At 43.5% G+C, this 72,089-nt stretch overlaps 1 protein-coding gene across 1 annotated transcript; it reads right to left on the bottom strand.

The window, feature by feature from the left end:
• Nucleotides 1-23,124: 23,124 nt before the first annotated feature.
• On the bottom strand, nt 23,125-56,620 carry LOC121554015 (zinc finger protein 208). The gene is made up of 7 exons (XM_041867452.2): nt 56,200-56,620; nt 34,496-34,694; nt 32,444-33,378; nt 32,081-32,189; nt 30,949-31,961; nt 25,242-25,548; nt 23,125-24,674 (listed from the first exon to the last, which is right to left on the bottom strand). Exons 1-7 carry the CDS (start codon nt 56,206-56,208, stop codon nt 23,125-23,127), a joined length of 4,122 nt encoding a protein of 1,373 aa, XP_041723386.2. The 5' UTR covers nt 56,209-56,620.
• Nucleotides 56,621-72,089: the final 15,469 nt, after the last annotated feature.

The raw sequence follows: 72,089 nt of genomic DNA, 5'->3' as shown, positions 1-72,089 counted from the left end.
GTTGTGGGTTCGATTCCCACGGGGGGGCCAGTATGAAAACGTATGCACTCACTAACTGTAAGTCGCTCTGGATAAGAGTGTCTGCTAAATGACTAAAATGTAAAATGTGCCCAGGCAAGTCCCAGGCAGTGAGGTCAAAGATGGTGGATAAATGATGTCCCACTCAGGCTGTTTACCATTACAAAAAAATAGTCTGTTCTATTTACATTTTAGTCATTTAGCAGACGCTCTTATCCAGAGCGACTTACAGTTAGTGAGTGCATACATTTTTCATACCCGTTCTGCTGAACGGGGTGGCTCTCCCTTAGGCACCAATGCATTAGCAACTAGGTCTGGTCTGCTAAGATCATTAACCATGTATGAACCAGAAAAAAAACAGGTAGTGGGATGTCTCGCTTCCTCTTCTGTCTCTGCTGAGGCGACAATGCAGAACACTGCAGCCTATCTTGTAGTGCTGTTTGAGTCAAATCCGAGACGGTTAGGGAGCCGATCCGTCATCAGTATTGTGGAATAATTCTAAAATGTAAGTAGGCGGCAGCATGCACATAAAATGTTTGAATGCCAATATATCAAAGAAGACGTTTTCCTATCAGATGTAATGACTTATTCAACCGACTGTTTCCCCACCCCAAAGTCTAGTAAAGCAGGGTTTCAACTGGAGTTTGGGAAACCCTGTAGTAAAGGATGGCCTCCTCTCTTCTACCTCTTCCTACCATCCTCCCCTCCTAGACTTCCTCTGTACTTGGAATAGATGCTGCCCTGTTTCTCTATTCCACTGCTCCTGCCATCTCTGTACCACTACTGCCCATATCAGTCCCTATGGCCTCTGCCTTGCTTATTGAAATCTCCACATCCACCTCCCCCTCAGGCCGTGTTTAGCCAGTGTAGTGTCGAGAACTATGCTGAGATGCTGTGAGAACAAGAAATCCGCTGACACTGTCCTCGATTATAATTATTTATTACATTGAAGATCTCAGCGCCAATTTACAGACTTCTGCAGACATCTGGAGAACAACGGCCCAATCTCTTAATATATTGTTCTCCCCTCCTTTGTCCCAAACCATAGTATATATATCCTATGTAACATGATATGGGTGGTTTCCCCTACAGACCAATCCCAGGACTCCACATAACAGACTTCCTCTGTTTTAGGGTTCCCCCTATAGAAATGCTCTCCAGATGCTTCCTCAAGCTGAGTCAACATCCTCTAAGACACCATTTGCAGACGTCAGCAAAGTCATAAATTGTTCAGACACTACACCAGCACATCAACTGTCGTATCTGATGAGTGGTGGCCATTATTACTGTCAACAAAGAGTCCGTTCAAGCTGCATCGTGTTAGAGGCTTTTATTAAAATCACGAGGTTACAGCATAAGTACAGACCCTCGGTGTCCGGAGAAACGGCTCCCTCAGATTGCCATGACCGTTCTGCCTTCTCATCGTTTAACCCCTATTTATAAACAATGATGCTCCCTCTTCTGGCCAATCACCAGTCTCCCCTGGGCGTCACCCTCCAAACGCTACATTTGAACTAAGATCATAAAACAACATTCTTTGTTCCTCCAAAACATTTAACAAAGACATAATCTTCAGATACGTTATTCCCCCCTTCGAGACGAACAGTCTCAAAACAAACAGAATAGGATTATGACTAGTAACAATTTATCTTATTGAGTAGGTTTAACATTAAACCAAAAACATTCTCCTCTAGAGTGTAAATACCTTTCTATGAAATAACTGTTTATGAAGTGTGAATACATTACTATCTTTATGAAGTGTGAATACATTACTATGAAACATGAACAAATCTCTATGGAGTGTAAGAGCGAAAAACTTTCCGGCAACCTTCATCCATTTCAATCAAGACAGTAAAATTCTCTCACGGTCCCTCTGCCCCAGGCAACCACCTTCGGTACTCCAGATAACCTCATAAACCATGTAAATGCATTTGAAACTATGATGCAATTAAATACACATGTAAGCCCCTGCAAACAAAATCCTATCCAAAAACATCCACTGTAAGGCTGGTCAACCCATTGGACCGTACAGTGAAACTCTCCCCTTCCTAGCCTCTCTGTCCCTAAACATTCACGAAATAAACAAAAACATCTAAGATCCTCACATGTATTCAATAACATCAAACATCATTCTACAAAAATTAATCCCTAAGAATATGACACAATTATGTATTACACATGTCTATATTTCATTGCAGACACTGGAATGTAGTCCACTACACTTCATCTCCCCGTAGTCTCCTCTTCCAATGGACTTGTTGATGATGGAATCAGCCACACCCTCCTTGTTTCATCTCCTCCAGTCATATTGTCCCTTCATATTGTCTTTGTTTGAGTATTTCAATCTCCATATGTTACCCCAAATGCTTCTGGAAGAAAAGAAAAGAAACCAAACAGTATCTTTTCCAAAAAAAACACTTTCAAATTGAACATCAATATCAACTAAGAATATAGAAATGATATATAAATGATGTATGAATCACATAAACCTATTCCCCCCTTTGATTCATAAATCATACCAACATCACCCTAATATTGAAAAAAATAAAAAATTTGAAAAATGATCAAAACATAAAAAATGATATTTATCCATTCAGTTCCACTGGTCCATTTTCATCCAGATCAGGAACAGTCAACACCGGCATCTGAGTGTTGTCTCCAGCCATCACTCTCCAACCTATCTCAATATCATAGCTTTCTCAAAAGTCAGTAACAAATTACAAACATCACACAGTGTTATCAAAGCTGCCATTAAAATGTAACCCATCACTGCCCCTACTGGCCTAATTGATCTTGCACCCAAATCCTCTCAGATCTCCCAAACACATCCCTTATAATGCATATATAACCCTAGTGATAATATCTGAACTATCTGGACTCAAAGTATCTACTATTATCAATATGATCTTCCCAAATGTTACACCATACCATGGAAAAAATCCCCCCTTCTCCCTTAGATTCATCCTTCAATGATAGGCTTGAAGACTATGACATGTCGCCATGTCACCCTTTTAACCCTAGATTTAGCTGTGTCCGGTGCTATCCCTCTTATAATGGTAAAAACCTCATATGGAAGCTTCAACGTTGACATGTAACAAAATCCTATCCATCCATAATGTAAGAATATATATGCTTTATCACCACAACCCCTCCAAATATCTCTAAAATTCCCCATAGTCACATTGTCAGGCAAAAGCTAATCTTTTAACCATCAAAGTCCTGCTGTTCCTACTACCTGAAACATAAAAAGTAACATCATATTTGTCCTCTCTAACCTTTTGTCCGTGCTTATCCAAAGTCATCATATAACATCACAATCTGATATTCCCATAAACATACCCCTTACCATATGTTTTATTAGAACAAAAACAATTTTTAACCCTCAATGGTTACACCTCAAATGCTCCAGGATTCGCTGTTACCTGATTTTACTTCACATCTAACAAATTCACACAAGTTAATTCACTTAACCCAATACCACCTACCCCTAGGCTTAAACAAATGTTTTGGCCACGACATTATTCTATCTGTTACTGATTGTTGCTGATACCACAGTCATGACAACGCATAAGATTGACACATACTTGATAGAGGGTCGACCGACCGTCTCTAACATGTTTGGTTCTGGAATTCTCACCAGACACGGACCCTCAAGATTCCTCACTGATATTACAGCATGAGCTGCTGGAACCTTCCCCTCTATCTCTAATCTTCACAACAGAAGAATCAAACCACTCCCTTTAGTTTCTCTCTTCCCTAACGAGCGGTACTGCAGATACTCTCTCCTTGTCTGTCATTAAAATCAAAGACCTCATCCTGTCCTCCATGATGAATCTGTATTCTCTCTACTACTATCTGTTCTCCTATTTTAACCCTATTCGTACTATCATTGACAGCACTCTCCATCCGTAACATAAACCCCTGAGTCCTTCTTGCTACCCCTTTAATTTCAGAAAAGTTGTTGTCGGTGTCATACTTCCTACATTTGCTTATTGCCATCGTATCATTAATCCCTTCCAAAGTTACCATTAAAGTAGTTGATGTGTTAACCTTAATTACTTCTAGTGCGAAATTACCAATATCCTATGTGTATTATCTACTGTTAGAGTGGCTACTGTAATCTACTCCTCCTGAACTCCCTCAATGACTGTGGAGGCTACAGACCTTAACTCTTCCATTATAAGCGTTACTTTATGAATTACATAGCCCTTTAACCCATAATTCTCAACCGGAACAAATTCTAATGCTTGCACTAGATAAGTATACTTCTTCTCCATAATTATCTCTGTAACATTACGCAACATAAGTGAACAGTCACTCCTAACCCTCTTCTAAACTATACCTCCTTTAATTAGGTGCCACAGCTTCTACTCTTGGTCCTGATAACAATACTTCTTCTCCATAATTATCTCTCCATGTGGGAGAAACGTCCCCATCCTAACCTAATAAGTATTTTTCCCTAAAATTGGCGCTGGAGCTATTGGTTCCCTTATAATCAAATGCGATATATTTATGGCTTTAATAACTATCAATGTTGAAAGAGTTAACTTGCTTCTCACTGTTGTTATAATAGACTGAAGTGTTAATGTCCTTAGTTACTCCTAGTTTTTCCCCAAAGAAAAAAGTTGTCTTTGCTTGTACTTCCATCTATCACCACTAGTGTCACTTTTTCCCCACTCTCAGTCCTTTCTCTAATCCCTGATTTTCAAACTTTTGATTATAAAAAATACACCTACAATTACCTTGATCTCCCTACTCTAAAGTGTCATTCACCATTGTTCTCTCTCTTACTACTAACTTTGAAACTTAGCTTACTGTCTTAGAGTTCCTTCAACCTAGTCCTCCTAACTTATTTTAATCTAATCTTTTCTCCCATAACCTTTAAACCTTTTTCCACTGATTTATTCACAAAATCCCTTTACCACCAAATGTAGACTATGTGATTGGGAAAGTTCCCAACTGCCTTTGACTTTTTACACACACTTGGCAAACGACTAAACACCTTTTAGCCTAGCCTGAAATCCCTTAGTGTAAGAATGTAACCCAGAATAATAGTCACCCCTTTTAACTTTATTTTTCCAGACAGATTGTCTAATAGACAGAACAATAGATTATCATCCTTCCTATGATATTATCTTTTTTAAGCAAATGATTCCCAAAAACCCAGTCGTCTAGTGTACATCTTATTGTACAATTCAATTTAAACAATGCATCTCTAATGGTCGGTTGTTTTTACTTCAATTGTTAGCTATTTTCGCTTCTTCTCTAATCGATGCTCTCAGCTGACACCCCCCTTCGTATCTTCTAGGCACTAACAGGTGATCTTCACTTGCTCCTTTATCTTCCTCTGTTTTCTCCTGGCACATTTCCATCACAGGTAAAGTAACCAATCTGTCCACAATTATAACAGTCTTCTGAAAGTTGCTGGAAGTGTAGCTGAAATCTTCCTCCTTCTTCTATTTCTTCTCGTCCTCTTCCTCTCCAATTCTGTGTCTGTCCAGAAACTGGCTGTGGATATGGAACATCTGGTACCCCCTTGGCTGGTACAATTGCATTTGATATTGTTCAGTTGAAGCTGTAACAGTGATTGTTGATTTGGTTCATTCTGATTCTTCATAACCAAAGCTTCTCTTCTCCACCCGTTGTATGATTGAGTTCTCAGAGTTTCTTCGTCCTGTTCTTTCTTCTTGACATATCAGGATTCTTCAAAAGCTTATATTTTAAGTTCTGTCCTCGAAATATCATCTTCCATCATCTTCTTACTTTTCTTCAGCATCTTTGCCTCAATGTATTCTTCTTCTCCTCCAATTCTTGGGATTAAAAATGTTCTCCTGCAGGTTTTCTCCTTGTCTCTTCTGTATCTTCAGCGTCTCGAGCTGTTCCTCTAGCTCTCTTACCTCTCCCAAAGTCGTCGCTTCCTCCAGGCCTGATAAGCCTCGGTCTATATCTCCTATTTCTTCTTTGCCAGTCATTGTAGGATAAAATCCTCTTGAACATAAAGCACCTTTAATCTCCAAATCTTCATCGCTTTCTTCATCAGAACTCGAATCTCTTGTCTCCTTCTTCCTTCAACTTTCATCAGAGATCAAATCTCGTGTATCCTTCTTCGTTCCTCTCTTGCCAACTTCCTTCTGATCACAGAGTCATATCCACCCATGACCTCCCTCAATCACTCTCATCTTCATCATCCTCATCTTCTTTAAGTTCCCAGACATCTCAGTTTTTCTTCCTTCAGGAGTTTTGGATTCATCTTTATCGTCGTTTCTGCTTGTCCTCTATCTATTATTCGTTCATCTTCATCTCTGATGCAACAATCACCCTCCTGGATGATCACTGAAAGCTTCCTTCTCATAAGGTGGATGTCTTTTTGCTGAATCCGTATGTGAGAAAGGTGTACTAACATCTGCCATTAGTTTCTCCTAACACTACTTTAGTTAAAGAATTACTATTTTTTCCCCTATATCAACCCTTTTATATTCCTTTATTGTGAACTATCTTATTTTAGACTGTATAGCCTATGGCTTCCCCCCTTAAATTATTAATATAACCCTAACAACCCCCCAAACCCCCCAAAAAAAAAAAATAAATAAAATCAACTAAAATATGAATATTAAAAAATTAAATTAAATGCCTTATTCAAAAACCATTTAATTAAAAATAAAAAACCAATTAAAAACTCAATTAAAAATTATGAATAATTTAAAACCAATTTTTATTCCTATATCACCAATTTATCAATTAGTGTTGGCTATCTTACCACAACCCATCAAATGCAAGTAAATGTAAGTTAGTCAACTTCAAAGCAATCCCAAAACAAAGCCTCTAACCCTATCATTACTACAATTCCCATAAACCCCCTTGCTCTATAGGCACCTAATTATCTTAAATTTACAGAATAATGTCAGTCCTTGATTCCCAACACAACTGTAATTAACCCTAAGTCATGCACATAGCCTCCGAAATGCAATTTTTAATTTAATAGTATTTGCCAAGCCTATGTAAAATTGTCATAACATCCCATATCTTGTAACAGTCTCAAAACCTTTTTTTTTTTTTTTGACTTGATCCTCTGCCGCGTCACGTGATCACTTCCTGTATCTCCTCGCTCCCCCTCTCTCCTGTCTCTCATGACAAGGGACAAAGACACAGAAACAGCTTTTAGTAGTTAATGCAATCACTGAGTATTTCCAACCATTCAATATTCGTTCGTTCTACATTATTCACTCTAAGACTAAACTCAGAACTAAATAGATCGCTCAAAAACATTTTTATTTTATTTTAATCCGTCATTTAATTATTTAATTCAATTTATTATAATCAGTTATCATATATCTAATTTATAAATTCACTACATCTCAACAAATAGTTTAATGTTCAAACCCCAGCCGCTTTAAACTACAAGATTCGTGTTAAAATCTCTCCTCTTTGTTCCCACGTCTGTGTCTCCCTGTCTCCCCCCTGCAGTGTAACAGATGTGTTGTTTAGTAAAATCCCACGCATGCGCACATCCATTCAAAAATACTTATTCACCGTGGAAGTGACATTCTCTCCCCAAACAGACAGAATAACAGTCCAGCTGTACCTCCCGTTTCCCCCTCCTAGTCAAACAACATTTAACAGCGCTCACAAAACATATAACCTGACTTACAGACAGTGACAAGTTTAAGAGACTTTAATCCATCACAATGGCGTCTCTAAGGATACGTTAGCATGTAGCACGCAACACAATTAGCATTTAGCATTAGCCTTAGCCTTAGGTACACTGTGACACAAAACACATTTAGCATTCAGCATTAGCCTTCGCCACGAGGTACAATGTGACACAACACACATTTAGCATTTAGAATTAGCCTTAGCCACGAGGTAACTGCGGCCTATTACACAAAGACATATCCTGCACTGCCCTTATTCCCTTTAAACATACATTTCTCATTGCCTATCGTTACCAATGGAATATAAATGTCTCATTGCCAACCGTTACCAATGGAATATAAATTTCTCCTACCGTTTTTGTTGCCGTGATTTAATGACATTACACCGAGAAATTAAACCCAATCAGACATCCCGTCGGACGAAAGTCAAATCATAATCACAATCAGATAAATCCCACCAAATCGAGTTCTTCCTTTAAAAAAACCCACCGTCTGCCCATGCTATCGTTCAAACGGATTTGCCAGCCCATTATCTAAAATGGCCCCCCATGGAGGTCTTAAAGCGGTACAGTGCCCTAAAGATGAATGCGCATATCTGCCTTAAATTGTACACTTTCAATACTTAAATCCTACCGTTTAATGCTCTAAATTTCTCATTGCCACCCGTTACCAATGGAATATATTTTAACAGACTCTAGTCAACAGCAATAACGCCACCCGAGACAAGGTCGGAATGGTACATCTCTCCAGTGTACACAAGTCGTATCCAATCTAACAAACTCCGAAGCGGTAAGAAAAACTCACCCTTGTTTGGCCATGCTTCAAAGCGAAGTTAGCTTGGCGGTTGACTGAAACAAAGAAGAGGCGCAGACCAGTCCCATCTGGGGTGCCATTATGTCGTATCTGATGAGTGGTGGCCATTATTGCTGTCAACAAAGAGTCCGTTCAAGCTGCATCGTGTTAGAGGCTTTTATTAAAATCACGAGGTTACAGCATAAGTACAGACCCTCGGTGTCCGGAGAACGGCTCCTCAGATTGCCATGACCGTTCTGCCTTCTCATCGTTTAACCCCTATTTATAAACAATGATGCTCCCTCTTCTGGCCAATCACCAGTCTCCCCTGGGCGTCACCCTCCAAACGCTACATTTGAACTAAGATCATAAAACAACATTCTTTGTTCCTCCAAAACATTTAACAAAGACATAATCTTCAGATACGATACAACTACCTCATTTCCCTCCACCCCCACATGGGCTGGGACCCAAGCAAATCTCACCTGTATACCCATCGGTCTCTCTTCCTAGAGCTGGCCGCCCAGCCAGAGCCTGGATGTGAACCCGATCGAAAATGTCTGGAGAGACCTGAAAATAGGTGTGCAGCGACGCTCCCCATCCAACCTGACAAAGCTTGAGAAGATCTGCAGAGAAGAATGGGAGAAACTCGCCAAATGCAGGTGTGCCAAGCTTGTAGCGTCATACCCAAGAAGACTTGAGGCTGTAATCGAGTAAAGGGTCAGAATTTTTTATGTTAATGTGATATTTCAGTTTTTTATTTTTAATACATTTGCAAACATTTCTAAAAATCAGTTTTTGCTTTGTCATTATGGGGTATTGTGTGTAGATTGATGATACTTTCTTTTTTTAAATACATTTGAGAATAAGGCTGTAACTTAACAAAATGTGGAAAAAGTCAAGGGGTCTGAAAACTTTCAGAAAGCAGTGAATATCTTTTTTTAAAGGAACTCAGTCCGGCTTTAAATTTGCTCTTGAAGGTTGTAATAGTAGAATGCACAAGGTGCAATTTCGAAATTGAGTAGCGCACTTGTCATTTTAGTCATTGCATACCTTAAAGAGCTTTTTTTATGTCCAGATCAACTATCCCATGTCAGCTAACGTGTTTTTTTATTTTGTTTTTTTAGCCCATAGATATTGTTGTAATTTTTTAGTCACTCAAATATCACATGAATACATATTAGACATGGCAAAATGGTAGAATTGCAAGAAAATGTGCTTTAAAACAGCAACATTTTCTTTCACCCCATGACAAAATGTGTAGAATTGCAGGAAAAACAGAAAGGAAAACGCTGCACACTGCTGCTCATGCTCCCAGGTGATATTTATGTATAACAACGTTTCCACCCTTAGGTCTTCATCAGGCATCCATATCCCAGGTGGGGGTGGAAGGTCCTATATATAGGAGCAGTACTCAGTGACATCACTTCCTGAAACAGGAGGTAAAAAATGCATAACATAGGTTCACAATATTAACGTTCAATGTATCAAAATATATGATCATATACAAGGAATGCAATCAATATTTACTGTAATATACATACAATATTCATACAATGTTGAATTAGGATTTATTATTTTTTACACACAATTTGGACATAATGAAACTATAAAAAACGGTTTCAAGTCAAACTCCTCGTCAAGGCCAAGAGGAGACAGTGTGTTGAGCCTGTGGATTCAGAAAGATTCCCTTTGAAGAAGTTTCCTCTCAACAGTTAAATGTTGATCTACAAAAGCAAGATCACCGATAAGGACAAAAGAGAGAACATTTTGACCAATGTGGAAAACATTCGTGATAAACTTGCAGAGGAGACAAAGAGAAACAAGCGGAAGAGGTTGAGCGTGACACTACGGACTACAAGGAGCAGAAGGTATATTTCTGGAGGGATGGCCGGGGACAGCTAATTGGCACTCCCTCACGACTAAACTGGAAGGTTAAACGCCAGCCCAGCCGTAATCCTAGAGGTCCGCTAATGTGGCGATCAACCAACTCCCTCACATCTGACTCCAGTGACCAATCCAGAGCCGGATCGTCTTCTTTTTGGGGGGGAATCCCGATGGACGACGTCATCGAATATGCCGTCATCACGACCACCGCCCACCCTGCTTCCTGGCAAGAAATGCAGGAGAGAATTACGTAGGAAAACTGCAACACCCGAAGTCTCCCAACCACACCTGTCATATACGCTGTCCCCAAAATCCACAAGAGCATGACACCACCTATACCAGGCAGGCCCATTGTGAGTAGTTACGGATCTCTGACAGAGAATATCTCTACCTTTTGTAGACTATGTTGTGAAACCCTGGGTGATCTTCCTCCCCAAGTATACAAGAGACTCCATTGTTATATATATATATATATATATTTTTTTTTAAATCTGTGGACCATATACCTGAGAATTCTATTCTGTGTACTTTTGATGTTACCAGTCTATATACTAACACCCCCCATCAGGGTGTCCTAGAGGCCCTCAAGTTCTACCTCAATGAACGTCCCCCTAATGCTCTTCCCAGCACCAGTTGTATTGTGGACTTGGGCTGAACTGGTACTTACCTCCAACTATGTTCTCTTCAGAGGAGACTTTTTCCTCCAGACCAAAGGCACAGCGATGGAGAGCACTATGGCTCCTAATTATGCTAACCTATATCTAGGAATGTTTGAAAAACAGGTGGTGCTGAATCCAGACCTGAACCCTTTTCTCTCCAATATTCTCCTAATTCTGAGATATTTGGATGACATTTTCGTGATCTATACAGGGACCCCAGGAAGAACTTTTGGTATTCCATGCTTATCTAAACTCTATGAATGAACACCTTCATTTCACCGTTAACTATGACCCATCACAAATCAGTTTTCTTGATGTGATGGTTATTAAGGACAAAACCTCCCTCTCTACAGATCTCTATAGGAAACATACAGTCAGGAACACCCTCCTTAGAGGCGACAGCTTTCATCCACGTCCACTTATTAAAAGTCTCCCTATAAGTCAATTCAGTCGCATCAGAAGAATATGCAGCTCGGATGCTTCTTATCAGAAACAGACCACGGACCTCACACGGAGGTTTAAGGAAAGGGGGTACAAAGACAATTGGGTAAAACATGCCAATGATCGTTCTGAAGGACTAACACAGCTGGAAAGCCTTCAACCAGAAGTTAAAGAAAAAGCAGAACATGTCCCCTCATGCTTTACCCAATACTCACCATTGGGGAAAGCATTTAAGGACATTATCAGGAAGCACTGGTACATTATTGATACTGACTCACAATAGAAAGCCATTTTTAAATATCCCCCACGTATGGTCTTTAAAAGACCCCTCAAACGTGAGAGACGTGGTGGATGAATCTTGTTACCCACCAGAGAAAAGGGAAACGTCCTTGGACAAGGTTCCGGAGGGTAATTACAACTGTGGCCAATGTGCTCGATGCTGCTTCACGTACAAATGTAGCTGATTTACCCATCCAGGACAAAGACTTCAGATCAAAGGCCTGATTACCTGCATGTCCCCCAATGTTGTTTACATGTTGAAATGTCCTTGTGGTCTGTCTTACATAGGGAAAACCCGCAGAAGCCTTAAGACACGGATCTGTGAGCACCGCAGCAATATACGGACAAGTGAGATAAAAAATAAATCCGGTTGCTGTTCATTTTGTACAAGCTGGACATCCTATTAGTTATCTGAGATACATTAGAATAGAAATGGTCAAGATGTCACGCAGGGGAGGGGACATTGAGAGGAAACTTCTTCTAAGGGAATCTTTCTGGATCCACAGGCTCAACACACTGTCTCCTCTTGGCCTTGACGAGGAGTATGACTTGAAACCGGTTGTATCTTTTTATCATGTCCAAATTGTGTGTTTAAAAAAAAAATCCTAATTGAACATTGTATGAATATTGTATGTATGTTACTGTAAATATTGATTGCATTCCTTGTATATGATCATACATTTTGATACATTGAACGTTAATATTGTGAACCTATGTTATGCATTTTTTACCTCCTGTTTCAGGAAGTGATGTCACTGAGTACTGCTCCTATGTATAGGACCTTCCACCCCCACCTGGGATATGGATGCCTGATGAAGACCTAAGGTTGGAAACGTTGTTATACATAAATATCACCTGGGAGCATGAGCAGCAGTTTTTCATGAGTTCTCCTACAACTCCAGCACCCGCGGAAAGTACCTGGACGGGCCTATGTTCTTCAGCTTTTGTACAATTGCAGGAAATAAGATTTCAAGCTGCAAAATTCTCTCCACCAACAAGAGGGGTGTGAACGGTGTGTGTCATGAACAGTGCTCATAGAGATAGACGTGGCGGGGGTTTATGTGTAAACCATGTATCTGATGTTGTCTGGACAAAAAGTAGTGTGGCATGTCATACATACATATAGTAAGACAGAGGGGCGCTGTTTCGCTGGCTAGTTTCAGCAGAGAGGAATAGGCGAAGGGAGAGGGCTCACTCGCCAAAATCTGTCCTGAATAAGTCCAATGCGTTTCTATATGCATAATATGCAGACCTAAGCTTGTCGCTTGCATTCCCGCATTTGGGACAACGATTCACATTGTTAGGGTGGAGACATGAGCATCTCGTCATTATTTACAGATCTCTGGTTTCAGCCACTTGCTAATTAGAAAGGTAAATTGGCAGGTGCACAGTTTGAATGCTGGCTTCCCCTAAAGTAAATGTATATTTTGTCAAAATTATATAATTACTCCTGTCTAAATAAAATTATTCAAAATACTTTACCAGAGAGCTTGACTTAGCCACAGAGGCTCGTAGCTTCTTTTTAAAAAATTGCTGTGGATTGTTTCAAATCCCACGTGCATGGGCCGGAAGCCAGCAATATGGGCAACACGCGTGGCAATGGGCCTTGCCGAGTATTGAGTCGCGGCTGTCAGTGAAAAGCATCTCAAATGTGTGAAGATGATGCGTCTAGAGTATCATTTAACATGTTGAGTAAAAGAAAAAGGGGAGGGGGTGTGTGGGGAAAATATGGACGTCTCTCTACAGAATGTGCTCGGTGGTCTCCTGCCAATTCTTGCACATTAATTTTATTAATTGTGTCAATTGTTTGCCCTTTGATTCTGTTTCTATCTATTCCCCATTGCATCAAATCAAATGTAACCAGTAGGCCTAGTAAATGTACAACTAATCCCCGTCATTTGGTTACATACATTTCTGTTAATGGACGTATTACAGTCATTTACCGTTCTCATTCTAGGAGTGGAAACGTTGTTTTGCAGAGTTCACAACCTGCTACACTTGTGAGAAACAAGTTTTGGTTTAGTTCATAACCATCATTTAGGAGTTTAGTCCATTTTTTCATTGTCTTTTGTTTGGAGGGCTCCATGTGAGCAATGAGCATGTGTGCGAGTTTCTCTGCCCTGATAATGCAATGAGCATGTGTACGGTTTCTCTGCCCTGATAATGCAATGAGCATGTGTGCGGTTTCTCTGCCCTGATAATGCAATGAGCATGTGTGCGGTTTCTCTGCCCTGATAATGCAATGAGCATGTGTACGGTTTCTCTGCCCTGATAATGCAATGAGCGTGTGTGCGGTTTCTCTGCCCTGATAATGCAATGAGCATGTGTGCGGTTTCTCTGCCCTGATAATGCTGAGGGAGCATGCAAACCTGCTGAGTTGATACAATGTTGCACTTCACTAGCAATAGCTCAAGGCAAGACAGCAGTGGCGATTTTAGCATGTCAATCTTGGTGGGGCAAAATGTGTATTTATTTATTGGGGATGCATGCCAGCAAAGCCACTACACAACACAACACAATACTAAACAAGAAATGAATTACATTATAACGGTGACAAACGGTGCCCACAAACTGTTAGGGCCTACATAAAGCTGTCCCAACAGCAGAGGTTTCGTTTCAGCTCCATGGAGTGAATCCTTACCACTGCTACACCTGGCTATCAGCGGAGCCTTGTCTGGCAGCGAAACAGTTCATTCAGCCTCATTTACTGCCTTTAAAAAAAACATCGCTGATATGGCTGACTTGCTTAAACAAATGTGGTTTCTACTGACAATTGAGATGTACAAACTATGACATAAGGGGACGACGAGCGGATAAGAGGCAATCCGTAATTTCGATTAAGACATTGATGAGCGAGCTAGGACGGACATGGTCAATATAACTATTTATTCAGCACTTTTGAAATGTACAGCGACAGAATTCAGAACGTGGGCCGTTCTTACAGTGTTCTCCCTGTACACCAAGTCAGAACCGTAGGATAAATAAAGGGGGCATATAAGCAGACAATGAAAGCTCTTACAATATTCGATGATTATATTTCTCTAAAACAGGTTATAGGCTACATGGGCACCACTAAGTCAGAATAGTAGGCGAAATTAAGAGGGGAAAATAGACCAAATTATTAGGGTGAGGCACATGGGCTTGTAGTATCTAAACAGTTTATGATTTTGCTGACGTTTGCAAATGGTGTGTTAGAGGAAGTTGGCTCTGCTTGCGGAAACATCTGGAAAGCATTACTATAGGGGCCCCCTAAGACAGAGGAGAGTCTGTTATGTGTAAAGGCCAGGGATTGGTCAAATGAAAAACCACCCATATTATGTTACAGATTATAAATACCATGGTTGGAACAAAGGACGGGGAGAAATAACATATTTGAGATTGGGTTGGTTGATCTCCGGGATTTTCTGCAGAACTCTGTAAATTGACGCTGAAATATTTGATGTAATAAACCATTATAATCAAGGACAGTATCAGCGGATTTCTTGTCATCACAGCATAATCAGCATCGTTGTCTCGTACACTACAGGCTACTAACAGCTTACTACACAACATACACTTAGTATTACTTTCTTAGCTACAGTATACATATCTCCCTGACATATTACATAATTTATGCAGCAGCATACAATACATTTTGGACTCACCTCGTTGTGCTGTGCTCACTTGAACAGGAAGGTGGCGCGGCGGTCCTTCGTGGGCAAATTTTGTCATCAAACTTTGACATCAAAGTCTGGCATTCTCTAGATTTATGGTGCTTTCAAGACAACTGGGAACTCGGAAAAAAACAAGGTCGAATCATGATGACGTCAGTGATCTTCAGGTCGTAGCTCAAGAAAGAGGCCCGAGTTCCCGACAATACCGAGTTGGATGACCGCTCAAAACGTATTTTCCCAGTTGGAGCTCGTTTTTACCTGAGTTCCCAGTTGTCTTGAACTCACTGAAGTCAGATTTCCCAGTTCTGAGTTGTTTTGAGCGCGGCAGAAATCATGCTGGATTGACAGCATGGCCAATGTTGAATGTTTATAATTTTAAACTTGGAAAAGATAACCTTAAACCGAGAATTGGGACCACAAACCCACTCCAATGAATAGCAGGCTAGTGATTGCAGTTAGCCACTGGTTCCTTCCAAACCACTCATTGTTGAATTAGCAATTTCCAACTTGTTGTGTAATGTTTATGTCCAATGGCCGATGAGCACAGATATGTTTTTATCTATCATTTCTCTTCATTATTTTTCTTCATATGGTAAAGGATTTGCCAGTAGATTGAAGACTTGATTCATGATGACTGTTAGCTAAGATTTTGAAAGTATGATGTTGACCTGATCAGTCCAATCAAAGCTACTGTAGATATAACTTGATTTGATGCCATTTTATCTGTGGCCAATGACCTTGAGCCTTCTTGGATGGGCACTTCTAATGTAACTCTATGGCAGCACACAAGGTGCTTCAATTTTCGAGCTCTACCCTTAGATTAGGCAGTGACGTAGTGTCCCCATAAGTGACAGAACACTGAGCCATCACGGCACTACTAGAGAACATTACCAACCCCTACGCTCTGTATTTTCCACTGGCTGCCCCACCACCACAGAAAGCACTGAGCTAGGCTGAAACACCTGCATTTTGGAGCTGCCTTATTCAAGAAAGCAAAAAAGAGACCAACTTAATTTAACTCTATTATATTTTCTTTTACATTGTTTGCAAACTGATGTCACACGTATACATGCCAAAATAACATGCAAAACAGGCAACCCCCCCCCAAAAAGGAAATATATTTTACAAAAATGCTAAAAATGTGGGGCTTAAAACAGATGGGGCTCTGCCACACCTTCCCTGAATGTCGGGTCGCCACTGCAAGACAGAAAGAAAGGGAGGCTGGCAGGCAGAAAGAAAGGGAGGCTGACAGGCAGAAAGAAAGGGAGGCTGACAGGCAGAAAGAAAGGGAGGCTGACAGGCAGAAAGAAAGGGAGGCTGACAGGCAGAGTACAGTAGAGAGATTGTGACTGAAAGAACCTGAATTTATCAGGATATTTTTTTTTTTACTGTTGTTTGTCTGCTTTAAGGCCGATGTATTTTACTCAGTTGACGATGGAAGTTATAGGCCTACTGCTGCATTGGCCTATAGAGGCCATCTATGAGTTCCATGCACTCATTTCTTTAGCCGCCAATGGATCACGGTGTATCAATGTGTCCATATGGCAAAGGCTGGTGCTCTAGCATTAGTTTAATTTTAACTTTTAGATTTTTATAATTTGAATTCCGATTAACCACGTGACAATTATTTTGAGAAACGAAAAATATATTGAAATAGAACTGTCCCACGGAAAGGAGCATCTAAAATAACCATAAGTGGCAGGCAGACACACTGAACAAAAATATAAAACGCAACATGCAACAATTTCAAAGATTTCACTGAGTTAAAAGTTAATATAAGCAAATCACTTAATTGAAATAAATTCACGAGGCCCTAATCAATGGATTTCACATGACTGGGAATACAAATATGCATCTGTTGGTCACAAAAAAAGTAGGGGTGTGGATCAGAAAACCAGTCAGTATGTGGTGTGACCACCATTTGCCCTAATGCATTGTGACACATCTCCTTCGCATAGAGTGAGTTCAGGTGTGGTGAGTTGGCGGGAAAGGGGTAATGATCGGAGTGAGTTCAGGTGTGGTGAGTTGGCAGGAGAGGGGGTAATGATCAGAGTGTGTTAAGCAAGCAAACTGTTTATACCGGGGCAGAGCAAGTAGGTCAAGCACGTGCAGCCAGTCCGGATGAGCTACTTTGTTTTGCCCGCGATATTGATTACGGCTTCTACTTTTAACATTATGTGCTTTGGCACCCTCATTGCCCCAATATGTCTCTGTCAAAAAAGAGAAAAGTGGACGCAGAGTGCAGAGTGTTCCAAGAAAAATGGTCATCCTCCTATTTATTCACAGAATTGAATGGGAAAGCTGTATGTTTGGTGTGTTCACAGCATGTTGCAGTGCTGAAAGAATATAACCTTCGTCGCCACAATGTGAGTCTTCATGCCGACAAATATGACAACTTTCAAGGACAGCGGAGAAGAGAGAAGGTGAATGAACTGTTGGCGGGTCTGAAGAAACAGCAGTCTGTGTTTACTCACAACCGAGACATCAGTGACGCTGCAGTGAAAGCTAGCTACCTCATTGCTAATGAAATCGCAGTGGCTTCAAAACCATTTAGTGAGGGTGAATTTGTAAAAACATGCATGATGAAGGCAGCCGAGATTGTGTGCCCTGAAAAGCGTCAGGCTTTTGTAAATATCAGCATGACAAGAAACACAGTTGCAGACAGGATTTCCGATCTTTCAGTGGATTTGGACAGCCAGTTGAAGCAAAAAGTAAAGTCATTTATTGCGTTTTCGGTTGCAATTGATGAAAGCACGGACATTACAGATGTTGTACAACTGCCCATTTTCATCCGCGGAGTTGATGACACATTGACCGTCACCGAGGAGTTCGTGGAGTTGGTGCCGATGACAGATACAACGACAGCAGCTGATATTTTCACCGCACTCGTTGGCGCGCTGGACAGGGTCGGAGTGGACTGGTCCCGCGCTGTCAGCCTGGCTACAGATGGTGCGCCCTCAATGATCGGGAAAAAAGCAGGCGTTGTGACAAAGTTCAGAGAGAAAGTGCAATCTGTAAATGGAGGACGTGATTTTTTGACTTTTCACTGTATTTTGCACCAGGAGGCTTTGTGTTGCAAGTCATTCAAGATGGATAACGTCATGAAGGTGGTCATCCAAACTGTTAATTTCATCCGATCCAGAAGCCTGAATCACCGTCAGTTTGACAGCCTTCTCAGGGAGAAAGACCACATCTATGGCCTGCCATACCACACTGAGGTAAGATGGTTAAGCCGAGGTGCTGTGCTGAGGCGTTTCTTTGATTTACGAGAAGAAATTGAACAGTTCATGGAAGAAAAGGGCAAACCAGTGTTAGAATTTCATTCCGCAGAATGGATGCAGGACCTTGCATTTATGGTGGATGTTACAGAGCACCTGAATAACTTGAACAAACAGCTGCAAGGGCGCAACAAAGTTGTCACGCAGTATTATATGACAGCATACGTTCTTTCAAGTTGAAGCTGTCATTGTGGGAGATGCAACTCGCCGGTGGTGATGCAGCTCACTTCCCCTGTCTGAAAAATGTGTGCGCGACCCAACATGTGGCAGACATGAAGCGGTTCAAAGATAAAATAACGGGACTGTTACGGGAGTTTGAGCAACGCTTTCAGATTTTTGGTGAACTGGAGAAAGACTTAAACGTTTTTTGCTCGCCATTCACCGTGAATCCCTCTGATCTGCCAGTCAGCATCCAACTTGAAATAATAGACTTGCAGTGCGACTCGGATTTGATGGGCAAATTTGCCGCAGCTGGCTTGGACACATTTTATCAGAATCTCTTGCCAGGTTACCCCAACTTGACAGCCCTCGCTGCAAAACTGTTGTGCATGTTTGGAACCACATATCTTTGTGAGCAAGTTTTCACTGTAATGAGCATAAATAAAACAAAGCTGCGCTCAAGGCTCACAACAAGCACTTGAATCACATCCTGAAGTTGGCTGCCACTCAGGATGTGACGCCTGATATTGATGCGCTGGTGAAAGCTAAAGATGCCAGGTATCAGGAGTCAAATAAACTATGCAACCCCACTTAAAGTGCTGCATGAGACACCCTGATATAGTTCTGTGATCTGTGATATACTTCTGTGAATCACTGAGGCATTGTGTGTTCTTTGTCCTCAGAACATTCAAATAACTTGAGGTGTTTTATGATTAATAGTGATGTTGTGTTTTTGGACACACTGTCCTCAGGCTCCAGCTTTATGTTGATGTGCTATTGTTTTTAATTGTTTTTATTTTATTTGTATATTTAACCTATTCTTGACTCTGTGGTTCTTGCACTTGTTTGGGGAACAGGATTTCATTATTTTTATCTACATTTCTGCCTGAGAAATGACCCCCTGATATAGTTCTGTGATCTGTGAAACAGTTCTGTTAATCACTGAGCCATTGTGTGTTTGTGTGTTCTTTTTCTTTAGAATTTTCAAATAAACTTGGTGTTTTATGATTAATAGTGATGTTGTGCTAGTACTATTTTGGACACACTGTCCTCAGGCTCCAGCTTTCTGTTTTATGTTGATCGTATTAAAACATAGAAAACAATCTGAAGTTGTTGTTTTTAAGTTATATATACCATGATTTTACCGGTCCGGCCCACTTGGGAATAGATTTTCCTCCATGTGGCCCCTGAGCTAAAATGAGTTTGACACCCCTGGTCTAGAGGGTAATGATCCTTCAGAACAGCCATAGTTTATTACAGATCGAATCAGTGCTACATACATATTCCTCAGTGAGGAACAGCCAGCCCCTACATTGCTAGCCTAAAGTATTTAGTCAGCCACCAATTGTGCAAGTTCTCCCACTTAAAAAGATGAGGGAGGCCTGTAATTTTCATCATAGGTACACGTCAACTACGACAGACAAATTGAGGAAAAAATAATCCAGAAAATCACACTGTAGGATTTTTTATGATTTTATTTGCAAATTATGGTGGAAAATAAGTATTTGGTCACCTACAAACAAGCAAGATTTCTGGCTCTCACAGACCTGTAACTTCTTCTTTAAGGAGGCTCCTCTGTCCTCCACTTGTTATCAGTATAAAAGACACCTGTCCACAACATCGAACAGTCACACTCCAAACTCCACTATGGCCAAGACCAAAGAGCTGTCAAAGGACACCAGAAACAAAATTGTAGACCTGCACCAGGCTGGGAAGACTGAATCTGCAATAGGTAAGCAGCTTGGTTTGAAGAAATCAACTGTGGGAGCAATTATTAGGAAATGGAAGACATACAAGACCACTGATAATCTCCCTCGATCTGGGGCTCCACGCAAGATCTCACCCCGTGGGGTCAAAATGATCACAAGAACGGTGAGCAAAAATCCCAGAACCACACGGGGGGACCTAGTGAATGACCTGCAGAGAGCTGGAACCAAAGTAACAAAGCCTACCATCAGTAACACACTACGCCGCCAGGGACTCAAATCCTGCAGTGCCAGACGTGTCCCCCTGCTTAAGTCAGTACATGTCCAGGCCCGTCTGAAGTTTGCTAGAGTGCATTTGGATGATCCAGAAGTGGATTGGGAGAATATCATATGGTCAGATGAAACCAAAATATAACTTTTTGATAAAAACTCAACTCGTCGTGTTTGGAGGACAAAGAATGCCGAGTTGCATCCAAAGAACACCATACCTACTGTGAAGCATGGGGGTGGAAACATCATGCTTTGGGGCTGTTTTTCTGCAAAGGGACCAGGACGACTGATCCGTGTAAAGGAAAGAATGAATGGGGCCATGTATCGTGAGATTTTGAGTGAAAACCTCCTTCCATCAGCAAGGCATTGAAGATGAAACGTGGCTGGGTCTTTCAGCATGACAATGATCCCAAACACACCGCCCGGGCAACAAAGAGTGGCTTCGTAAGAAGCATTTCAAGGTCCTGGAGTGGCCTAGCCAGTCTCCAGATCTCAACCCCATAGAAAATCTTTGGAGGGAGTTGAAAGTCTGTGTTGCCCAGCGACAGCCCCAAAACATCACTGCTCTAGAGGAGATCTGCATGGAGGAATGGGCCAAAATAGTGAAGACTTACAGAAAACGTTTGACCTGTGTCACATTGCCAACAAAGGGTATATAACAAAGTATTGAGAAACTTTTGTTATTGACCAAATACCTATTTTCCACCATTTGCAAATAAATTCATTAAAATTCCTACAATGTGATTTTCTGGATTTTTTTCCTCATTTTGTCTGTCATAGTTGACGTGTACCTATGATGAAAATTACAGGCCTCTCTCATATTTTTAAGTGGGAGAACTTGCACAATTGGTGGCTGACTAAATACTTATTTTCCCCACTGTATATGGTATGAAAGTGACCCGTCGTTTTCCAGGAAGTAGCCTTATAGTCTATGAACTTTTGTAGGTGTTTTGAATGGTCTTCAGTGTAAAAACCTCATAAAAGGCATCTGGGAGAAGTAAATTCATCCACAAAACAAGAATGTAATCTATTTGAATGCTGATTAGCTGACAGCCTTGGAATATTAAAGCAATAAGGCCCGAGGGGGTGTGGTTTACGGTCAATATACCACCCAGGTTATAATCTTAAATGACCGTGTTTTCACAAATTTGATGATATAATTTGTCAAGCCCATTCAAAAGATTAGGGGACAGGACCCCGGAAGTATGACGTCACATGCACATGGTACTACCAGACTGATTACCGCTGTAACGAATCAGAACGCAAGCTCACGAGACTTCTGGATGAACAGAAACCACAATATGTCGAGAGGTGTTGTAATGGTGACATGCCATAGTGTAAATGTTATCAACAACACGTGCCGACTCTTGACAATGAAAGTACTAGTTCGTACACTATCTTCACTTTTATTTCTATTGTTCACTTAACAAGATTACATTCTATCCATATCAATATTCCACAAACACCTCATTCTGAAATGATTGTCCACACACACACACACTTCTTTCAGCAATATCTGAACTATCTTGACTTTCTAAAATAACTAACAGAATTTGCTAAGATAATGAACAATGATATTAAAGGCAAGTTACTATAAGTGTTAAAAACCAGGAAGAAGGGTTATTCTATTGACTACAAACCTAATATGGATTGGATTGTTGCATAATTAGCATTTTATCACATTAATAGAAATAACATTAAACTTTATTTAAATGTTTATAGATACCACTAGCTAGTTTGCTCATTTCATTTCTTACCTTGGATTGATTGTGTATGTTAGGTTGTTTGCCTGCTTTATACTGTTCAGTCTGCTGTCTTTTTGCACCTTTTAATTATTTTTTATATTGGGAGCGCTTCTAATAGTTTGAATGTATTTGATACAAACTGCAACAACCTTGAAACCATTAACCTTTCACAAAAACACAATTATTGGAAACATGCATCAGTGTGCAGATATAGTTTTTACATTATGAAGTCATCATTGTTCATTGTTCCCAGTCTAAACCGACACCTCGTTTTGGAGACCAACAGTCATCAGGTGGCACTCTTTTTCAATCATCACGATTATCCAACCTACTAGCTAGCATCCACTAACTGCAGAGACTCCTCTTCACCCTACTAGCTCCCTACTGCAGAGGCAGGCTCCTCTTCTTCATCATCAATACTCATGGAATCCTCTTCACTCTTCACATCTTTAGTCAGAGCCTCTTCAGTGTTTGTGCTCGGATGGATCTTCTTGTGTCGTCCCAGCTTCATAGAACTGGCGAAGCACTTACCACATTCAGCGCAGCTGTACGGTCTCTCTCCTGTATGAGATCTGATGTGTATCGTCAGTTCAGAAGCTCTTCTGAAGCTCTTCTCTTGCAGACTGAGCAGGGGAAAGGTCTCTCTCCCGAGTGCGTCCGGAGGTGTTCTTTCAGGCGCCCTGCTTGAGAGAAACCATTCCCACACACAAAGCAGCAGTGGGGTTTCTCTCCTGTGTGTAACTGCTGGTGTCTTTTCAAGGCTGAGGAGAAGCTGAACCGCTTGTCACATTCGGGACAGGGGTATGGTTTCTCTCCAGTGTGTACTTTCTGGTGGTCTTGCAGATGTCTTTTCTGAGTGAACTGCTTCTCGCACACAGAGCAACTGAAGGGCTTCTCTCCTGTGTGGATCCTCATGTGTAACTTGAATGCCGACAACTTCTGGCAAGGTCTCCCACATATGTTACAGGTATAAGGACTCTCCCCCAGGTGGACTTTGCTGTGGGTTTTGAGGTACGACGCAGTAGTGAAGCGCTTCCCACACACAGAGCAGGAGTGCGGTTTCTCTCCTGAGTGCGTCGGGAAGTGTTCCTTCAAACGTGACAGTTGAACAAAACCTTTCCCACACACAGTGCAAATGTGAGGTTTCTCTTCTCTGTGTAACTTCTTGTGTCTATTCAGGGCTATGTTGGAACCAAACATCTTGTCGCAGTCTGAGCAACCGTATGGTTTTTCAACTGAATGTACACTCTCGTGTCTTCGCAGATGGCCTTTGCGATTGAACTGCTTCCCACACACAGAGCAGCTGTACCTCAGAGTTGTAGTGTGGTTCACCTGGTGTTGTTGTTCAGGTTCTCTTGATGTTGACGGACTCTCTTCTTCCTCAGAACCCGGAGGATCGAAGTCCAATCCAACTTCTTCTCCGTCAGAATTGATCAGAACACCAAATACCTCATCTTCCTCCTCCTTCAGTGCTTCATTTGTAGCGTTCATCTCAGGTGTTTGGTTGTGGTTGTCAAACTCAACAGGTGGGAGTAGTCCAGGCGGTAGATGTGTCTTCTGATGTTTCCATAGGTTGTGGGAACTGGTGAAGCTCTGGCCACATTCAGCGCAGCTGTAAGGTTTCTCTCCTGTGTGCTCTCTGTGGTGTACTTTAAGGTCTGCAGGTCTTGCAAAACTCTTCCCGCATACAGAGCAAGGGTAAGGTTTCTCACCTGTGTGCGTCCGGAAATGTTGCTTCAAACGTGACGATTGGGTAAAACGCTTCCCACACACAGAGCAGGGGTAAGGTTTCTCTCCAGTGTGTGTCAGCAGGTGTATTTTCATGGCTCCCAAATGGGCGAACTTCATCCCACAGGTGGGGCAGGGGTAAGGCTTCTCTCCAGTGTGCGTTTTCAGATGTGCTTTCAGGTGTCCCTTCTCACGGAATTGCTTTCCACACAACGTACAGGGGTAAGGCTTCTCTCCTGTGTGAATTCTTATGTGTTTTTGTAGCGCCGATAACTTTTGGCAGTCTTTTCCACACACTGAACAGTAGTGAGAGCTCTTAGTAGCTGTGTGATTCTCCTGGTGTTGTTCAAGTTCTCCTGATGTAGAGGGACGCTCTTCACTGTCAGAACTCTGACTGGGATTATATCCTGTGTGAAAAATATGGAATGGGTTAAACAAAGCAGCAGACAAGTCAAGACAATGGTTGGTCTCCCGAGTGGCGCAGTGGTCTAAGGCACTGCATCGCAGTGCTAGCTGTGCCACTAGAGATCCTGGTTCGAATCCAGGCTCTGTCGTAGCCGGCCGCGACCGGGAGACCCATGGGGCGGCGCACAATTTGCCCAGCGTCGTCCAGGGTAGGGGAGGGAATGGCCGGCAGGGATGTAGCTCAGTTGGTAGAGCGTTTGCAACGCCAGGGTTGTGGGTTCGATTCCCATGGGGGGCCAGTATGAAAAATAAAAAAATAATGTATGCACTCACTAACTGTAAGTCGCTCTGGATAAGAGCGTCTGCTAAATGACTAAAATGTATAATGTAAATGAAAAATTCCAGAAGCTTTAACAAAATTCCCAGGTTTTCCAGAAATCCTGACTGGAGGGTTCCGGATGCTTATTCCCTCCTGATTCCAGGAATCTTCCAACCAGGCTTTCAGGAAAATCTGGGCATTATGGAAAGTTACATGAATTCACAAACTCATCTATTCCACCTAAACTTACCAAGAAGAGAAGGATCCCAGTCCATTTCTTCTCCATCAGAATTAATCAGCCCAACAACTTCCTCCTCTTCATCTTCTTCTTCTTCTTCATCATCATCTTCATCATCTTCTTCTTCTTCATCCTCTTCATCTTCTTCTTCTTCTTCATCATCCTCTTCTTCTTCTTCTTCTTCTAGTTCTTCAGTTTTAATCTTCAGTCCAAGTGTTCGATCCTCCTCCTCCTCCTTAACAGTCATCCCAGCAGTTTGAGTGGAGGCTTCACCATGGCTCTGATCAGAAGGCAGGGACTCTGTGGGTTTGGGCTCAGCCTGGTGAGAAAATAATATAAATGTTTTTTTTAGGATGGAGAACTTTATTTTCAAACAAATACTTTACTCGCTGCTTCTAAAAACAAATATTTTGCGCACAGCGCCCAGCAAGGCAGTGTTGCAGCACGAGGTGGGATAGGCTATAGGATTCGTAGTTCTTTGACTTGTTCCAGTTATGAAACAAAACGGCAGAAATACCTTGAAAACAGCTACTGCAGCATTTATTTTGCTATAAATGTGATCATACTTGACTATTTCTATTCACAAATGCGAGTGAAATGCTGGCACTGTGGAGCCCTTGCCACCCGCCAACGTGGCTTGTGAAATAGACATCTTACCCGCGAATTTCCAAATCTACCGGCGTTTGGCAGATGGCGGGTGTTAAGTTCAGGCCCTGGCCACCAGAATGATCAGACCAGTCACTTTCCCAGACACAGATTAAACTTCTGTGTTCTCAATGTCTAGAGGGTCGGGCAACGAGGCTCAAACTGTCTAGGGGGTCGGGGGTCGGGCAACGAGGCTCAAACTGTCTACGGGGTCGGGCATAGAGGCTCAAACTGTCTAGGGGGTCGGTCAACGAGGCTCAAACTGTCTAGGGGGTCGGGCATAGAGGCTCAAACTGTCTAGGGGATCGGGCATAGAGGCAATGAGGCTCAAACTGTCTAGGGGGTCGGGCATAGAGGCAATGAGGCTCAAACTGTCTAGGGGGTCGGGCATAGAGGCAATGAGACTCAAACTGTCTAGGGGGTCGGGCATAGAGGCAATGAGACTCAAACTGTCTAAGGGGTCGGGCATAGAGGCTCAAACTGTCTAGGGGGTCGGGCATAGAGGCTCAAACTGTCTAGGGGGTCGGGCATAGAGGCTCAAACTGTCTAGGGGGTCGGGCATAGAGGCAACGAGGCTCAAACTGTCTAGGGGGTCGGGCATAGAGGCAACGAGACTCAAACTGTCTAGGGGGTCGGGCATAGAGGCAACGAGGCTCAAACTGTCTAGGGGGTCGGGCATAGAGGCAACGAGGCTCAAACTGTCTAGGGGGTCGGGCATAGAGGCGAGGCTCAAACTGTCTAGGGGGTCGGGCATAGAGGCAACGAGGCTCAAACTGTCTAGGGGGTCGGGCATAGAGGCAACGAGGCTCAAACTGTCTAGGGGGTCGGGCATAGAGGCAACGAGACTCAAACTGTCTAGGGGGTCGGGCATAGAGGCAACGAGGCTCAAACTGTCTAGGGGGTCGGGCATAGAGGCAACGAGACTCAAACTGTCTAGGGGGTCGGGCATAGAGGCAACTCTCGAGACTCAAACTGTCTAGGGGGTCGGGCATAGAGGCAACGAGGCTCAAACTGTCTAGGGGTCGGGCATAGAGGCAACCGGACTCAAACTGTCTAGGGGGTCGGGCATAGAGGCAACGAGGCTCAAACTGTCTAGGGGGTCGGGCATAGAGCGCAGCGACTCAAACTGTCTAGGGGGTCAGGCATAGAGGCTCAAACTGTCTAGGGGTCGGGCATAGAGGCAACGAGACTCAAACTGTCTAGGGGGTCGGGCATAGAGGCAACGAGGCTCAAACTGTCTAGGGGGTCGGGCATAGAGGCAACGAGGCTCAAACTGTCTAGGGGGTCGGGCATAGAGGCATCAAACTGTCTAGGGGTCGGGCATAGAGGCAATGAGACTCAAACTGTCTAGGGGGTCGGGCATAGAGGCTCAAACTGTCTAGGGGGTCGGGCATAGAGGCTCAAACTGTCTAGGGGGTCGGGCATAGAGGCAACGAGGCTCAAACTGTCTAGGGGGTCGGGCATAGAGGCAACGAGGCTCAAACTGTCTAGGGGGTCGGGCATAGAGGCAACGAGGCTCAAACTGTCTAGGGGGTCGGGCATAGAGGCAACGAGGCTCAAACTGTCTAGGGGGTCGGGCAAAGAGGCTCAAACTGTCTAGGGGTCGGGCAATGAGGCTCAAACTGTCTAGGGGGTCGGGCATAGAGGCAAACTCAAACTGTCTAGGGGGTCGGGCATAGAGGCAACGAGACTCAAACTGTCTAGGGGGGTCGGGCATAGAGGCAACGAGGCTCAAACTGTCTAGGGGGTCGGGCATAGAGGCAACGAGGCTCAAACTGTCTAGGGGGTCGGGCATAGGCAAGAGGCTCAAACTGTCTAGGGGGTCGGGCATAGAGGCAATACTCAAACTGTCTAGGGGGTCGGGCATCGAGGCTCAAACTGTCTAGGGGGTCGGGCATAGAGGCTCAAACTGTCTAGGGGGTCGGGCATAGAGGCAACGAGACTCAAACTGTCTAGGGGGTCGGGCATAGAGGCAACGAGGCTCAAACTGTTTAGGGGGTCGGGCATAGAGGCAATGAGACTCAAACTGTCTAGGGGGTCGGGCAACGAGGCTCAAACTGTCTAGGGGGTCGGGCATAGAGGCTCAAACTGTCTAGGGGGTCGGGCATAGAGGCAACGAGACTCAAACTGTCTAGGGGGTCGGGCATAGAGGCAACGAGACTCAAACTGTCTAGGGGGTCGGGCATAGAGGCAATGAGACTCAAACTGTCTAGGGGGTCGGGCATAGAGGCAATGAAGCTCAAACTGTCTAGGGGGTCGGGCAACGAGGCTCAAACTGTCTAGGGGGTCGGGCAATGAGGCTCAAACTGTCTAGGGTGTCAGGCATAGAGGCTCAAACTGTTTAGGGGGTCGGGCATAGAGGCAACGAGACTCAAACTGTCTAGGGGGTCGGGCATAGAGGCAACGAGGCTCAAACTGTTTAGGGGGTCGGGCATAGAGGCAACGAGGCTCAAACTGTCTAGGGGGTCGGGCATAGAGGCAACGAGGCTCAAACTGTCTAGGGGGTCGGGAAACGAGGCTCAAACTGTCTAGGGTCGGGCAGCTCAAACTGTCTAGGGGGTCGGGCATAGAGGCAACGAGACTCAAACTGTCTAGGGGTCGGGCATAGAGGCAACGAGACTCAAACTGTCTAGGGGGTCGGGCATAGAGGCAACGAGACTCAAACTGTCTAGGGGGTCGGGCATAGAGGCAACGAGGCTCAAACTGTCTAGGGGGTCGGGCAATGAGGCTCAAACTGTCTAGGGTGTCAGGCATAGAGGCTCAAACTGTTTAGGGGGTCGGGCATAGAGGCAACGAGACTCAAACTGTCTAGGGGGTCGGGCATAGAGGCAACGAGGCTCAAACTGTTTAGGGGGTCGGGCATAGAGGCAACGAGGCTCAAACTGTCTAGGGGGTCGGGCATAGAGGCAACGAGGCTCAAACTGTTTAGGGGGTCGGGCATAGAGGCAATGAGACTCAAACTGTCTAGGGGGTCGGGCAACGAGGCTCAAACTGTCTAGGGGGTCGGGCATAGAGCCAACTGTCTAGGGGGTCGGGCATAGAGGCAACGAGACTCAAACTGTCTAGGGGGTCGGGCATAGAGGCAACGAGACTCAAACTGTCTAGGGGGTCGGGCATAGAGGCAATGAGACTCAAACTGTCTAGGGGGTCGGGCATAGAGGCAATGAAGCTCAAACTGTCTAGGGGTCGGGCAACGAGGCTCAAACTGTCTAGGGGGTCGGGCAATGAGGCTCAAACTGTCTAGGGTGTCAGGCATAGAGGCTCAAACTGTTTAGGGGGTCGGGCATAGAGGCAACGAGACTCAAACTGTCTAGGGGGTCGGGCATAGAGGCAACGAGACTCAAACTGTCTAGGGGGTCGGGCATAGAGGCAACGAGGCTCAAACTGTTTAGGGGGTCGGGCATAGAGGCAACGAGGCTCAAACTGTCTAGGGGGTCGGGCATAGAGGCAACGAGGCTCAAACTGTCTAGGGGGTCGGGAAACGAGGCTCAAACTGTCTAGGGGGTCGGGCATAGAGGCTCAAACTGTCTAGGGGGTCGGGCATAGAGGCAACGAGACTCAAACTGTCTAGGGGGTCGGGCATAGAGGCAACGAGACTCAAACTGTCTAGGGGGTCGGGCATAGAGGCAACGAGGCTCAAACTGTCTAGGGGGTCGGGCAAACTTAGAGGCAACGAGGCTCAAACTGTCTAGGGGGTCGGGAAACGAGGCTCAAACTGTCTAGGGGGTCGGGCATAGAGGCAACGAGACTCAAACTGTCTAGGGGGTCGGGCATAGAGGCAACGAGACAAACTGTCTAGGGGGTCGGGCATAGAGGCAACGAGACTCAAACTGTCTAGGGGTCGGGCATAGAGGCAACGAGACTCAAACTGTCTAGGGGGTCGGGCATAGAGGCAACGAGGCTCAAACTGTCTAGGGGGTCGGGCATAGAGGCAACGAGGCTCAAACTGTCTAGGGGGTCCGGAATAGAGACTAACTGTCTAGGGGGTCGGGCATAGAGGCTCAAACTGCCTAGGGGGTCGGGCATAGAGGCAACGAGACTCAAACTGTCTAGGGGGTCGGGCATAGAGGCAATGAAGCTCAAACTGTCTAGGGGGTCGGGCAACGAGTCTCAAACTGTCTAGGGGGTCGGGCAACGAGGCTCAAACTGTCTAGGGGGGTCGGGCAATGAGGCTCAAACTGTCTAAGGGGTCGGGCATAGAGGCTCAAACTGTCTAGGGGGTCGGGCATAGAGGCAACGAGGCTCAAACTGTCTAGGGGGTCGGGCAACGAGTCTCAAACTGTCTAGGGGGTCGGGCAACGAGGCTCAAACTGTCTAGGGGGTCGGGCATAGAGGCTCATACTGTCTAGGGGGTCGGGCATAGAGGCAACGAGCCTCAAAGGTGAAGGCGTGGAGCAAATAGAGGCTTTTATTAAGAAAAAGGATAATTAAATCCTGGCTCTTCCAGCGCTCTACAGGGTCACACTTTACATTTAGGAAAACAAAAGCAGCAAGTCGACAGGACGAGCCAAAAGGTCGTCCTCTGTAGCTCAGCTAGCTCAGCTGGTAGAGCACGGCGCTTGTAACGCCAAGGTAGTGGGTTCGATCCCCGGGACCACCCATACACAAAAAAAATAATGTATGCATGCATGACTGTAAGTCGCTTTGGATAAAAGCGTCTGCTAAATGGCATATCATATCATATCATATTATATCCGTCCCTAGCCACACCTCAAGTGATGTGTGCTCTCCAGCACGGATTTTTCCCCAGAGTGAGTGCTGCAGACATTGAAGTCTATAGGCATCCATTAGAGGGCTGCCACACCCCGTTAAGGGAACCGTGCTCAGCTGGAGCTTGTTCTCCTAACCAGCATTCCTCATGCTATCTAGGCTTGGCCCTGCTGCACCACAGTTCAGACTAAAATGCATGCCCAATGGAGATTTTATCAATCTCTTATCAATCTCTCAATGGAGAAAATGCTTAGTGCAGGACTAGTCTTAATCTGCGTCTAGGATATGGGCCTTTAGAATTAATTGAGAGGACCACTGCAACTTTGACAAATGTTTGGTTGACAGGATAATAATTTCCACCTACATTGAGGAGGATATTCTGGAAGGCAGCAGCATCTTGTAGTTGTAGCATCCCACTCCCAGTAGCCTGATGAAGGCTCACAACACTACAGATCCCTGAAGAGTTACGCTGGTGTCTCAGTAGGTTCTCAGAGAGCGAGAACCTCATTCCACACCCGGAGCACTGGTACGGTTTCTCTCCAGTGTGAACTCTCTGGTGTTTCAGCAGCTTTGACTCAATGGTGAAACTCTTCCCACACTCGGTGCATTGGTATAGGTTCTCCCCAGTGTGGATTCTCTGGTGTTCCTTCAGCTTGGTTGAAGTGGAGAAGCTCTGGTCACATTGGGAACAGGTGTAGAAGTTCACTCCAGTGTGTGATTGGGCGTGTATCTTCAAGGACACCAGTTGAGCAAATCCCTTACCGCATTCCCCACATTGGTACGGTGTTTCTCCGGTATGAAGTCGTTCATGCTTCACAAGTGTCCCAGATAGTGCGAAGCGCTTGGGGCAGTAGGAACAGCGGTAAGGTCTCTCTCCGGTGTGCACTCTCTCGTGGTTCTTCAGCTTGGCCGCGGTGGAGAAAGTCTTCTCACAGTGAGCGCAGAGGAAAGGTTTCACCCCTGTGTGTGTCTGCTGGTGAGATTTCAGGTGCGCCAACTGAGAGAAACTCTTACCGCACTCGGGGCAGCTATGAGGTTTCTCCCCTGAGTGCAACAACTGGTGTCTCTTCAGGTCTCCCATGTGAGTAAACCTGCTCCCGCAGTCAGAGCAGGGGTACGGTTTCTCTCCACTGTGCACTTTCTGGTGCGTCTTGAGGTTTGCGGCTTGGGAGAAGCCCTTCCCACACACCATACACTCGTAAGGCTTCTCTCCTGTGTGTGTTCTCTGGTGTAGCATTAGTTTATAGGAGCTGGAGAGTTCTTTTCCACACGTTGAACAGATGTGAGGGCCCAGAGCTTTGTTCTCCTGGTGTTGGTCAGGTTCTACTGATGTAGTGGGACTCTTCTCACTGTCAGAGCAATGTTGAGGTCTCTCTGCTGTGGTAAAGCGGTAGTATGGATTAACAGGCAAATAAGTAAACTCCTTAAATATGTGAAGATCTGAGACTGAGCCAATAATATAACCCATACCTTACCAAAGTAACCTTTGAACTCACCAAAAGCAGGATCTTCTTCCTCTTCTTTGACTTTGACATCCAGTACCAGACTGAGCCCAGACTCCTCTACAGCTGTGGGTTCAACCTGCTCGTTTTGGTCAACACAAGCCTAGGATGAATAAATCAGACAACTCATTCAATATAACACGTCAATAGCGGAATCTTAGTTATATTGATGTTCTTGAAAAATTCCCAGGTTTTCCAGAAATCCAGGTTGGAAGATTCCTGGACTCAGAAGGAAATAAGCAGGACATCTGGAATCTTCCAACACGGATTTCTGGAAAACCTTTAAAGAAAATAAATAAAGAATAATTGCCACCCTAAAACTGGATACTTGAAAGAAGCATGACCAGATACACCTACCCTATTGGTGGTACCATCCACAGAGGTAGCCTCTTGCTGCTGTGACCCACCCTGTATACCTTCATGGATACGACGACGGTGACTAGTTCTATTCGCTGACGAGGAGAAACTCTTCCCGCAGTCGGAGCACTGGAATGGTTTCTCTCCAGTGTGAACCCTCTGGTGTCTTTTAAGGAGTGATGAAGATGAGAACATCTTCTCGCACTGAGAGCAGTGGTACGGTCTCTCTCCGGTGTGCTGGCGCATGTGTATCTTTAAGGTCCAGGGCTGAGTGAATTCCTTCCCACATTCTGAGCAGCTGTACGGCTTGGCGGTGCTATTCTCTTCGCTAATATGGGATTGTTCATGTCTTGTTAGAGAGCTTGGGAAAACGAAGGTCTTTTTGCAGGTGGAGCACTGGTAAGGTCTCTCCCCAGTGTGCATCCTCTGGTGCATCTTGAGCTCTGCTGCCGAGTTGCAGCCCCTGTCACACTCAGAGCATGGGAAAGGTTTCTTCATGCTGAGTCTCTGCTTCTCTCCGGCGTGCGTCATCATGTGGACCTTCAAGTGCCACATACGTGAGAAACTCTTCCCACACACAGAGCAGTGGCAAGTTTTCACTCCGGTGTGTGTCTGATGGTGTAGTTTTAACTCTCCTTGGCTGACAAACCTCTTCCCACAGTCCTTTTCTGGGCAGGCATATGGTTTCTCCCCTGTGTGCAACCTCTCGTGTGTTTTGAGGGCCCCTGTATCACTGAATCTCTTCCCGCACACAGAGCAAGGATACGGTTTCTCTCCAGTGTGCGTTCTCAGATGTCTCCGTAGTTTTGAGGGGTGAGGAAACTCTTTCCCACACTCTGAGCAGCAGTAAGACGACTTCTTAGCTGTGTGATTCTCCTGGTGTTGTTCAGGTACTCCTGATGCCTCATCACTAGAGCTGGGGTTCGGACTCTCTCCTGTTACAATCGTAAGGATAAAACAAGTTATGGTACGTCCCAGATGCCACCCTATCTCCTATATAGGGCACTACCTTTGACCTGGACCCTGGTAGTGCACTATATAGGAAATAGGGTATCATAATCTACTGTAACTCTCTATGTCCATCTATTAAACTAATAAATCATCTCCTCGGGGGGCATTAAAGTATTGTCCATCTGTGGGTAGGGGGCGGTGACGGTAATTAAATAACCGTGTAACTGACCCGTTATGGATGAAGACCATCATGAAAATAAAATAACCGTCAAAACCATTTAAATAGGCCTAGAATTCATTTTAGGAATTTTTAATTTGTTATTATTAACTATATTTTCATGTTTACTTAATAGCAGGGGTGTTTACCAAAGATTCTAAGTGATTGATTTGCTAACTTAGTCAGCCTATTAAACTTTCTAAATCCCCTCCTCTTTCCAACTGACCTTTGATGCTCCAGCAGCTAATCTTCTAGATGCGCTACGGCACTTCAGGAAACTAATGTTTTCATGTGGACTTTCTTTTATACAATGTTTTCATTGCTTGCTAGTAAATAAATACATCGGTCTACTTTAAAAAAAGGTGAATCCTTAATGGTGAAACTACCCCGTCCCTTTGATATTACAACAACAAAGACGTTACTGTAAACAACCAACAGTTCTTTTCCCCCTCAGACATCATTACAACCAACACTGTTCATTTCCCCTTCAGACATCATTACAGCCAACACTTTTCTTTCCCCCCTCAGACATCATTACAAACACTGTTATTTTCATAATTACAGCCAACACTGTTATCCCCCCCCCCAGACATCATTACAAACACTGTTTTATTTTCATCATTACAACCAACTGTTCTTTTCCCCCTCAGACATCATTCCATGTGTGATAGAACAGCAGATACTGCAACAACAAAAACACCACGCTACTCACCTCCGTTTCATCTAGAAAACATACAAAAATAACAAAGTGTCTGGGGCAAACAGTGGAGCTGTTTCCCCTAATGACGATTCCATCTTTAAAGATTCATCAAATTGAACTGCTGGTTTAAATCCCTTGCGAGAACCATTTTATTTCCAGTGAGCATTTTCAGTCGGCTACTTACCTGTATAATTAAAACTCCACTCCTCTAAATCTTCTTCCTCCTCTTTGACTACGATGTTAAATCTAGGTGTTTCACTGAAGCTGTCAAGGCCCCCAGGGTAGTCAATCTCCTGCCCCTGGTCACCATGGTTACCACCAGGACCTAGTGACAGTGTTGGTTGGGGTTCAGTGGAGCAGGATGGGGAAGGGCCACCCAAGTCCTAAAATACACAATCAAATCAAACTGTATTTAAAGCGCATTTAAAATCGGAAACGCACTTTAATAGTCAAGCATAACAGTCAGTGCCATTGGTCAGTTAAAAAACGACATCATTTAACGACCACCTTCTTCTGACACATTAGCCTTCTGTTGGGTAAAACAGGGACAAGCCTGTCTGAAAGGTATTTACTGTGACCCTTGACCCTGGCCGTGACCCCATTCGCTGAGGTCTCAGGGAGAGTTGGAATATATATTTAAAAAAAAAATAAAAAAAAAAATTCCAATTCACACGTGTATTAATACACACTTGTACATGTGTGAAACAGGAGAAATATAAGCACCCACCACATTATTATTAGTAGCTTGGTACAATGACAGATGCTCTTCTGTCCAGTTCAGTCTCTTATTGTCTTCCTGCTGCTGCCCGTATTCATAAAGCCTCTCAGAGTGGCTGATCTAGGATCAGTTTGGTCTTTCAGATTGTAATGAATGGACAGAGGGACCTGATCCTAGAACAGCCACTACTCTTAACACACTTTAGGAATACAGGCCCTGGGCCCGGTTTGAAGACGCAGCCTGTGATCTTAACACACTTTAGGAATACAGGCCCTGGGCCCGGTTTGAAGACGCAGCCTGTGATCTTAAGACACTTTAGGAATACAGGCCCTGGGCCCGGTTTGAAGATACAGCCTGTGATCTTAAGACACTTTAGGAATACAGGCCCTGGGCCCGGTTTGAAGACGCAGCCTGTGATCTTAACACACTTTAGGAATACAGGCCCTGGGCCCGGTTTGAAGACGCAGCCTGTGATCTTAACACACTTTAGGAATACAGGCCCTGGGCCCGGTTTGAAGACACAGTCTGTGATCTTAAGACACTTTAGGAATACAGGCCCTGGGCCCGGTTTGAAGACGCAGCCTGTGATCTTAAGACACTTTAGGAATACAGGCCCTGGGCCCGGTTTGAAGACGCAGTCTGTGATCTTAAGACACTTTAGGAATACAGGCCCTGGGCCCGGTTTGAAGACACAGCCTGTGATCTTAACACACTTTAGGAATACAGGCCCTGGGCCCGGTTTGAAGACACAGCCTGTGTTAAGACACTTTAGGAATACAGGCCCTGGGCCCGGTTTGAAGACGCAGCCTGTGATCTTAACACACTTTAGGAATACAGGCCCTGGGCCCGGTTTGAAGACGCAGCCTGTGATCTTAAGACACTTTAGGAATACAGGCCCTGGGCCCGGTTTGAAGACGCAGCCTGTGATCTTAACACACTTTAGGAATACAGGCCCTGGGCCCGGTTTGAAGACGCAGCCTGTGATCTTAACACACTTTAGGAATACAGGCCCTGGGCCCGGTTTGAAGACGCAGCCTGTGATCTTAACACACTTTAGGAATACAGGCCCTGGGCCCGGTTTGAAGACGCAGCCTGTGATCTTAAGACACTTTAGGAATACAGGCCCTGGGCCCGGTTTGAAGACGCAGCCTGTGATCTTAAGACACTTTAGGAATACAGGCCCTGGACCCAGTTTGAAGACGCAGTCTGTGATCTTAAGACACTTTAGGAATACAGGCCCTGGGCCCGGTTTGAAGACACAGTCTGTGATCTTAAGACACTTTAGGAATACAGGCCCTGGGCCCGGTTTGAAGACACAGCCTGTGATCTTAAGACACTTTAGGAATACAGGCCCTGGGCCCGGTTTGAAGACACAGCCTGTGATCTTAAGACACTTTAGGAATACAGGCCCTGGGCCCGGTTTGAAGACGCAGCCTGTGATCTTAAGACACTTTAGGAATACAGGCCCTGGGCCCGGTTTGAAGATACAGCCTGTGATCTTAAGACACTTTAGGAATACAGGCCCTGGGCCCGGTTTGAAGACGCAGCCTGTGATCTTAAGACACTTTAGGAATACAGGCCCTGGGCCCGGTTTGAAGACGCAGCCTGTGATCTTAAGACACTTTAGGAATACAGGCCCTGGGCCCGGTTTGAAGACACAGCCTGTGATCTTAAGACACTTTAGGAATACAGGCCCTGGGCCCGGTTTGAAGACGCAGCCTGTGATCTTAAGACACTTTAGGAATACAGGCCCTGGGCCCGGTTTGAAGACACAGCCTGTGATCTTAAGACACTTTAGGAATACAGGCCCTGGGCCCGGTTTGAAGACACAGTCTGTGATCTTAAGACACTTTAGGAATACAGGCCCTGGGCCCGGTTTGAAGACGCAGCCTGTGATCTTAAGACACTTTAGGAATACAGGCCCTGGACCCAGTTTGAAGACGCAGTCTGTGATCTTAAGACACTTTAGGAATACAGGCCCTGGGCCCGGTTTGAAGACGCAGCCTGTGATCTTAAGACACTTTAGGAATACAGGCCCTGGGCCCGGTTTGAAGACGCAGCCTGTGATCTTAAGACACTTTAGGAATACAGGCCCTGGGCCCGGTTTGAAGATACAGTCTGTGATCTTAAGCCACTTTAGGAATACACGCCCTGGGCCCGGTTTGAAGATACAGTCTGTGATCTTAAGCACTTCCAAATTAGTAACACATTGAACGAATTGGAATTCGTCTCGTATCATGAATTGCAAAAACAACAAAAAAGGATGAGGTATTACAGTGTTCAGGGTCTCATTTTGTGGCTCGACATTCAAAACTACTGGCTGAAATTATACAAGAGCTCTGGAGCATCACTTTAAGACTAAGTTCATCGTTAAAACCTTCGTAGGAGCATCGTTAAAATCTCTGCACTATTTCTCAGTTGCACTTGAAAATGCTTGTCATTTACTGACTGCCTCAGACCACTCATAGAACAGCTAAGTGCGTCGGTTAGATGCTTTTTTTTTTTTTTTACACAGAAGATCTCCGTTAAATATAGAATCAAGATGTTTATCTGTCTTCTGTTACCTCCGATAACGTCGGAACAACGTTGACTACAAATAGGCCTACAAAGTTTCCATTGTCTTTGCAACTATTACAAACAAGTGAAGAATAAATGATGGTTCAAATAAAAACTGAGACGACTACATTAAAAGATACATACAGTCTAGGCTAAATAGGCTTATATATTTAAGTCATATTGAAATGCATATTATTTAAAGTCAATTTCTATTTTGCTAATTGTAGGCTACTGTCTGATGTGCAACATATGTACAATGATGTGCCAAATCTATGATTTAGTGCATTCTATGGTAGGCCAAATGCTTCCCAGCCGAAACAGTTCGGAAGAGTTTGTCGTGCATATATTATGACGAGAGTTTGTGACGTTATGGACTTGGTTAAATGTACAGTGCATTCAGAATGGATTCAGACCCATTGCCTTTTCCCACATTTTGTTACGTTACAGCGTTATTTTTTAAAAGGATAAAGTTGTTTTTTCCCCTCAATCTACACACAATACCCCCTAACGACAAAACAAAAACAGGTTTACATTTTTTCAAGCCAATAAAAATAAAAACCGAAATATCACATTTACATAAGTATTCAGACCCTTTGTCTCAGTACTTTGTTGAAGCACCTTTGGCAGCGATTACAGCCTCGAATCTTCTTGGGTATGACGCTACAAGCTTGGCACACCTGTGTTTGGGGAGTTTATCCCATTCTTCTGTGCAGAGCCTCTCAAGCTCTGTCAGGTTGGATGGGGAGCGTCGCTGCACAGATGTTCGATCGGGTTCAAGTCCAGACTCTGGCTGGGCCACTCAAGGACATTCAGAGACTTGTCCCGAAGCCACTCCTGCGTTGTCTTGGCTGTGTGCTTAGGGTCGTTGTCCTGTTGGAAGGTGAACCTTCGCCCCAGTCTGAGGTCCTGAGCAGGTTTTCATCAAGGCTCTCTCTGTACCTTGCTCCGTTCATCTTTCCCTCGATCTTGACTAGTCTCCCAGTCCCTGCTGCTGAAAAACATGCCACTGCCACCATGCTTCACCGTAGGGATGGTGCCAGGTTTCCTCCAGACATGACACTTGGCATTCAGGCCAAAGAGTTCAATCTTGGTTTCATCAGACCAGTGAATTTTGTTTCTCATGGTCTGAGAGTCCTTTAGGTGCCTTTTGGCAAACTCCAAGCGGGCTGTCATGTGCCTTTTACTGAGGAGTGGCTTCCATCTGGCCACTCTACCATAAAGGCCTGATTGGTTGAGTACTGCAGAAATTGCTGTCCTTCTGCAAGGTTCTCCCATCTCCACAGAGGAACACTTCCGTCTCATAGCAAAGGGTCTGAATACTTATGTAAATAAGGTTTCTGTTTTTTTAATTTTAATAAATTTGCAACAATTTCTAAAAACCTGTTTTTGCTTTGTCATTATGGGGTATATTGTGTGTAGATTGCCATCGATACTATTGGCCAACCTACAATCGCTTGATAATAAAGTGGACGAACTACAGGCACGAATATCCTACCAACGGGACATTAAAAACTGTAATATCTTATGTTTCACCGAGTCGTGGCTGAATGAAGACATGAATAACATACAGCTGGCGGGTTATACACTGTATCGGCAGGATAGAACAGCAGCCTCTGGTAAGACAAGGGGTAAACAAAAGCTGGTGCACGATATCTAAGGAAGTCTCAATGTTTTGCTCGCCTGAGGTAGAGTATCTCATGATAAGCTGTAGACCACACTATCTACCAAGAGAGTTTATCATCTATATTCTTCGTAGCTTTCTATTTACCACCACAAACCGATGCTGGCACTAAGACTGCACTCAATGAACTGTATACGGCCATAAGCAAACAGGAAAACGCTCATCCAGAGGCGGCGCTCCTAGTGGCCGGGGACTTTAATGCAGGGAAACTTAAATTGGTTTTACCTAATTTCTACCAGCATGTTAAATGTGTAACCAGATGGAAAAAAACTCTAGACTTTTACTCCACACACAGACGCGTACAAAGCTCTCCCTCGCCCTCCATTACAAGCAAAAACTAAAGCAGGAAGCACCAGTGACTCGGTCAATAAAAAAGTGGTCAGATGAAGCAGATGCTAAGCTACAGGACTGTTTTGCTAGCACAGACTAGAATATGTTCCGGGATTCTTCCGATGGCATTGAGGAGTACACCACATCAGTCACTGGCTTCATCAATAAGTGCATCGATGACGTCCCCCCCACAGTGACTGTACGTACATACCCCAAACAGAAGCCATGGATTACAGGCAACATCCGCACTGAGCTAATGGGTAGAGTTGCCGCTTTCAAGAAGCGGGACTAACCCAGAAGCTTATAAGAAATCCCGTTATGCCCTCCGACGAACCATCAAACAGGCAAAGCGTCAACACAGGACTAAGATCGAATCGTACTACACCGGCTCCGACGCTCGTCGGATGTGGCAGGGCTTGCAAACTATCATAGACTACAAAGGGAAGCACAGCCGTGAGCTGCCCAGTGACACGAGCCTACCAGACGAGCAAAATTACTTCTACACTCACTTCGAGGCAACTAACACTGAAACATGCATGAGAGCATCAGCTGTTCCGGACGACTGTGTGATCACGCTCTCCGTAGCCGATGTGAGTAAGACCTTTAAACAGGTCAACATTCACAAGGCCGCAGGGCCAGACGGATTACCAGGACGTGTACTCTGAGCACGCGCTGACCAACAGGCAAGTGTCTTCACTGACATTTTCAACCTCTCCCTGTCCGAGTCTGTAATACTAACATGTTTCAAGCAGACCACCATAGTCCCTGTGCCCAAGAACACTAAGGTAACCTGCCTAAATGACTACCGACCGGTAGCACTCACGTCTGTAGCCATGAAGTGCTTTGAAAGGCTGGTCATGGCTCACATCAACACCATTAACCCAGAAACCCTAGACCCCACTCCAATTGACATACCGCCCCAACAGATCCACAGATGATGCACTCTCTATTGCGCTCCACACTGCCCTTTCACACCTGGACAAAAGGAACACCTATGTGAGAATGCTATTCATTGACTACAGCTCAGCGTTCAACACCATAGTGCCCTCAAAGCTCATCACTAAGCTAAGGACCCTGGGAATAAACACCTCCCTCTGCAACTGGATCCTGGACTTCCTGACGGGCCGCCCCCAGGTGGTAAGGGGTAGGTAACAACACATCCGTCACACTGATCCTCAACACGGGGGCCCGTCAGGGGTGCGTGCTCAGTCCCCTCCTGTACTCCCTGTTCACTCATGACTGCATGGCCAGGCACGACTCCAACACCATCATTAAGTTTGCCGATGACACAACAGTGGTAGGCCTGATCACCGACAAAAGATTTTGCATGGGTCCTCAGATCCTCAAAAGGTTCTACAGCTGCACCATCGACAGTATCCTGACTGGTTGCATCACTGCCTGGTGTGGCAACTGCTCGGCTTCCGACCGCAAGGCACTACAGAGGGTAGTGCGTACCGCCCAGTACATCACTGGGGCCAAGCTTCCAGCCATCCAGGACCTCTATACCAGGCAGTGTCAGAGGAAGGCCATAAGAATTGTCAAAGACTCCAGCCACCCTCGTCAGACTGTTCTCTCTGCCACCGCACGGCAAGCGGTACCGGAGCGCCAAGTCTAGGTCCAAGAGCCTTCTAAACAGCTTCTACCCCCAAGCCATAAGACTCCTGAACATCTAATCAAATGGCTACCCAGACTATTTGCGGTGGATATTGCTCGTCCGACTGCCGCTAACTCCAGCAGGCTTGTAAATGCATTTGGCTAGAAGAACTCTTCACTGAGACATTCATTATTTTACATTGACATTTTAGTCATTTAGCAGACGCTCTTATCCAGAGAGACTTACAATTAGGGCATTCATCTTAAGATAGCTAGGTGAGACAACATATTACAGTCGTATATAAGTAACAACAACAACAGGGCTGGGCGATATATCAAATGTATTAGATTAATTATAGTGCGTGTTTTTGCGTGATATTCCAAATGTTTGTTTCGCAAGAATCAATTTTTATTTTTACATCTTTTTGTTTTTCTGAGCGTTTATGTTGTCTTTTTGGTCTCATCTCCTTCACTCCTGCTGACACCAAGCCCCTCCTCCTGACACCAAGCCCCTCCTCCTGTGACACCAAGCCCCTCCTCCTGACACCAAGCCCCTCCTCCTGTGACACCAAGCCCCTCCTCCTGACACCAAGCCCCTCCTCCTGTGACACCAAGCCCCTCCTCCTGTGACACCAAGCCCCTCCTCCTGACACCAAGCCCCTCCTCCTGTGACACCAAGCCCCTCCTCCTGTGACACCAAGCCCCTCCTCCTGTGACACCAAGCCCCTCCTCCTGACACCAAGCCCCTCCTCCTGACACCAAGCCCCTCCTCCTGTGTGCACTTCCCCATTTACACCAGAGATCTGTATATAATGATGAGATGCTCATGTCTCCGCCATAACAACGGGAGTCGTTGTCCCAAAGGTGTTAAGACAGGCGACAAGCTTAGGTTCAACATAAGGGCATAGAAACGTATTGGGCTTACAGTGCATTCGAAAAGTATTCAGACCCCTTGACTTTTTCCACATTTTTTTACGTTACAGCCTTATTCTAAAATGGATTAAATAAATAAAAATCCTCAGCAATCTACACACAAAACCCCATAATGACAAAGCGAAAACAGTTTTTTTTTTTTAAATGTTCGCTAATTTATTAAAAATAAAAAACAGATACCTTATTTACATACAGTGGGGAGAACAAGTATTTGATACACTGTCGATTTTGCAGGTTTTCCTACTTACAAAGCATGTAGAGGTCTGTAATTTTTATCATAGCTAAACTTCAACTGTGAGAGACGGATCACACAAATCACATTGTATGATTTTTAAGTAATTAATTTGCATTTTATTGCATGACATACAGTGGGGAAAAAAAGTATTTAGTCAGCCACCAATTGTGCAAGTTCTCCCACTTAAAAAGATGAGAGGCCTGTAATTTTCATCATAGGGTACACATCAACTATGACAGACAAATTGAGGAAAAAAAATCCAGAAAATCACATTGTAGGATTTTTTATGAATTTATTTGCAAATTATGGTGGAAAATAAGTATTTGGTCACCTACAAACAAGCAAGATTTCTGGCTCTCACAGACCTGTAACTTCTTCTTTAAGAGGCTCCTCTGTCCTCCACTCGTTACCTATATTAATGGCACCTGTTTGAACTTGTTATCAGTATAAAAGAAAACACATGTCCACAACCTCAAACAGTCACACTCCAAACTCCACTATGGCCAAGACCAAAGAGCTGTCAAAGGACACCAGAAACAAAATTGTAGACCTGCACCAGGCTGGGAAGACTGAATCTGCAATAGGTAAGCAGCTTGGTTTGAAGAAATCAACTGTGGGAGCAATTATTAGGAAATGGAAGACATACAAGACCACTGATAATCTCCCTCAATCTGGGGCTCCACGCAAGATCTCACCCCGTGGGGTCAAAATGATCACAAGAACGGTGAGCAAAAATCCCAGAACCACACGGGGGGACCTAGTGAATGACCTGCAGAGAGCTGGGACCAAAGTAACAAAGCCTACCATCAGTAACACACTACGCCGCCAGGGACTCAAATCCTGCAGTGCCAGACGTGTCCCCCTGCTTAAGCCAGAACATGTCCAGGCCCGTCTGAAGTTTGCTAGAGTGCATTTGGATGATCCAGAAGAGGATTGGGAGAATGTCATATGGTCAGATGAAACCAAAAATAGAACATTTTGGTAAAAACTCAACTCGTCGTGTTTGGAGGACAAAGAATGCTGAGTTGCATCCAAAGAACACCATACCTACTGTGAAGCATGGGGGTGGAAACATCATGCTTTGGGGCTGTTTTTCTGCAAAGGGACCAGGACGATTGATCCGTGTAAAGGAAAGAATGAATGGGGCCATGTATCGTGAGATTTTGAGTGAAAACCTCCTTCCATCAGCAAGGGCATTGAAGATGAAACGTGGCTGGGTCTTTCAGCATGACAATGATCCCAAACACACCGCCCGGGCAACGAAGGAGTGGCTTCGTAAGAAGCATTTCAAGGTCCTGGATGGCCTAGCCAGTCTCCAGATCTCAACCCCATAGAAAATCTTTGGAGGGAGTTGAAAGTCCGTGTTGCCCAGCGACAGCCCCAAAACATCACTGCTCTAGAGGAGATCTGCATGGAGGAATGGGCCAAAATACCAGCAACAGTGTGTGAAAACCTTGTGAAGACTTACAGAAAACGTTTGACCTGGGTCATTGCCAACAAAGGGTATATAACAAAGTATTGAGAAACTTTTGTTATTGACCAAATAATTATTTTCCACCATAATTTGCAAATAAATTCATTAAAAATCCTACAATGTGATTTTCTGGATAATTTCCTCTCTCATTTTGTCTGTCTTAGTTGACGTGTACCTATGATGAAAATGACAGGCCTCTCTCATCTTTTTAAGTGGGAGAACTTGCACAATTGGTGGCTGACTAAATACTTTTTCCCCCCACTAAGTATTTGATCACCTACCAACCAGTAAGAATTCCGGCTCTCACAGACCTGTTAGTTTTTCTTTAAGAAGCCCTCCTGTTCCCTTTACTCTGAACTCGTTACCTGTATAAAAGACACCTGTCCACACACACAACCTCTCCACAATGGCCAAGACCAGAGAGCTGTGTAAGGACATCAGGGATAAAATTGTAGACCTGCACAAGGCTGGGATGGGCTACAGGACAATAGGCAAGCAGCTTGGTGAGAAGGCACCAACTGTTGGCGCAATTACTAGAAAATGGAAGAAGTTCAAGATGTCGGTCAATCACCCTCGGTCTGGGGCTCCATGCAAGATCTCACCTTGTGGGGCATCAATGATCATGAGGAAAGTCAGGGATCAGCCCAGAACTACACGGCAGGACCTGGTCAATGACCTGAAGAGAGCTGGGACCACAGTCTCAAAGAAATCCATTAGTAACACACTACGCCGTCATGGATTAAAATCCTGCAGCGCACGCAAGGTCCCCCTGCTCAAGCCAGTGCATGTCCATGCCCGTCTGAAGTTTGCCAATGACCATCTGGATGATCCAGAGGAGGAATGGGAGAAGGTCATGTGGTCTGATGAGACAAAAATAGAGCTTTTTGGTCTAAACTCCACTCGCTGTGTTTGGAGGAAGAAGAAGGATGAGTACAACCCCAACAACACCATCCCAACCGTGAAGCATGGAGGTGGAAACATCATTCTTTGGGGATGCTTTTCTGCAAAGGGGACAGGACGACTGCACCGTATTGAGGGGAGGATGGATGGGGCCATGTATCGCGAGATCTTGGCCAACATCCTCCTTCCCTCAGTAAGAGCATTGAAGATGGGTCGTGGCTGGGTCTTCCAGCATGACAACGACCCGAAACACACAGCCAGGGCAACTAAGGAGTGGCTCCGTAGAAGCATCTCAAGGTCCTGGAGTGGCATAGCCAGTCTCCAGACCTGAACCCAATAGAAAATCTTTGGAGGGAGCTGAAAGTCCCTATTGCCCAGCGACAGCCCCCGAAATCTGAAGGATCTGGAGAAGGTCTGTATGGAGGAGTGGGCCAAAATCCCTGCTGCAGTGTGCGCAAACCTGGTCAAGACCTACAGGAAACGTATGATCTCTGTAATTGCAAACAAAGGTTTCTGTACCAAATATTAAGTTCTGCTTTTCTGATGTATCAAATACTTATGTCATGCAATAAAATGCAAATTAATTACTTAAAAATCATACAATGTGATTTTCTGAAATTTTGTTTTAGATTCTGTCTCTCACAGTTGAAGTGTACCTATGATAAAAATTACAGACCTCTACATGCTTTGTAAGTAGGAAAACCTGTAAAATCGGCAGTGTATCAAATACTTGTTCTCCCCACTGTACGTATTCAGACCCTTTGCTATGAGACTCGAAATTGAGCTCAGGTGCATCCTGTTTCCATTGATCATCCTTTGGATGTTTCTAAAACTTGATTGGAGTCCACCTGTGGTAAATTCAATTGATTGGATATGATTTGGAAAGGCACACACCTGTCTATATAAGGTCCCACAGTTGACAGTGCATGTCAGAGCAAAAACCAAGCCACGAGGCTGAAGGAATTGTCCGTAGAGCTCAGAGACAGTATTGTGTCAAAGGCACCGATCTAGGGAAGGGTACCAAAAAATGTCTGCAGCATTGAAGGTCCCCAAGAACACAGTGGCCTCCATCATTCATAAATCGAATTAGTTTGGAACCACCAAGACTCTTCCTAGAGCTGGCCGCCCGGCCAAACTGAGCAATCGGGGAAGAAGGGCCTTGGTCAGAGAGGTGACCAAGAACCCGATGGTCACTGACAGAGCTCCAGAGTTCCTCTGTGGAGATGGGAGAACCTTCCAGAAGGACAACCATATCTGCAGCACTCCACCAATCAGGCCTTTATGGTAGAGTGGCCAGACGGATGCCACTCCTCAGTAAAAGGCACATGACAGCCCACTTGGAGTTTGCCAAAAGGCACCTAAAGACTCTCAGACCATGAGAAACAAGATTCTCTGGTCTGATGAAACCATGATTGAACTCTTTGGCCTGAATGCCAAAGCGTCACGTCTGGAGGAAACCTGGCACCATCCCTACGGTGAAGCATGGTGGTGGCAGCATCATATGCTGTGGGGATGTTTTTCAGTGGCAGAGACTGGGAGACTAGTCAGGATCCTTGAGTGGCCCAGCCAGAGCCTGGACTTGAACCCGATCAAACATGAGAGGATCTGCAGAGAAGAATGGGAGAAACTCCCCAAATACAGGTGTAACAAGCTTGTAACATCATACCCAAGAAAACTCAAGGCTGTAATCGCTGCCCAGGGTGCTTCAACAATGTACTGAGTCCAGGGTGTGAATACTTATATAAATGTGATATTTCCTGGGTTTTTTTTATTATAAATTAGCAAAAATGTCTAAAAACCTGTTTTTGCTTTGTCATTACTGTGTTGATGAGGGAAAAAAATAATTTAATCAATTTTATAATAACATTTTTTTTATTCAAGGGGTCTGAATACGTTTCAAAGGCACTGTATTTTGGACAGATTTGGGCGACAGTGAAACTTCTCGCTTCACCTCTTCCTCTCTGTTTACACACACACAAGCCCCTCCCCCTGCCGCTCACAAGAGATCACTTCTTCCTCTCTGACAAGCGGTTTCAACTCGCTCTTTGCATTTAGGTTTGGTCCAACAGAATTGGTCATATGGACACCGAAAGACATTGAGACATTATTTTACTGTTAAAGTTAAATCTTTCTAACGATACCCTTTTAATGTCTCAACTACTCAAATTGCACGCAGAGCAGACACTACTTAAACAGGAGTATCAATGAACGTTGATTCTGTAAAAGTATTTTTCAGTTTGACCACTAGCAGCATTTTAGCCAAAGACCGTTATACTAGCTGTCTAGTCTGTGTTTTATAAATGTGCAATAAGCCTAAAACACAATTATATAAGGAACTGGCAGCTCGTTCTCATTCTGAGAAATAAGGTAGGCCACTTGATTTCAACATCTGAACAAAGTGGACAGGCTAGCATGTTGTTAAAAATATTATCTTACATAATTTATATATGCACCGCCTTCTAACCATCATCACATTTGCAGAATCTGTTGTTTACAGAGCTACAGTGAGGGAAAAAAGTATTTGATCCCCTGCTGATTTTGTACGTTTGCCCACTGACAAAGAAATGATCAGTCTATAATTTTAATGGTAGGTTTATTTGAACAGTGAGAGACAGAATAACAATAACAAAAATCCAGAAAAACGCATGTCAAAAATGTTATAAATTGATTTGCATTTTAATTAGGGAAATAAGTATTTGGCCCCCTCTCAATCAGAAAGATTTCTGGCTCCCAGATGTCTTTTATACAGGTAATGAGCTGAGATTAGGAGCACACTCTTAAAGGGAGTGCTCCTAATCTCAGCTTGTTACCTGTATAAAAGACACCTGTCCACAGAAGCAATCAATCAGATTCCAAACTCTCCACCATGGCCAAGACCAAAGAGCTCTCCAAGGATGTCAGGGACAAGATTGTAGACCTACACAAGGCTGGAATGGGCTACAAGACCATCGCCAAGCAGTTTGGTGAGAAGGTGACAACAGTTGGTGCGATTATTCGCAAATGGAAGAAACACAAAATAACTGTCAATCTCCCTCGGCCTGGGGCTCCATGCAAGGCCTCACCTCGTGGAGTTGCAATGATCATGAGAACGGTGAGGAATCAGCCCAGAACTACACGGGAGGATCTTGTCAATGATCTCAAGGCAGCTGGGACCATAGTCACCAAGAAAACAATTGGTAACACACTACGCCGTGAAGGACTGAAATCCTGCAGCGCCCGCAAGGTCCCCCTGCTCAAGAAAGCACATATACAGACCCGTCTGAAGTTTGCCAATGAACATCTGAATGATTCAGAGGAGAACTGGGTCAAAGTGTTGTGGTCAGATGAGACCAAAATCGAGCTCTTTGGCATCAACTCAACTCGCCGTGTTTGGAGGAGGAGGAATGCTGCCTATGACCCCAAGAACACCATCCCCACCGTCAAACATGGAGGTGGAAACATTATGCTTTGGGTGTGTTTTTCTGCTAAGGGGATAGGACAACTTCACCGCATCAAAGGGACGATGGACGGGGCCATGTACCGTCAAATCTTGGGTGAGAACCTCCTTCCCTCAGCCAGGGCATTGAAAATGGGTCGTCGATGGGTATTCCAGCATGACAATGACCCAAAACACACGGCCAAGGCCACAAAGGAGTGGCTCAAGAAGAAGCACATTAAAAGGTCCTGGAGTGGCCTAGCCAGTCTCCAGACCTTAATCCCCATAGAAAATCTGTGGAGGGAGCTGAAGGTTCGAGTTGCCAAACGTCAGCCTCGAAACCTTAATGACTTGGAGAAGATCTGCAAAGAGGAGTGGGACAAACCTGGTGGCCAACTACAAGAAACATCTGACCTCTGTGATTGCCAACAAGGGTTTTGCCACCAAGTACTAAGTCATGTTTTGCAGAGGGGTCAAATACTTATTTCCCTCATTAAAATGGAAATCCATTTATAACATTTATGAAATGCGTTTTTCTGGATTTTTTTGTTGTTATTCTGTCTCTCACTGTTCAAATAAACCTACCATTAAAATTATAGACTGATCATTTCTTTGTCAGTGGGCAAACGTACAAAATCAGCAGGGGATCAAATACTTTTTTCCCTCACTGTAGCTGGATACTCACTAGCACATGGGCTTGTGCGTTCATTTTCTATAATGCCTGCTACAAGAAGTTAGTCATTTAGAAGTGCAGTATTTATTTTATTAGGCTACTTATCATTAATACAGTCTTTGGTGTGCTTATCAATGCATGATCACCTTTTCTCCCACTCCTATCGATAAGAGAATGACTAAGTCATACAAAAAGTGTTACTGTGGTGGTTTCAAATGCATTCTGTCATTACTAAATGCATTCTGTCATTACTAAATGTGTAATGTGATAGGTATTTTATAATTTATGCCATGCATTATACTGTACATGTTTTTGTGTTCTATGTGACTATGTGTTGCTATGGGTCTTGTATCTATCAACCCGCCATGAAGTTCCCTCTCAGGAAATACAAGTGATTTGAATTTAAGCTAAAGATTGGAAATTAATTGAATGACGGCGGGGTCTCATTTCAAACACTTTAGCCGTTTGTCAGTGACAACAACAAACTTTGAAGTTTGCGATACAACACAAACAGATCTGTGATAAAGCTACCGCAGGCGAATGTATTGCTACAGGTAACTGCCAGAATAAAGGAAACGCCAACATGAAGTGTTTTAATAGAGATAAAGCTACCACCGGCAAATGTAATGCTACATGTAACTGCCAGAATAAAGGAAACACCAACATGAAGTGTTTTAATAGAGATAAAGCTACCACAGGCAAATGTAATGCTACATGTAACTGCCAGAATAAAGGAAACACCAACATAAGGTGTCTTAATAGGTGCTGGGCCACCACGGGCAAATGTAATGCTACATGTAACTGCCAGAATAAAGGAAACACCAACATGAAGTGTCTTAGAGATAAAGCTACTACAGGCAAATGTAATGCTCCAGGTAACTGCCAGAATAAAGGAAACGCCAACATGAAGTGTCCTAATAGAGATAAAGCTACCACAGGCAAATGTAATGCTACATGTAACTGCCAGAATAAAGGAAACACCAACATGAAGTGTTTTAATAGAGATAAAGCTACCACAGGCAAATGTAATGCTACATGTAACTGCCAGAATAAAGGAAACACCAACATGAAGTGTCTTAGAGATAAAGCTACTACAGGCAAATGTAAAGCTCCAGGTAACTGCCAAAATAAAGGAAACACCACCATAAGGTGTCTTAATAGGGTGCTGGGCCACCACGGGCCTTCAGAACAGCTTCAATGCGCCTTGGCATAGATTCTATAAGTGTCTGAAACTATTGCAGGGATGTGACACCATTCTTCCACGAGAAATTCCATCATTTATTGTTTTGTAGACGGTGGTGGAAAACAGCTGTCAAGTGATTAAAAAAACGAATAAAGTTAACTCGCAGGATTTGCTGTGATTAATTGCAAATTATTAATTTGTTCAAACTGAGCAATAATTTAATTATTTATTTTTATACAAAAAACATTACAAGATGTCTAAAAATGCTGACTCCGGCGCCGCTCGAGAATCTCCCATAAGTGTTCAACAGGGTTGAGATCTGGTGACTGAGACGGCCGTGGTATATGGCTTACATCGTTTTCATGCTCATCAAACCATTTTATTAGGATCTCTTTTAGTCCTCATTTGGACTAATCTTCCAAGAGTCCTTAAACATTAAAATAAAATGTATAATACAATCCCATGTCCACATTTAACACACTGTTACAAACAGACATAATACACTGCCATATTGACCAGATAAATACTCTCTGAACAGTTAGGCTGGTTCCTTCATCTACCATAGTCCTGCACAACCTTCACATGTATTATATAAAGTGGTACTAAAGTCTTGTATGAATATATATATTTAAAAGGTTTCTGGTTTGCTCAGATAAATTATTCAATTTCTGAATCTAAATGTTATTTTGCCCATTTCTCTTTCCTGCCGGGATAAGATAGATGCTGGACAATCTATTCCTAGTATTGATTGAATGTCTGTCTCTTACCAACTGAATACTGTTGTGAATGGAGTTTGGCCGTTTTAAATGGTGTACATTGTGAAAGGAAATAAACATGTTTTTTTTTTCTTCAATTATCTTGTTGATTGATGACCACCTGAGAGCATTGTGAATGACAACATCTCCACCTTAAAATAATCCTCGCTGCTTTGTTTGGTGCAATCTGCAGCCTCCTCATCTCACTTTTTCATTCAGTGACCACTCGCGCACCGTGGATGGGGGCATTGCCATCCTGGAAGAGACCACTCTGCATTTTAAAAACACAGACCAAAAATGTGCGTTTTTAAACCATTTCACCTGCGTTTTTTATTGAAAGGCAGCAGTGGGTTTTGCTTCAATAGAGTGATCAGGGGACGTTCAACTATATTATTTCATCACACAAAATAAATGAATGCAAAACAACCGGCAGAAAGTAGCTTCATTTAAATCAGACGACAACAGAAGTGCAACGCTATTTGGCTATCAGCCACATTTAGTAAATTAACTTACAATGAAAGAGCAAGTTATTTTCTGCAAAGACGATGCATGGCCATAGAAAGAATGTAGCCAGCTACATTTCCTAATGTTTTGCTTGAAGTTAATCTTGCATTGTAACTTGCTACCGGAGAGAAACGTCACAGGCGAGATGTACACGGTCAGAGTTAAGTCTGCTGATCGAATGCACAATGCCCCATTTGTGAATGCTGGAATTTGATTGGTCTAAAGATGAGAGCAAAGATTTCTCCTCATATTGGAGAAGTGCAACTGAAGCAAATAATTAGTATGAAGCCGAGCAGAAAATACAAATATGCGCTTTTTAGATCTGCATTTACAAAAACGCAGCAAGATATTTTCTATACGGTATCTGTTCTCTTTTCAGCGTGAAAAATGCAGAATTCTGCGTTAACGCAACCTCTGAGTGCTAAGGCAAAAACAAAAGATGTGCACCCCGCACCAGGATTAAGAACCACTGGTTTAGTTTCTTGGTATTTCAGCATTATTACAGTTTCTTAACAACAGTTGTAATTAAAAACACTGAATTACTTTGCCGTTACAATATAATGTTAAATAAATATAACACATTAGAAGTGAATGAAGGGTTGAATGAAGCGCTCCAGAATGGGATAATTTTGTTATATTCCAATCTGCAGTCATTCCCTACATGACCTGCGTCAAGATTAGCTACCTACCATGTAGAGGTCTCTAGTGCCCAAAAGCCTGTTTTAGCATGGGCATCACCATTGAGACTTTTACAATTTGAAAGTAGTCAACTAGGCGGGACTTCCTATAATTCCGCCCAGGTCATCAGGAAGAATCAGCCAATTAATTATACTCATGAGCAAACGTTCCATAACTGCAGGCTAACCTTGGCTTTATTCCTGTTCAAACAACACACTCCAGGTGGCAGTAAGCCCCCTTTCAGTTTGTTTACCAACTCATAGAAGTAGTAGAAATAAACAGACAAATTCAAAATGGAGATGGCCTCAATGGTGTTGCCTGTGCGCTCACAGATGCTTTAATGAGACGTCTACAGATCACAAAGTTGTATCTATCTCTATACTCCCACCAACACAATCAGAGACTGGTTAGATCTGGTTCAGGGCATCAGAGCTGAATTCCACAAAGCCTGGTCTCTGCTCAACTCCGTTGGTTGAGTTCATCAGAAACTTCCTTCACCATGGAGTTGAGTTTAGTAACCTAGCTAGGTCAGGGAGAGATATGTAGACCAGCCAACAGCAATAACAAGGCATTCCACTAGCGCTGAGCAAATCACCTTAATGTCTGTTATTTTTCATTTTTAAACAACTAATTGACCAACATTTAGTTTCGTTTTTTTTCTGTGAGCACAATGCACACATTCGGTCAGTAGAGGATGCATGGTTGTTCTTTAAAAGTAATTTCCTCTCAATCTTAAATAAACATGCCCCATTCAAAAAATACAGAACTAAGAACAGATATAGCCCCTGGTTCTCCTCAGACTTGACTGCCCTTGACCAGCACAAAAACATTCTGTGGCGTACTGCATTAGCATCGAATAGCCCCCGCTATATGCAACTTTTCAGGGAAGTTAGGAACCAATATACACAAGCACTTAGGAAAGCAAAGGCTAGCTTTTTCAAACAGAAATTTGCATCCTGTAGCACTAACTCCAAAAAGTTTTGGGACACTGTAAAGTCCATGGAGAATAAGAGCACCTCCTACCAGCTGCCCACTGCACTGAGGCTAGGAAACACTATCACCACCGATAAATCTACAATAATCGAGAATTTCAACAAGCATTTTGCTACAGCTGGCCATGCTTTCCACCTGGCTACCACTACCTCGGCCACCAGCTCTGCACCCTCCGCTGCAACTTGCCCATGCCCCCCCGCTTCTCTCTTCACACAAATTCAGACAGCTGATGTTCTGAAAGAGCTGCAAAAATCTGGACCCCTACAAATCATCTGGGCTAAACAATCTTGACCCTTTCTTTCTAAAACTAGTCGGCTAAATTGTCGCAACCCCTATTACTAGCCTGTTCAACCTCTTTCATAACGTCTGAGATCCCCAGAGATTGGAAAGCTGCCGCGGTCATCCCCCTCTTCAAAGGGGTGAGACTCTAGATCCAAACTGTTACAGACCTATATCCATCCTGCCCTGCCTTTGAAAGTTTTTGAAAGCCAAGTTAACAAACAGATCACCGACCATTTCTAATCCCACCGTACCTTCTCCGCTATGCAATCCGGTTTCGAGCTGGTCATGGGTGCACCTCAGCCACGCTCAAGGTCCTAAACGATATTATAACCGCGATCGATAATAGACAGTACTGTGCAGCCGTCTTCATCAACCTGGCCAAGGCTTTCGACTCTGTCAACCACAGCATTCTTATTGGCAGACTAAATAGCCTTGGTTTCTCAAATGACTGCCTCGCCTGGTTCTACCAACTACTTCTCAGATAGAGTTCAATGTGTCAAATCGGAGGGCCTGTTGTCTGGACCTATGGCAGTCTCTATGGGGGGTGCCACAGGGTTCAATTCTTGGGCCGACTCTTTTCTCTGTGTATATCAATGATGTCGCTCTTGCTGCTGGTGACTCTCAGATCCACCTCTACGCAGACGACACCATTTTGTATACATCTGGCCCTTCATTGGACACTGTATTAACAAACCTCCAAACAAGCTTCAATGCCATACAACACTCCTTCAGTAGCCTCCAACTGCTCTTAAACACTAGTAAAACTAAATGCATGCTCTTCAATCGAACGCTGCTGGCACCCACTAGGTGTCTGGTTAGACTGTAAACTCTCCTTCCAGACTCACATTAAGCATCTCCAATCCAAAGTTAAATCTAGAATTGGCTTCCTATTTCGCAACAAAGCCTCCTTCACTCATGCTGCCAAACATGCCCTCGTAAAACTGACTATCCTACCGATCCTTGACTTCGGCGATGTCATTTTACAAAATAGCCTCCAACACTCTACTCAGCAAATTGGATGTAGTCTATGACAGTGCCATCCGTTTTGTCACCAAAGCCCCATATACTACCCACCATTGTGACCTGTACGCTCTTGTTGGCTGGTCCTCACTCATTCGCCCCCCTCCGGCCATCTATAAATCACTGCTAGGCAAATCCCGCCTTATCTTAGCTCATTGGTCACCATAGCAACACCCACCCGTAGTATGCGCTCCAGCAGGTATATCTCACTGGTCATCCCCAAAGCCAACACCTCCTTTTGCCGCCATTCCTTCCAGTTCTCTGCTGCCAATGACTGGAACGAACTGCAAAAATCTCTGAAGCTGGAGACTCTTATCTCCCTCACTAACTTTAAGCATCAGTTGTCAGGCGGGGGCGGCAGGTAGCTTAGTGGTTAAGAGCGTTGTGCCAGTAACCGAAAGGTTGCTGGTTCTAATCCCCGAGCCGACTAGGTGAAAGATCTGTCGATGTGCCCTTGAGCAAGGCACTTAACCCTAATTGCTCATGTAAGTCGCTCTGGATAAGAGCGTCTGCTAAATGAAAAAATAAATAATAATAATAATAATAATTTTGTCAGAGCACCTTACTGATCACTGCACCTGTATACAGCCATCTGTAATTAGTCCACCCAACTACCTCATCCCCATATTGTTATTTATTTTGCTCATTTGCACCCCAGTATCTCTATTTGCACATCATCTCTTGCACATCTATCATTCCAGTGTTAATACTAATTGAAATTATTTTGCACTATGGCCTATTTATTGCCTTACCTCCATAACTTGCTACATTTGCACACACTGTATATATATTTTCTGTTGTATTTTTGACTTTATGTTTTGTTTTACCCCATATGTAACTCTGTGTTGTTGTTTTTAAAAGCACTGCTTTGCTTTATCTTGGCCAGGTCGCAGTTGTAAATGAGAACTTGTTCTCAACTGGCTTACCTGGTTAAATAAAGGTGAGAAAAAAATAAAAAAGAGAAAAAAACCATTGCAGTTTCTCTAGAGATAAATCCAGCCTGAACTATGGGATGTAATAGGGAGTTGTAGTTTCCAACAGGCCAATATTCTACATAGTTTAGCGCATAAAATAATATAATAATAATATGCCATTTAGCAGACGCTTTTATCAAAAGCGACTTACAGTCATGTGTGCATACATTTTTACATATGGGTGGTCCCGGGGATCGAACCCACTACCCTGGCGTTACAAGCGCCATGCTCTACCAATTGAGCTACAGAGGACCACGTGGTAATTAACTACAATGACCATAATCTATTGCGCATCTACTTGTCTGGTATGTGTTTATTGTATGCCTGCTGCAGTTGATCATGAGGGTACATAGAGTGATTGATAGTTGCTAAATGACTAAACTGTAAATGTATTCAGCAGTCATAAAAGTATGCCTTATTTACTTTGAAGAACTACAAAATAGTGATTTTGTCAGACAGCAGCTCTATAGAGATGAGATGACTTGGAATGAAATAAAGTCATAAAATAAAACAAATGTAATATACACAACTGAAATATTTTATTACAGTAATGTGAATAAATTATGGTTAATAGGTGATAAGCAGTAATGGGAAGTCACTACCATCATGGGACATTCAACCCAAATAATCGAAACCGTGAATATTTTTTAAATAATCGAACCGACCTCGAAAAGCACTAATCGCTCAATAGTAGCGGGGACTTATTGTGTGTAAGCCATGTACATGTCCGGAGAAGGGTGGAGAATGCTAAAAGTTAGCTACTAGCCACTCTTCTCCCGACGTGTACTTTCCTTAAACACGATTAATTACCGCTACTGATAGCTAACGCTAGCTAGCTATCTCCATCCAGCCGCTACTATTGTGGTAACACCAATCCGATGCTTGTTTTAAATCTGGGAGTGCACACTACGGGAAAGGGCTGGATAACCGGGACCCAACTAGCTAGCTAGAGAACGTTGCGTTTGCTAGCAACCAAAGTCTTGGTTCTCACCTCATCCATCTTGAATCCTTCAGGAATTGTTGAAGCAGCTAGCTAAATGCTGTAGCGGAAAATGAATTTCTGAAATCGTCCACGTTCTTCCCCTGAAATGAAATGTTCACCACGAGGTCACGTTAGCTAGTTAGCTATCGAATTAGTAGCCTCGCTACTAGTAGCACTTGCCATTACAATTTGACAAAGGTTAGCTAACTAGGCTAACGGCAGCCATGAAGCTAGCTAACTGCTTTGCTAAACCCGATTACAAAACTATAAAAATAGTAGTTGGAAATATTGCCCGCTCCGTGTTTACAGTTCGAGTTTGTTTACATCACCGTATAATTGTTTGTTTTCAACCGTATAATTGTGATATTTGACGATTTTTTCTCAAATATTTCGTGGCCAGCTAATCCAGACTACGGTCTAGCAACGTCAGTGTTTCCGGCCTAACATCCTGTCCGGATTAGCTTCTACTGTGGACCCCGCTATACCGCCACCACCAGTTCAGGAGCACATTGCAGTGGTGTTTTACTAAATGTATATTTTCATTTCTTAATCCAAATAATGTTATTACAATAATACTGATTTGATTGTTATGCTGATATTTCATATTTCATATACAGAGCTCCTGAGGCATCACCTAAGTGGGTGCTACACAGAGTGGAAGAGAAGAAAAAAAAATGTATGTAAGTTGCTCTGGATAAGAGCATCTGCTAAATTACTAAAATGTAAGAAGTCCAGTGACTACATGACTCAGGCTGCTTCCCTGACTTGCCCTCTACAAGATTATAAGCAGACGCCATCACCATCATCTACCATCCTCTGACCACTCCCTCCGCTCAAGCCATGAACCTCTCCTCTTCGGAGGATGCAGCGTTCAAAGACTTGGCCTCTTTTGGTCGACCTTTCATGATATGTTGCTTGTTCTTTTTCTTTTCTTTTTTGACTTTTGAAGCGTTTTGAGATTCTATGAAAAGCGCTATAGAAGTTTAATAAATTATTATTATTATTATTAGTATATTGTAAATCCCAGTCATATACTCCTGACGAGGGGTAGCCAACCCTTCTCCTGCAATTATAGTGGAGAAAAGCAATGAGTAGCGAAACTTTTACAAGTTGTAGATCACAAATTCTTAATCTTAATACATTTTACATTTTAGTCATTTAGTAGACGCTCTTATCCAGAGCGATTTACAGTTAGTGAGTGCATACATTTTCATGATGAATGATCTACATTTTTCGGTTCCGCTTCCTGGACCATGAAACACATTTTCTGAAGCCTGTTTTGGTGGGTGGGCATTGTAATTTACTTCCTGAATTGAACACGCTGTGAAAGTGACGGCAAAGATTATGGAAATACTGACAAGATACAACAACGCCGATTTAAAGTTTTTTTTTCTCAAAGTTTCCGGGATGTCACGTGTCCTTCTTATATCAGTACACTAGTAACAACTTAAACATTACGAAACATCTATTAGATCAAATAAACCTCATGTAGCAAATAAGCCATTAATTTTTTTGTTGAACAAATCCGACACTCTCATTGGCCTCCATACAAAAACTCCTTGCTTGGTAGGCGAAACAACGGCACCTGGTGGAGGGAGAAAGATTTTCTGCCGGATTGGGCCGCTCTCTTCTTCCTTTTCCTCTGGTGATGGCCACTTCCACGTTACTTCCAGGTCGTGTCCCATAATCTCTTGAATAGGCTTCAAGATTATTTAATCAAATTCATGAAAACACATTTTTTCTTAAAACTGCATTGTTAGTATTGGGGATTTATTATTCTCCTAATGCATTCTTGACTGGGCTAATGTAGGTTGTGACACCTGGGGAGGCTGTGATTGATGTGAAGAGCTGTTTTAGGGGGTAAAATAAGATAAGGATTGTGTCTTCAAATGCTAGACTATATTAGTTCTTTGTGATCTGTGAGCCTTCCTTGGACGTAGGAATGATGTCTAAGGGAGCTGGCTCTTCTCACTATGATAGGTTGTTATGATAATCTTGTGCCTGGCTGAAGTGTGCAACAAATGGCGCCGAGGAGATGAGACCAACCCCTGAATCAATGGATTGGCTGAGTAAGTTTAAACCACACTCAGTCCTCTACTCTAATTGGCCAGCAGAGAAGTGGGAAATTCCCTCTGTCAGAGTATTTGAGTATTGAATCTGAAACAATGTGTTAGTTGTCTGGGGTGTCCCTGCGAGGCATCTCAGAGAGCCCGTATATACGAAACATCATATTTACCATTTAAGATTTTTGCATTAATTAAAATAACTAGTATATCTTAGAAGTCGTGTTGACCTCTTTTGTTCCTAATACCAGATTTGAATTGACCGCGACTTTGACATTGGTTAAGGGCTTGTAAGTAAGCATTTCACTGTAAGGTCTACACCTGTTGTATTCGGCGCATGTGGCAAATACAATTTGATTTGATTCATATAAAATATACAAATTTGCTCATAACCGTTGACTTTTATCAAAATATTTGACGCTCAGAAAGTAAGACCCATGTCCTAAAGTTAGAAAAGTCTCATTTGAACTACAACTCCTGCAGCCTTGTTAGCATTCTGGAGCGTGCCTGCTTGAGCTGAGGACTCACAGGATATTAAGAAGATTATGCTGGGTTTTTTGACTGAACTTTGCCAGCCAGTAGTTTTTTTGTAGACCTGCAAACCATAGACTGTATAAAATAACGACGAAGCCATCGATGACGTCACCCCATTGTTTCCTATGTGAAGCCTTAGTGGCAATTTTGAAGATCAGGAAGTGTCGTTTCAGCATGTCGCCATTTTGCTACATGGAGGAGTTTTTGGAAACATCACATGCAGTTTGAGCTACTCCAGTAAGTGACATTGCAGGGTAGCTCAGTGCTGCTCCCTTTCATTGAATATCTCAAGGTGAAGGGCGACTGGGTTACTGCAGGCTGCAAATTATCCTTATAACTTCTAATGTGTGTTATTTTAAAATAATCGGTTCAAGGCAGTGGTGTAAAGTACTGAAGTAAAAATACTTTCAAGTACTACTTAAGTAGTTTTTTTTTGGTATCTGTACTTTACTATTTATATTTTGGACAACTTTTACTTTTACTTCACTACATTCCTAAAGAAAATAATGTACTTTTTTACTCCATACATTTCCCTGACACCCAAAAGTACTTGTTACATTTTGAATGCATTGCAGGACAGGAAAATGGTCCAATTCACGCACTTATTACGTTTACATTTTAGTCATTTAGCAGACGCTCTTATCCAGAGCGACTTACAGTTAGTGAATGCCTACATGTTTTATTTTTAAAAAAATCATACTGGCCCCCCGTGGGAAACGAACCCACATCCCTGCCGGCCAAACCCTCCCCTACCTTGGACGACGCTGGACCAATTGTGCGCCGCCCATGTGTCTCCCGGTCGCGGCCGGCTGCGACAGAGCCTGGACTCGAACCAGGATCTCTAGTGGCACAGACCACTGCGCCACTCGGGAGTAAAGAGAATCCATGGTCATCCACTGCCTCTGATCTGGCAGACTCACTAAACACAAATGCTTGTTTGTCAATTATGTCTGAGTGTTGGCGTGTGCCTCTGGCAATCCGTAATTAAAACAACAAGAAAATGGTGCCGTCTGGTATGCTTACTATAAGGAATTTGAAATGATTTATACTTTTACTTTTACTTTTGATACTTAAGTAAATTTTATCAATTACATATACTTTTGATACTTAAGTATATTTTAAACCAAATACTTTTAGACTTTTACTCAAGTAGAATTTTACTGGGTGACTTTCACTTTTACTTGAGTCATTTTCTATTAAGGTATCTTTACTTTTACTCAAGTATGACCATTGGGTACTTTTTCCACCCCTGGTTCAAGGACATACTTCTGGTGAAATAGAAGCAAATATTGGTCACATTGTGTAGCAAAAAAAATAATTATATCAACGAATATTGACCTTGAAGATTGCCATACTCCAAATGACTATACTGGGGGAATCCTACTTTCTGAAAAAAATGCCTGCAGTACCCTGGTCGGCCTTGAAATCCTCAATGAGAGGGGGCAGTTGTTCTCCCCTGCTGCAAACTCTCGAAAGATAGACATACACAGCTGTTGGGAGTTGTAGTTTATGTGTGTAGTTCTAATGAAACGTAACTTTTCGGCTTCCTGCTTCTTCTTCGGCATCAAATAAGTAGAAAACCGATATGGTAAAGTACATTCATACGAAAACACACTTTAATATACAGAACCAGTCAACAGTTTGGACACACCTACTCATTCCAGGGTTTTTCATTATTTTTACTATTTGCTACATTGTAGAATAACAGTGAAGACATAAAAACTATGAAATAACACATATGGAATCATGTAATAACCAAAAAAAAAAGTGTTAAACAAATCAAAATATATTTTATATTTGAGATTCTTCAAAGTAGCCACCCTTTTGCCTTGATGACAGTTTTGCACACTCTTGGCATTCTCTCAACCAGCTTCATAAGGTAGTCACCTGGAATGCATTTCAATTAACAGGTGTGCCTTGTTAAAAGTTAATTTGTGGAATTTCTTTCCTTCTTAATGCGTTTGAGCCAATCAGTTATGTTGTGACAAGGTAGGGGGGGGTATACAGAAAATAGCCATATTATGGCAAGAACAGCTCAAATAAGCAAAGAGAAATGGCAGTCCATCATTACTTTAAGACATGAAGGTCAGTCAATCCGGAACATTTCAAGAACTTTGAAAATTTCTTCAGTCGCAAAAACCATCAAGCGCTATGATGAAACTGGCTCTCATGAGGACCGCCACAGGAAAGGAAGACCCAGAGTTACCTCTTCTGCAGAAGATAAATTCATTAGAGTAAATTGCACCTCAGATTGTGAAGCATTTATTTGGGCTGCAGAGTTCAAGTAACAGACACATCTCAACATCAACTGTTCAGAGGAGACTGCGTGAATCAGGCCTTCATTGTCGAATTGCTGCAAAGAAACCACTACTAAAGGAATGCCAAAAAGAAGAAGAGACCTGCTTGGGCCAAGAAACACGAGCAATGGACATTAGACCGGTGGAAATCTGTCCTTTGGTCTGATGAGTCCAAATGTGAGATTGTTGGTTCCAACCGCCGTGTCTTTGTAAGAGTAGGTGAACGGATGATCTCCGCATGTGTGGTTCCCATAGTGAAGCATGGAGGAGGAGGTGTGATTGAGTGGGGGTGCTTTGCTAGTGACACTGTCTGTGATTTATTTAGAATTCAAGGCATGGTTTGCTGATGAGGATAATTTATTTCTGCAGAGAGAGGGTAAGGTTTCACCCTAGTGTGAACTCTCTGGTGTCTTCTGAGGAGTGCCGAAGCTGAGAAACTCTTGTCACACTGACAGCAGTGGGACGATTTCTCTCCGGTGTGCTATTGCATGTGTATCTTGAAAGTCCACGATTGGCTGAATTCCTTCCCACATTCTGAGCAGCGGTACTTCGTTGCACTAGTGTGGGATTGTTTGTGTCTTGCTAGAGAGCTAGGGTGAACGAAGCTCTTCTGACAGGTGGTGCACTGATAAGGTTTCTCTCTATCAGCATTGACGAAAACACCAATTTCCTCCTCCTCCTCTTTAACATTAATTGGCAGCTCCTCATCTTCGATCTTGATATTCAGCCTGATAGTTTGACTGCCTGACGACACCGTATCTGGACTTTCCAGTGTTCCTTGGTTGCTAGGGTTACTGGCATGGCTGCATTGGTATTTTCGAAGACCTTCGGTCCAAGCGAAACCCTTCCGGCAATCAGAGCACTCGTAAGGTTTCTCTCCAGTGTGCATAGTCTGATGCTGCCTGAGCCTCGATGGTGACTCGTATTTCTTCCCACACTGTGAGCATTGGTAAGGTTTTGGTGTGGGTGCTCCTGTATGGCGTCGTACGTGTCTCGATAGAGTTCCCTTACAGCCGAAGCTCATCTCGCAGTAGGAGCACTGGTGAGGTCTCTCCCCTGTGTGCTTTCTCATGTGCATCTTCAGTTCATATGCAGAGAAACATTCCTTTCTGCAATCGGAGCACGGATGCTTCTTTTGTCGCGTCTGGTTGCTTCTCTCCAGGGTGGGTCATCTGATGTCTTTCCCGGTGGGGCTTCAGTGTGAATCGCTTCCTGCACACAGAGCACTGGTAAGGCTTCTCTCCTGTGTGTGTTCAGGGTGTCTCTTCAGTTTGGAGGGGGTGAACAAAGTATTTTCCACATACTGGACAGACAGAAGACTCCTTAGCAGGATTTGTGTGTGTTCTCAGGTGTCTGTTGATATTAGATGGGTGAGCGATCTCTATTCCACATTCTGGGCATCGCCAAGGCTTCTTAGCTGTAGGATTCTCCTGGTGTTGTTCAGGTTCTGCTGATGCCTCATCACTAGAGCTGGAGTTAGGACTCTCTCCTGTTTCAACAGGAAAATAAGGGGGGTCATTCAACCTAAAAAAACACAAGAAAGAGGCTTTGAACACCCGCCCTCTCAGATTGTGCTGAAATCATTTCTGTAGTTAGAAACAGATAAGAATAGCATTCCTGAAACATTAATTTGTTCAAATGTAATTTGAGCTCTGAGAAATTAAGCTAATTGATTGCACCCAAATTGGCCATTTCATTTAAGGGATTCATATGATCTTCAATAAATATAGTACCGAATATCCAATAAAATTGTCAAAAGCCACCCACAGACCCCCATGCCAATCTCACCCAAACAACCAGTGTACAGTATCAGTTCTCTGTCTGACAAGAACTGCGGCTTGGAGTATTGCTTCTTTATCCTTTGTAATGCATTCCCTGTGAATCTGGTGATGTTATTTTATTCCCTGTTCAGAAAATGTTGCCATTGAAGTTGCTTGCATTATTTACCATAAATTGTGGAAGTACCCGGTTTTGCCCACTAGATGCCGCTGTGCCTGCTACTGCCACACCTGTTCATCCATTTTTTCTGGTCTCTTGTGTTTATGTAATGGATCACAACATTTTCTTTGCAACTTTGGGTAGAAAACCAATACCTTTTGCCAATACCCTTTTAAGTGTTATGACTGCCATGGAATGGTTTATAATTCTACTATTTTATTAGAGTTGTCACAGTATTTCAGTCACTAGCCCATTTCTCCATCAATGTTTTGGGCTTGTAGGAAAAGTCTTCATATGAGAATTGCCAATGTATGGTAAATAATGCAAGCTATTTCAATGGCTAATTTCTCTGAAATGGGGGAAACATCACCAGATTCACAGGGAATTCATTACATAGTACGGAGAAGCAATACTCCAAGCCATAGCTTCGTACTACTTGTCAGACATAGAGAACTAATACTGTACACTGGTTGTTAGGGTGAGATTGGCGGGGTTGGTTTGGTGTCTTTTGATAATTTTATTGGATTTCTCATACACTATGTATGTGGACACCTGCTCGTCAAACATCTCATTCCAAAATCATGGGCATTAATATGGCCTCACTTTGTGCATGGGGGCAATGTCATGCTGAAACAGGAAACGGCCTTCCCCAAACTGTTGCCAAAAGTTGGAAGCACAGAATCGTCTAGAATGTCATTGTAAGCTGTAGCACTAAGATTTCCCTTCACTGGAACTATGGGGCCCGAACCATTATTCCTCCACCACCAAACTTTCCAGTTGGCACTATATATTTGGGCAGGTAGTGTTCTCCTCGCATCCGCCAAACCCAGATTCGTCTGTCGGACTGCCAGATGGTGTGGGGTGATTCATCACTCCAGAAAATGCATTTCCACTGCTCCAATGGCGGCAAGCTTTACACCACTCCAACCAACACTTGGCATTGTGCATGGTGATCTTAGGCTTGTGTGCAGCTGCTCGGCCATGGAAACCCATTTCATGAAGCTCCCAACGAACAGTTGTGCTGATGTTACTTTCAGAGGTAGTTTGGAACTCGGTAATGAGTGTTGCAACTGAGGACAGACGATTTATACGCGCTACAGCACTCGGCAGTCCCTTTCTGTGAGCTTGTGTGGCCTACCACTTCGCGGCTGAGCTGTTGTTGCTCCTAGACGTTGCCACTACACAATAACAGCACTTACAGTTGACCGGGGCAGTTGAGCTCTTCAGTACGGGCCATTCTACTACCAATGTTTGTCTATGGAGATTAGATTAGAGCTTAGTTCAACTGTGGTGCCCCAATAGAAACAAAAAATATAAACTTGTTTTACTCTGATGTTTGTAAACAAAGTAAATGTAAACAAACACTATATAGCCTCAAAACATGGTTAAAACTATCACTTTGATATCATGGATGGTCAGTCCTTGCATCAATAGCTCTGTCTATGAATTTGAGAGTGGTTACATTTCTTCAGCCCGCCCCTCAGCTTTTTATCAGCTTTTATGAGGGGAGGCACGACGCTTTTGTGATTGATCAACTGCTGTTTGCCGCTTTAATAAATAGATAACTGAATTAGCTAACTAGCTAATACTTTAGGCATAGCCATCCCGACTGGTTTAGCATTAGCTACAGTCATTCTCACCTCATCCAGCGTGAATTCTTCAGAAATAGTTTCCTATGAATGATTTGGGTCATCGAATTAAACTAAAGCAGATTCTTCTCAAATCCCAGAATCACCACGAGGCCACATTAGCTAGCGGATTACTTTCCATACAAAGCTATTCGACAACTCAGTTAGAAACCTGTGGTAGTATTGACAATATTTACCTGTACAATAAATCAAATATGCATGGTTAGATACCAGCTAGCTACATTAGTGTCTTCCTGCTTCCGGTCTAACTTCCGGTCCGTACTAGATTCTGCTGCCGACTAATGCTACATTACCGCCGCCACCACCACACCAGTTCATCTCCTTCTATGGTATTATGGCAGTCAGCAAACAAACCTTTAAGTGCATGGTAATCATGTTCCCCTCAACGTAATCATGTTCCCCTCCACACTTGGCACATCTTTTCCTTCCTTTACATTGAACAGCTACATGTCCCTTTCTTTGCCATTTAAAACACCACAATGGGGGATGGGACAGATTCTCTGACATTGAAACTAAGGAATCTATCTGTACTTTTCCAGGCAAAACCTTCTCAAACCTCAGCAGCACTGATAAGCTTTAACTTATTTGAGCCTCTTTCCTACTGATCAACATTTTGGCCTCAATCACTCTTCCTCCCTTCACATTATCTTTAATATCATCTATGGACATAGATATTGGGACCCCAGTGATGACTCCCCTCAACCTAGCATAAGCACCTGGGACACGACTTTTAATCTTCTTCCCATCACCACTTTTCACTCCAACACATTATTACCCTTGCTTCCTACCTTCACGACCAGTTCAGGAGCACATTAATGTGACCCGTTACAGAAAGCTGGGCGTATGACGCAGATTGTGACAGACGGTTAAATGGCGTCCCTTGAGAAGGCAAGAACAAGATGTATGTCAGGAGGAGTGCAGTATTATCATAAGGAAACGTATACTTGGAATACGGAGGAGGAATGGAAGGGGAAAAGAGAGGCAGAGGAGGTCTGAGAGAGAGAGAGAGAGGAAGAGGGTGAGATTGAGTCAGTAAAAAATTGTGGGAAAAAGGGAGATGGTTTGTTAAAGAAGAATGGTAGAAAGTGTTAACAGATGAGAGTAAAAGTGTAGCAGAGTGAGCTGAAGACAGGAGGAGAAATGGAAGTGAATGAGGGTGAAGTATCGGAGGTGGTAGGTGTGGTGAAATTCTAGGAGCCCGAGGCTTGCACCGAGGGTCAGGATAAAGATGAGTCTGTGACAGTAGGAGGGAAGTTTTTGGAAAAAGTGGACCCTTGCCTTTTGGCTGATCCATTTGTGGTTTCAAGATGGGTGAAAAAAGCGTTGGGTATAGTGGAATCGGTGAGGGTAACCAGAAGTGGTCTAGTGATAATTGTTTGTGTTTCTGCTGGTTAGAGGGAGCAGGCGCTCCGTGCTAAACGAATGGGGACAAGAGATATTAATTGTTTTGCTCTCAAGAAAAGGGCGCCATTGAAAGGAGTGTTTACTGGGGTAGCGGTAAATGTGAAAGTTGACCAACTGAAGGAGAAGATTCCCAGTGTTTGTGATGCTCGTTGTTTGGTGCGACGCAGACAGGGTGGCGTGAGTGGTGAAACAGAAGAGTCGTTGTCTGTTCTTTTGAGTTTTGATGTTGAGTCTTTGCCCAACAAAGTGATGTTAGGATATACAGTGAGGGAAAAAAGTATTTGATCCCCTGCTGATTTTGTACGTTTGCCCACTGACAAAGAAATGATCAATCTATAATTTTAATGGTAGGTTTATTTGAACAGTGAGAGACAGAATAACAACAACAAAAATCCAGAAAAACGTATGTCAAAAATGTTATAAATGGATTTCCATTTTAATGAGGGAAATAAGTATTTGACCCCTCTGCAAAACATGACTTAGTACTTGGTGGCAAAACCCTTGTTGGCAATCACAGAGGTCAGACGTTTCTTGTAGTTGGCCACCAGGTTTGTCCCACTCCTCTTTGCAGATCTTCTCCAAGTCATTAAGGTTTCGAGGCTGACGTTTGGCAACTCGAACCTTCAGCTCCCCTCCCACAGATTTTCTATGGGATTAAGGTCTGGAGACTGGCTAGGCCACTCCAGGACCTTAATGTGCTTCTTCTTGAGCCACTCCTTTGTGGCCTTGGCCGTGAGTTTTGGGTCATTGTCATGCTGGAATACCCATCCACGACCCATTTTCAATGCCCTGGCTGAGGGAAGGAGGTTCTCACCCAAGATTTGACGGTACATGGCCCCGTCCATCGTCCCTTTGATGCGTTGAAGTTGTCCTGTCCCCTTAGCAGAAAAACACACCCAAAGCATAATGTTTCCACCTCCATGTTTGATGGTGTGGAGGGTGTTCTTGGGGTCATAGGCAGCATTCCTCCTCCTCCAAACACGGTGAGTTGAGTTGATGCCAAAGAGCTCGATTTTGGTCTCATCTGACCACAACACTTTCACCCAGTTCTCCTCTGAATCATTCAGATGTTAATTTGCAAACTTCAAATGGGCCTGTATATGTGCTTTCTTGAGCAGGGGGACCTTGCGGGCGCTGCAGGATTTCAGTCCTTCACGGCGTAGTGTGTTACCAATTGTTTTCTTGGTGACTATGGTCCCAGCTGCCTTGAGATCATTAACAAGATCCTCCCGTGTAGTTCTGGGCTGATTCCTCTCCGTTCTCATGATCATTGCAACTCCACGAGGTGAGATCTTGAATGGAGCCCCAGGCCGAGGGAGATTGACAGTTATTTTGTGTTTCATCCATTTGCGAATAATCGCACCAACTGTTGTCACCTTTTCACCAAGCTGCTTGGCGATGGTCTTGTAGCTCATTCCAGCCTTGTGTAGGTCTACAATCTTGTCCCTGACATCCTTGGAGAGCTCTTTGGTCTTGGCCATGGTGGAGAGTTTGGAATCTGATTGATTGATTGCTTCTGTGGACAGGTGTCTTTTATACAGGTAACAAACTGAGATTAGGAGCACTCCCTTTAAGAGTGTGCTCCTAATCTCAGCTCGTTACCTGGGAGCCAGAAATCTTTCTGATTGAGAGGGGGTCAAATACTTATTTCCCTCATTAAAATGCAAATCAATTTATAACATTTATGAAATGCGTTTTTCTGGATTTTTTTGTTGTTATTCTGTCTCTCACTGTTCAAATAAACCTACCATTAAAATTATAGACTGATCATTTCTTTGTCAGTGGGCAAACGTACAAAATCAGCAGGGGATCAAATACTTTTTTCCCTCACTGTATATAATGTGTAGCATTGGGGAAAGTAGTGGTATGTGTTAATTGTAGGGGTGCCCATGGGGCTGGGAATCAGAAATGTCCGGTGGGAGAGAGGCAGGTTGAGGTTTCCAGGGTTAGAGTAGTGCAGAAGGTGTTGTATGCTGAGGCAGTGAAGAAAGTAGAAGTAGATGGGTAAAGAGTGAGGGATCCTGAGAGGAGTGGTGTGAGTAGTAGATCTGTACCAGTACAGATGGATAAGCCAACAAGTGATATATGTTTCAGTAAGATTGGACTTTTAGCATTTATAGCAATGGTTATCAACTGTACTGCAGGGATGGAACGTAAGTCGCAGAAGATTGAGGTTGTGGTGGCAGCTGCAGAGAGGTAATTGGGTGTGCGAGACTTGTTAAATAGATACAAATAGAGTAGGGTGGTGTTTTATTTTTTATTTTCTTTAGTGAGTGTTAGATGGTAGGGTATTTGTGTATTTTGTTTATTTTTTCAAGCAAAGTATAAGGGTTATACTCCAGTCTAGTAGGGGACGGTAATGCAACATGTATTGGATGCCAACCGCCGTTAAACCTCATCGAAGAAGAAGCAATTATTGGTTGAGATAATAAGGGGGCTGGGACATTCACGAGAAAGAGTCCATTATGCTAGTGAAGTGGAAGGCTTCTCTGTCAAATGGCACATCCTCCTCTCTGCTACCGCGGATATTTGAAAGATCCATTGGTTTTACTCATATTTTCATCATGGACTACATGCAAAGTGTAGCGATTTTAACATGTCAATCTTGGTGGGGCAAACAACATTTATTTTTAGATGCATGCCAGCGAAGCCACTACACAACTCTAAACAATACATTAAATGCACTATAACGGTGACAAACGGTGCCCACAAACGTTTAGGGTCTACATAAAGCTGTCCCGACAGTGGAGTTTATGGCGGACTTGTGTAGTATATCGCGTCGATGCTGGTGCTCATTGCTGTCAAACAAAGGAGTCCGCTCATACTGAACCTTTGATCATAAGTTTATTCATATCACAAGCTTTCAGCATGAGTTACAGGTGTCAAGATCACCCGGAGAGCAGTGTCCTCGAATTGTAATGTCTGCTCTAACCCCCTCTGCCTCCAGCATATACTTATAAACAATGCAAAAATATGGGTTGCTCCCTCTGCTGTCCAATCACCTGTCTCCCCTGGGCGTCACCCTACAAATGGCTACTTTTGAACTAAAATAAACATCCGTTCAGTTCCACATGAAAAACATTAACAAAGACATAATCCTAATACACTACACTTGCTTAAATAAATATGGTTTCTACTGACTCCTTGTGGATTTGTGTAACTGGTTAAGAAACGCATTCTCCTTCAATAATAGTGAATGTCGACATGAGTTTTGACTTTTGAACCACACACAAACATTATTACATTTATTTTCAGTAAATTCACAATGTTTGTTCTTATATAATTACCACTTAGCTCTTAAGTATAAGCAAGTGCAAGCAAACGAGCTGCGATGAGGTAGGCCTATTCGTTCAGCAATTTTAAATGGACAGCGACAATATAATGGATACTATAATATAATGTTGTTGGGTCTGTAACTTACCACCCTCTTCTAAAGCACCAGAACTAATTATAACACACAAAGTAAGAAAAAGAATTAAATGCATCATTCTAACATTGCCTAAAAGTATTAATAAGCTACTAATGAGATAGACCTATGTAAGCAATTTAACAATGCAGATGTACAAACTATGGCATATGTGACGATAAGGCGTTAAGAGGGCCTCCTGTAGCTCAGTCGGTAGAGCATGGCGCTTGCAACGCCAGGGTTGTGGGTTCGATTCCCACGGGGGGCCAGTATGAAAAATGTATGCACTCACTAACTGTAAGTTGCTCTGGATAAGAGCGTCTGCTAAATGACTAAAATGTAAATGTTAAGAGGCAAGCCGTAATTTCGATTAAGATATGAGACGGATGTGGCCTATTTGTTCAGCACTTTTGAAAAAACATTTTTTACATAATTCAGAACATGGGCCTTTCTTACAGTATTCTCCCTGTACACCAAGTCAGAACCATATGATAAATAAAGAGGGCATATAAGCAGACAATGAAAGCTCTTACAATATTCGATGATGACATTTCTCTAAAACAGGCTATAGGTTACACGTTCACTACCAAGTCAGAACAGTAGGCTATATGCCTATTCGTTCAGCACTTTGGAAATGGACAGCGACATAATTCAGAACATGGGCCGTTCTTACAGTAGTCTCCCTTTACACCAACTCCGAACAGTAGGCTAAATTAACAGGGGCACGTAAGCAGACGATGAAAGCTGTTACAATATTCGAAGATGAGATTTCTCTAAAACAGGCTATAGGCTAAATGTGCACCACCAAGTCAGAACAGTAGGCTAAGTTCTAATGGGGGAAAGGGACCACATTCTTAGGGTGAGGCACATGGGCAACTAACAGCTTACTACACAACATACACGTAGTATTACTTGCTTAGCTACAGTATACATATCTCCCTGGCATATTACATCACTTATGCAGCAGCACACTAGACATATTTATGGACTCACAATTGTTGTGCTGTGCTCACTTGAACAGGAAGTTGGCACGGCGGTCCTTCTTGTGGGAAAACTTCTAAATTTCTTTGTCATCAAAGTCTGGCATTCTCTGGATGAAGTCGTGCTGGATTGACAGCATGGCCAATGCATTTAACATTTTCTGGCCCATGGAGTTGCATATGAAGGTTTATATCCTTTTCAAGGGTGGAACGGTTTCTCTCTGACTCGGCGGTTGTCATCGGAGTGGTGATGATGATTTTGAGAAGAGAGACGTCTCAGACAAGGCCTCCTGCAGATTGTTCTCGTGGAGTGATTTCAATAGAGAAAGTGCTTTCCCAGTGTGCAGCTTAGGATGCCGGTAGACAGTGAACAGCTCCCTTTTCAACTTCTCCTGGTTGCCCACAGGCCATAGCTTGGTAGCACACTGGAGTTCTGCGGTCGGAAAGGAATCCTTCAGTAGCGTTTGGACACCACGTACATTACCACTCATCCCCGCTGCCCTGTCGTAGGTTTGTGCAACCAGCTTCTCCTTGACATTCAGTGGCGCTAGGACTTGTTTGATGGTGTTGGAGAGGCCAACACCAGTGTTGTCCTTCACCTCTACAAAAACCTCTCTCACACACACTGTTGTCTGGTGACATGTAGCGCAGCACTATTACCATCTGTGATTTACAGGAGACGTCAGTGGTCTCGTCTGCAAAAGGAGTCTCAGACACCTCCTTAGCTATAGCTTCTCTGTACACTTCATACATACAATCCAAAAGTTCGTTTTGGATCGTGCTTGATGTACCCTTAGAAATTGGTCGGTCGTCATAATGCCTTTGTAGCCTGTAATCTCCTTCACGCATGGCCTCAAAAAATACACCTGAAAACGCCTAGGTTCAAGGAGTCGGCCGACTGGTCATGGCCCCGCAGTGCTGTCTCACAATTGCCACACAATTTAATGCATGCTATAATTCTGGCAAGCACATACCTATTCTCCTCCGTTTGCTGGTTGTGAAGGTTGATGGCGCATCTATATGCGGTGTCTAGCTGAGCCACAAAGTTTGATTCCCCCAGTAATCCGAGTTTAACAGCGTTGTCTATATGTGATGCACAATTCTCATGTTTTGAGACCCTTTCAGACAGATGTTTTAAATCCTTAAACCCATACTTGGACCACACACCCTCTCCACTGAATAGCAGGCAGGGGAAGCAAAATAGTGATTGCTTTCAGATGCTTGCAGTTATCCACTGCTTCCTTCCAAACCACTCATTGTTGAATTTGCAATTTCCGACTTGTTGTGTAATGTTTATGTCCAATGGCTGATTAGCACCGATACATTTTATCTCTAATTTCTCTTCACATGACAAGGATTGAAAAGGATTTGCCAGTAGCTTGTTGACTTGATTCATGATGATGCTTGCTAGCTAAGATTTTGAAAGTATGATGTTGACCTGATCAGTCCAATCAAAGCTACTGTAGATATAATGTGATTTGATGTGATTATATCTGTGGCCAATGACCTTGAGCCTTCTTGGATGGGCACTTCTAATGTAACCCAAGGGGCTTGAATTTTCGAGCTCTCCCTGTAGATTTTGCTGCAACATAGTGTCCCCATGAGTGACAGAACACTGAGCCAATCAC

Source organism: Coregonus clupeaformis, unplaced genomic scaffold, assembly GCF_020615455.1.
Source record: "Coregonus clupeaformis isolate EN_2021a unplaced genomic scaffold, ASM2061545v1 scaf0613, whole genome shotgun sequence".
Taxonomy (NCBI): domain Eukaryota; kingdom Metazoa; phylum Chordata; class Actinopteri; order Salmoniformes; family Salmonidae; genus Coregonus; species Coregonus clupeaformis.
Note: the sequence above shows the minus strand (reverse complement) of the source record. Positions and strands in the feature narration are given on the sequence as shown.

Bases quoted from the DNA above. Each gene is read 5' to 3' on its own strand.
- LOC121554015 (XM_041867452.2), bottom strand. The intron at 33,379-34,495 runs GTAAGTAGCCGA...CGATTGTAACAG, and splicing joins GTGGAGTTTTAATTATACAG to GAGAGAGTCCGAACCCCAGC. The intron at 31,962-32,080 runs GTGAGTTCAAAG...GCTTTACCACAG, and splicing joins GGAAGAAGATCCTGCTTTTG to CAGAGAGACCTCAACATTGC.